Source organism: Mchenga conophoros, linkage group LG3 (genome assembly GCF_057382185.1).
Source record: "Mchenga conophoros isolate Kocher_MC1m ecotype Shallow Benthic linkage group LG3, M_conophoros_male_GT1.1, whole genome shotgun sequence".
NCBI lineage: Eukaryota > Metazoa > Chordata > Actinopteri > Cichliformes > Cichlidae > Mchenga > Mchenga conophoros.
In genome coordinates this window covers 26,283,364-26,355,452 of record NC_140528.1, presented here as the reverse complement: position 1 = coordinate 26,355,452, position 72,089 = coordinate 26,283,364, and the positions used below count along the sequence as shown (strand labels likewise).

General features: G+C 44.4%; 2 protein-coding genes across 2 annotated transcripts; both read right to left on the bottom strand.

Moving 5' to 3' along the window:
• Positions 1–40,643: 40,643 nt before the first annotated feature.
• On the bottom strand, positions 40,644–46,538 carry LOC146577912 (uncharacterized). Its single transcript, XM_085268491.1, has 3 exons — positions 42,513–46,538; positions 42,228–42,396; positions 40,644–41,716 (listed from the first exon to the last, which is right to left on the bottom strand). The coding sequence occupies exons 1-3, from the start codon at positions 43,198–43,200 to the stop codon at positions 41,617–41,619; spliced, it is 957 nt and encodes a 318-aa protein (XP_085124617.1). The 5' UTR covers positions 43,201–46,538; the 3' UTR covers positions 40,644–41,616.
• Positions 46,539–50,858: 4,320 nt separating this feature from the next.
• Positions 50,859–52,790, bottom strand: LOC146577911 (H-2 class II histocompatibility antigen, A-U alpha chain-like). Its single transcript, XM_085268510.1, has 5 exons — positions 52,670–52,790; positions 52,346–52,591; positions 51,578–51,859; positions 51,247–51,387; positions 50,859–51,128 (listed from the first exon to the last, which is right to left on the bottom strand). Exons 1-4 carry the CDS (start codon positions 52,725–52,727, stop codon positions 51,257–51,259), a joined length of 717 nt encoding a protein of 238 aa, XP_085124636.1. The 5' UTR covers positions 52,728–52,790; the 3' UTR covers positions 50,859–51,128; positions 51,247–51,256.
• Positions 52,791–72,089: the final 19,299 nt, after the last annotated feature.

Below are 72,089 nucleotides of genomic sequence, written 5' to 3'. Positions count from 1 at the left end.
CCCTGTTATCATGGTTCCGAATAGGTAGATATCTTCAGCGTCCTCGATAGACAGTCCCGCCAGGCACAAGATCCTCCAGGTTTGCCACCCATCCATCGTGTATCCGGCAGGGAAAGTCCCTCCAGGGCACTCGGGCTCTCCCGAGCCCAGACTTCTCATTGAGAAGAGGGTGTCAATAGCATTCAGAGACCAGTTGATCAAATCCATAATTCTCTGTTAGGTTTTAGAGAACGACAGTGAGAGACTGTTCAAGGGAAAAGTAGTGCACGCGAGACAAGACAGGACACAAGAGGCTAAGCAGGGAAGATAAGGGGAAGGAGGAGAGGAGAAAAGTGCGACCGCCTTCGCCGAGAGCCGAGAGCCAAAAAAATAGTATAGCATACATACTATTTTTCTCTTAATATCCCTGATAACAACATGCCCATAAGTTCTGTGATGTTTCAAGTTCATCTTTCGGTTTTAGATTCATAGGTACATGAAGCTCTAAAATGTTTTTCTTTTGTCTAACGTGCTGGTCCGGACAATTTGCTGCTGTTATTTATAAGATGTGATCCAGTGACCTAAACAGTTCCAGCCTGTTAGGGAAAATATTCTAAAACACTTCTTCAGTAAAGACTCAGAGAAAAGAAACACACAGAAGTTCTTGCTAGCAAGGGCAGCCTCAGAGACTCGCGCTGAGCTTTGCCCCTGGTCTTTATTTTTGTTACAGGAAAAATGATTCTATGTTTCTTTACCTTCTTTTAAATGTACAAAGATGCCCTTTTGTCTATGGTTAGATTAGTTTAGAATTATCTTTTTAGACTTTCTCAGCAAAGACATACTGTTTTGGGACATATTGTTTTAGATTGTTTTATCTCTCACAGCTTTCTCCCAGCTCTCTGCTGACGAGACTAGTGCCACATATGGAGTTGTTTATTTTATCTGTTTTGTATTTTCTTATCCTGTTCTCACTGTCTTTCCTATAAAAAGTGCCCAGCCTCTGTACACGTTGTGAGTTGTTCTTGGCAGCTCACCCGTGTACACGTTTGATAAAGAAAGTAACTTTGTCTCATTGTGTCTTTATTTCTCCTGGGTCTTTTACAGAGTTTCCCCCAACATTTCTATACTCCATTGTGTGTGTGTGTGTGTGTGTGTGTGTGTGTGTGTTGATCAAAGGGTCATATAACATGAAAGCACAAAAGGTACATCCTTGGTCATAAAGAGGGTAGTCTCCCCCACCCTAGATGGCACGGTGAGGAAGTCCAGCAGTTAAAGCACTTAGACTAAAACAGACATAGCTAGTTTTCCCCCAACATTTCTTGGTCCTTCGACAGCCGGAGCGCCTCCATCGTGTCCCATCTCCGTGACCAGTCCACGTTGTTCGTCTGTCGACAGCTCACACACCAGGTGTGTGATAAAAGTCCAAGAGCGTTAAATTCGAGTCTTGGCCAACGTCTTAGAAAGCGACCCACGGTGGTGGGACCCGATCGAGGTGGACCAGACCCGGCGACACTGACCAGGTAGATACAGACACACTGACACAATCTTGCGTAAAAGCGCATTTTGAATTCAGGGAATTTAAAATAGCGGAAGTAGCTCGTCGACTGGTAGCTCTGGGAGCTCGTCGACTGGTAGCTTTGGAGCTCTGGGTAGCTCCCCCAGCTGGGTCTAGACTGGGTCTAGGGAGTAAGTAGCTCTGGGAGCTCCCCTTATCATAAGGGTTCCGGTCGCGCGCGTGTCGAAGCTGTGAATGTGAATGTGTGTGTGTATTGTTTTAATTAACGGAGCAAGCTGAATTTTCACGGTCCAATAAGAGACTGAGCTGCTCCTACTGTGTTTTTCTTTTACTGCTATTCACTGACGTGCTGGTGAGTTGAGAGAACGGTCGAGTTCCGTCTCGTAAAGTTCGCACCGCTTTTGGAAATAGTCCGAAAGTAGAAGGGCGTGTGAGCAACCACTCTCGTCTCTAATACCAGCGAAGGTGATAGCAGCTGTATTGTGTATATATTACTTAAACAAAAATAAGTAAATACATAAATAAGATGGGTAATCAAGCAAGTGAAATTAAAACTCACTCCTGCTGACGAGCAGTGGTGAGAAAAGAAAAGTCCAGACGCCGGACAAAAACAGTGTCTGTAAACTGAGAGATTTAAGAAAACAAAATATAAACAGTCAGTAGAACAGAACTCAACTGCCAGTTTAGTAAAACCAGAAGACGAGACACTGTGCAGTCGCCACAATCTTTTTAGTAAACCATCACTCACTCCTGCAGCCGCATCTGCAGCAACACCCATATCAGGAAGAACATAATAATCCTTTATTAAGTGAAAACTAGAGATCAAAGTAGTTTGAGGTAGTTTAAAAGGGTTGAAAACAGACCCCACTGAGTAGATATAAATATAAAAAGTACGAAATAAAGATGAACAAAGGGAAAATTACAGTAGAAATGATCTTTAGAGTACTTGAAATTAATAATAGCAAGGATAACAACCTGTAAAGTGATATTAACAATGAAACACAGTTGGCATGATGACCATGCCCAGCATGTATAAAATGAATATAAAGCAAATAATTCACACGAAAATATTTTAATAACATAAATAAAGTATATTAAGGCTGTGTCACTGTTCAGCCAAGGACAGTGTGTGAAAAGGTAACTGTCTCCACCTTGGGAAAAGGATGATTCTGCAGGTCATCTGAAGCCCTTGATGGATACAAAATAAAATATAAATAATACATTATAATAGAACTGCCTGGTCCGCCATGCAACAGAGAGAACAAATGTGACCGCAGATTGGATGAATTCAAAATTATCTGTTTGCTGAATAAGATGATCCTAACTAACAAATTGGCTCAGTAGTAGTATAGTGGTACACACTGATAAAATATTATAATATGCTATTGCTGTTATATAAGACAAAGAGGATAATATTAACAATGACATAATATTAATATGAAGAGGCACCTAAATCGGTTATGATGTGAGGTGGATAATTGTTAAGCAGTAGTCTGCATCAAGCTTAAGGTTTGCTGAAACTCAGTGTAATGACATGTGAGATGAAGACAATACAGAGAATAACTAAACTAATGAAGTGCATAGAGGCACTTGACCAGCTTGAAACCTATCATCGTAGAATGACACATTGCTGAGATATAGAGCACACCTATAATAACAACCAATAAGCAAAACCCTGTAGACAACAGCTACAACTACAGGATTGAGAAGCTGAATTAAATATGTAGACACTGCTAAGCTGATGAGCATGTTCCACATTTTCTTTTCTTTTTATTCATTTGTTTCTTTTAGAGCAGAAGCTGCTGTAACACACCCAAAGAAAGACTCTAGGTCTGACCAACCGTCTCAGTCGTGGGCAAAAAGATGTCAGTCAATAAAATTCTAAAAGATAATTTGTTGACGAAAAATATATCAAGAGATAAAAGATAAAACAGTCCAGTGTCCCACTTATGAATTGTATAAAAACACACAGTCCCAAGGCCAGAGCCAGCTATGCCACACGGCCAAGTTGCACCCCACATGTTGCCTTTAACAGGGTTAGAAGTTGTCCTTGGAGACCCACCACCCTGCAAGCATGTAGTCAGTGGTCACTCAAGCCTCTGCAACTCTGCTGCCTTTAGGCTGTGGCATATAATAGGCCCTGGCCTGCACAGAGAGACAAAAACGACACACTTAATATAAAATTCATAGCGCAAAACCCATCCATCCCAAACATATCTGATTTCATCACATTACATACCTGCACAGAGAGACAAAACAACACAGCAGTGGTTGTAGTGTGGGCTATATGTAGACCAGTGTATCAGTGCAATCAAGTACACCTGCCTCTAATTAGTCCAACCCCATTCCAGCCATTGGCTCACCAAAAATGTGACACACACAAAACCACTCCCAACCCAGTGCAACTTCACACAATAAAATGGAGCTGAATTAACACAGGCACATTAGTCTACCATGTTACAAGCTGCATGCTATTAAAAGCCAACATATGGAGACTTCTGCCTTGTTCGGGTGGCAGCATTTTTTCTTTTTTCTTTTGTGTCCTGACACGTTTATGTTTTTTGTTTTTGTTTGATTATTTTGTTGGTTTTGGAAACGAATTTAAACGAACTTGTGACAATACTTGAGAATCACAGTGACACATAGTGATTAGGCATATGATTGAAAAATGCCTAGGTTTAGAGCTGTGAGCTATGAGCTGTGAGCAATGCAAAGTTAAATATACATATATATATATATATATATATATATATATATATATATATATATATATATATATATATGTATATATATATATATATATATATGTATAAATGGGAAACAACCCTAACTTGAAAGTTTGAAATGTGTGAGATCCATGAATTGTTTGAAGAACTAGAAATTATCTAAAACTGCCTTAAGTGAAAATGTAGAGTTGCATCTATTCTCCCAAACAAAAAAAAAAAAAAAAAAAAAAAAGGAGAAGCATTCTGTAACTTAGAAATAAGGCTGACGTGTTGACAACAGACTAAAACACTAATTCGCAGGTGGCTATCAGGAACAGAGAGGCGAGCAAAGTCACAAACACCAAGGCTGCAGACAGCCACGCAGAAACAGCAGATAACATAGAGACAACGCCTGCTAGAACCGTGGAGAGGAAGGTCACTTCACACGAGATTGTAGGAGTAGGCCACAGAGAAATAATGCAAAACAGTTTTGAGGCAGCCACTTAAACTGACAGTTTTCAAAGGACAAATTAGTTGTAAAGTCAGCTTCAGGCCACACAACTGTACAACAATTAACTGCCCCTTTAGAACTAGTACATACAGCAAGTGGCCGCAGGTGCTTTATTAAATGCATATATGACCCGTCGTGTCCAGTAAATTTGCTAGGTAGAGACGCTCTGACAAAACTTAAGATAGCAGTCATGCCATTCTTTTCTGGTATTACACCTGAGTGCATGCTAAATGACACCCGCAACATCCACTTTCCAGAAACCGACCGAGTATCACAACATTCTGAGATTTAAACAAACTCCAGGCCCAGATCCACCTTATGATCAGCAAGTGTGGAAGCTAGGAGAACAGCATTTGACCTTACAGCACAGGCCGAAATTGTGTAGGTTACGCAGTAACCACAGATAGTAAAATAATAGAAGCAAAACCACTTTCTTCTTCATATTCTGCACAGAGCGCTGAGCTGTCAGCTGTGATTTGCGCATGTGAAATACACAAAGATAAACAAATAACCATTTATATAGACAGCCAGTATGTTTTCTCTGCTGTGCATCATTTTGCAAAAAATCTGGAAAACCAGAGGAATGATTACACCAACCGGAAAACCAGTTCAGCATGCCAACCTCTTACAACGCCTCTTTCATTGCTACAGGCAATAACTTTGCTGACAGAGCAGCAAAATAGGCGGCACAAAAGACAAACATCACATTGATGGCAGTAAACACACATCAGATTCCACTGGATGTGTTGAAAAATGAACAAAAAGCAGCAAGAACAGCAGAGCAGGCAAAATGGCTAAAACACGGTGCAGTTCTGACAAACGACTTAATGATGTGTTATGGCAAGCCAGTGTTGCCAAAATCGCTCCACAAGATGGCGGCATTAGTGACTCATGGCTGTACGCATTTGTCATCGGGGGGAATGACCTGTATTGTCAACTCTCATTTCTACACTGTAAATTTTGAAACTTCAGCAAAACAATTTGTCAGAACGTGCATGACGTGTCAAAAATATAATGCTCAGGGTAACCTGCGACCAAAAAGAGGCCGTTTTCCAACTCCGCCTTATCCTTTTCACACAATTCATATGGATTTTATTGAACTAAGCGAATGTCAAGGGTCAAAATACGCCCTAGTGGTTATAGACGTGTTCTCAAAATGGCCGGAAATCTATCCAGTGAAAAAGGCAGATGCAATTTCAGTAGCAAAGTGCCTGTGCAATCACTTCATACCCACATATGGCATCCTAGCTTTGATACGATCAGACAACGGCACTCATTTTGTAAATGATGTCATCACTAAGGTCTCTGAAGCACTCGGTTTCAGCATAAAACACCACTGTGCTTATCACCCTCAGAGCGCAGGCCTTGTAGAGAGAACTAACGGCACTATAAAACAAAGGCTCAGGAAATGCATGGCAGAAACAGGAAGGCCGTGGCCTGAATGTTTGGGTTTAGTGAAAATGTGGATGCGCTTAACGCAAGGCTCCCATAAACTAACTCCATTTGAAATCATTCATGGCAGGCCGTTCCCACTGCCCATCACCAGTCAACCAATAGACAAAGCAATCAGAGAAAACACATTAGCAGAATGGATGTCTAAGCTGTTAGAAAACAAAGAGATCATTGTACATAATCAACAACCTGATGATGTTTCTCCAGTGTCTTGCAGACTAAAGCCCGGTGACTGGGTTCTGATCAAGGTGCTCCAAAGGAAAAACTGGAGCACACCCAGGTGGGAGGGGCCATACCAAGTCCTCCTCACTACACCGACCGCTTGCAAAATTGCGGAACGACCATCCTGGATCCATCAGAGTCACTGCAGGCGAGTCAGTGAAGCCATCTAAACACAGCTGACGGCAGGCTTGCCCACTTGTTGTGATCTCGCCCGGTGGAGGGGTCAGCTTTCCTGGTCGGGGGGTCTACTCGCGACAGGAGGGTGTGTCCCGTCGTCATGAGGTGGTGGCTCTTAATAACTGCAGCGGCCATGACCATGGCCGGGCTCCTCATCTTTGCTTCCGTGAGGGACAACAAGTCACGCAATATGAAGAAAAGGCAGACACTGTATGACAAAGGACAGTACACCAAGTTTCCCCAGGGCTACGCCACTAACTTTTGGTGGCAGTTTATGAACACTACAGCTCACTGGAATAATAAAACTGACTGCTATGCATGTACCCATATGCCCCTATCCTCGCAGACGTCTGGCCTGTGGCCGTACAGCATACCTGAAGATCGCAGTTGGTGTCTGTTGGGCCTGGCAACACATCCAGGCTACGGTACTCTTTGGTCCAAGGCCAACTACAGCATCCCAGCAAAAGCAACCTGGAGGTCATCATCACCCACAAATGTGAACTGTTCCGGACAGACCTACCTACTGACCTGGCCCCAAGTCTCAGACCCACTGCCTGATGTAATTCTACTAAACAAACTGAACGCAGCGCAACTGCCAGTATGTGTGATGAACAATGGATCGCGGGCAGTGGGGGAGCTGCCTACTCACCTATCTACCGGATGCCACTACAAACAAAGACTCAGTACCAGACAGGATGTGCACGGACGGCACCAAGCAGTAAAGGAACCAGAGTTTCGCATCTGAGGAGGAGTGAAATTCTTACAGAGCTTGATCCCCGGCATTGGAGCTGCCGAGGTGCGGGATCATGTGGAGATCAACCGATATGCTCTGCTACGACGCATCAACTTTGACAAAGACCCTGGGACCGGCTTTAGCAGGAGAACAGAAGGCCATCAGAACGATGGTGCTGCAGAACAGACTGACTCCAGACCTGCTAACAGCATCACAAGGAGGAGTTTGTAAGCGGAGACATTTATGAAGCTTTGCAGAATTTGACCATTCTGCAGAAATATGTCACTGACCACACATCTGGAGCAGCTACACCGCCATGTCTAAGAGTAATGATTTCAAAGATGATAACAACTACAATGACTGCTTATGTTGCCGTGCCTCAAGAAGAACAGCATCCCGTTGCAATTCTGTTGGAGGAGAACTTGTAATAACTGCTAATGAATGACATGGTGATTAAAAATGACTTGTCAAGTGATCATGCACTGATTAACACAGTAGTTTATGCAGGTACAATATAAGGTTTTCATCCTTTTATTTTTTGAAGTTTTCATTTTAAATATAAGGTTTTCATCATTTTAAACATAAGGTTTTCATCCTTTTATTTTTTGAAGTTTTCATTTTAAATATAAGGTTTTCATCCTTTTATTTTTTGTAGTTTTCGTTTTAAATATAAGGTTTTTATCCTTTATTTTTTGTAGTTTAGTTTTATTATTTTTTCTTGTTTATTCCACTTGTTATTTCATTTACTATGATTTTCTTTGTTCTTTTTATTATTTTATTTTGTTTTATTCTTTAGACCAAATGATTTCCATTTCTGCTATGCTGACATTTTGAAAATTAAAAAATTGCTTAAGATACTTAATAAATAACCTTCACAGACAATTGTTGTATACATTTAAAATAAGTTAAAACAGGAGGGAATGTTACGGGAAAAATGATTCTATGTTTCTTTACCTTCTTTTAAATGTACAAAGATGCCCTTTTGTCTATGGTTAGATTAGTTTAGAATTATCTTTTTAGACTTTCTCAGCAAAGACATACTGTTTTGGGACATATTGTTTTAGATTGTTTTATCTCTCACAGCTTTCTCCCAGCTCTCTGCTGACGAGACTAGTGCCACATATGGAGTTGTTTATTTTATCTGTTTTGTATTTTCTTATCCTGTTCTCACTGTCTTTCCTATAAAAAGTGCCCAGCCTCTGTACACGTTGTGAGTTGTTCTTGGCAGCTCACCCGTGTACACGTTTGATAAAGAAAGTAACTTTGTCTCATTGTGTCTTTATTTCTCCTGGGTCTTTTACAGAGTTTTCCCCCAACATTTCTATACTCCATTGTGTGTGTGTGTGTGTGTGTGTGTGTGTGTGTGTGTGTGTGTGTGTGTGTGTGTGTGTGTGTGTGTGTGTGTGTTGATCAAAGGGTCATATAACATGAAAGCACAAAAGGTACATCCTTGGTCATAAAGAGGGTAGTCTCCCCCACCCTAGATGGCACGGTGAGGAAGTCCAGCAGTTAAAGCACTTAGACTAAAACAGACATAGCTACGTTAAAACAATAAAACAAGGTACGACCTCTCCCACGCTCCCAGGATGTGGGGGTGAACCAAGCCTGCTAAAAATCACACATCCTGTCACTACCAAATAACTACAAACAGCATCCTACCATAAGCAAACTTATATCACTAAAAGATTATACTGACTACTAAATACAATTTTCCATTGACATTCCCTCCTGTTGTCAGAAAAAACTTTTAAAGTGAGATATCAGTTTGTAACATCTTGTCGTACATTATCTGTCACATCGTCATTAATCACACAAAGTCTTCATGTTCCAACAGGCCAAAGTTATCATCATCATTTGTCACAGCTGTATATGCAGCAACAGTAGAAAATGTTATGCGGTTAATCATGAGTTTTAGACATGGCAGGATACAAAGACACAAAATAAAAGTTAAAATATCCCAACTCCGATGAGTAGTCTTTTTAGCACCTGTAACCAGGAGCCAGTTTATAGCCAAGAGAACCAGTCACTTGTATCACTCACATAGTCCTGATTTTGGGCCTGCTGGATCTGTCTCAAAACATTCAGGGCGTCAGTCATGTTTGATGAATGCACGTCGTCTGGTATGTAAGTGCAGCATGTGGTATTAAAAAGGACGCAAAGTCCCCCTTTCTCTGCTAATAACATGTCCAGAGCTACTTGATGTTGCATCACTGTAATCCGTAATGCATCAATTTCCTGGTTCTGCTGTTCGTTGATCTTACATGAAGCGTTCAGGAAAAGTCCAAACCGGTAATCCAGAGTTTCAATTCTCAGCATGTTTTTTCCAGCTCCCACCAAGGGGAACAATGAATGGAGTACTTCCTGTCCAGTAGTCCATAATTTAAACTCCTTAGGCACGTCGCCTCCCCATATCGGGTCATGTGGCTGAAGTTTAGGAATCGCTAATCTTCTTTTCCGGCGTAGTGTAGAAGTGGTGTTCACTGCAGTCATCCTGAAGGTGTGGTCTGACAGGGATATAGGAGCACATGTTCCTGTCCAGTCTGGGGGCAATATGAAATATGCCCGTTGTCCACATAACCAGGCCATTCCTTGCACCCAGTACGTGCCGTTAGAGGGTCCACTCATGTTCACAGGTGCGCCCTCTCCGTGGCCTGCAGCTTGGACACAATTTGTGGTGTCTCCAAGGGGTCTGTTACCTTTCTCTTGCTGGTAACACATGGAGTGGTTCTTTCCGGGCACTTGGTCCAGGAACACTGGGAAATGGATAGAGATATTCCGATTTGTCACATTGAAGTCGATCCAAAAGAGTTGATCACATGTTCCATTACTAAGTCCAACAGCGTGTGAGAGTTGTCGTGTGTCCATCTCTTCTGCCTGCCTCCTGGTTCAGCTGCTGTTGGGGTCAGCTGAAGTCCTGTAAGGGTGAGCGTCGTAGTCAAGGTAACCAGGAGGGTCCACCTCCCCATGGTTGCACACAGATCCATCACACCTCACACTTGGTTGCCCTAGAGTTGATCAGAGGCTGGAGGTTGAAGTGCGAGCTTACCCTACGGGGGCTCAATCAGCACTCCCCCCTCACCACTGAAACAACCAAGTGTGAGATTTCTCTAATGTGCTGTCTTGGGGGTGTCGGGGTTTCCTGGGACCTCAACCTTTTTGCAGTGGCTCTGATAAATCCAGGAGGGTCTCTCCGCTATTTTGCAGGTCAAGGTGATGTTCATAGGAAACTGCTGTCATCACCACCATAGCTTCTGGTTCCTGTGCTTTTCACAGAATCATAATGCCATCCTTAGACTCCCCCTGCGCTGTCGATGGAGCTTGGCACGCTCCCCTCATCCTTCAGGTGCCCGTCTGTTGTCCACAATCTCCTCTGTTGGCCTCTGGAAACCCCCCTTGGCACAGCTCTCATTCCAACGCAGTTTCATGGTCCTTGCTGTGGCTCCAAAGTCTGATCTCATGATGGGCCCTGTTACGGTCGCTGACCTCTAGTGGCTCTCCCTCTGTAGAAGAGTTGTTTTTCTCCTTTTCTTGTGTTGCAGGTCTGCCTCATGAGCCGCAGCTGAGGTGTGTTCCAGCTCGTCAGCCACGGCATATAGGCTGCCATCCTAAACTGCCACACCCCCTGCCATTTTCCCCATGTTGCCAGAGCTGTGAGCTGTAGAGTTTTGGGCAGCGGGCCTTTGTGTGTATGTGTGTGAGAACTTACCCTCTGTGAACTTTGGTTTTTCTTTCTTTTATTGTGAGCGAAGGTGTGCCCTTATTGTGATAATTAGTTTGTCATTGTGGAAGCAGGTAGGGGTTCTCTGCCATTTTTGTTTCACCTGTTTTCTCCTGGTTTGGTTAGACAGGGAGCTCAGCCATTGTATTTTGTTTTTGGTTAGTGAGTACTTGGTTTTGATTTCTAGCTAAAAGGGGGTGTTTTGTTTATTGTTTTGGCCTTGGAGACCCTGAAGAAAAGAGCTTCCCTGTGTTTTTGTACTGTAGTAGTTTTAGGCAATAAATCTTGTATACTGACATCTCTTTCTCCAGTAGTTCATGTGTTCCCTTTCACTTTGTGTTACCCCTCACTCCAGTCGACACTCCGTTCATTAAGTGGGGCGTAACATAAGTGGGGGCTCGTCCGGGATTATTTGGGTTATGGCACAGTTTAGCCTGGGTGATTTTATAGCTAGGCCTGCATTGGACCAGCTTGATGCATGTCGGAAGGAGGATTTGTGTGCTGTTGCCGCGCATTATGACATCCTTGTGGCCAAGTCCATGGAGAAGAGCGAGTTAAAGGCTCTTGTTGTCAGTGGGTTGGTTGGGCAAGGCGTGTTCCCCTTAGAGGTGGACTCGGGGGATGCCGCGTCACTCCTCGAAACCTCTGGTCATCCTCGGGTTTGTGCTGAGGAGGGGGCGGGGACACCTACGGTGGTCAGACCAGGTGAGGGAAAGCCACCAACCTCTCTTCCACGGTTTGAGCCCTTCTCTGTCGAATCTAGTAATCCCAGTGTTAGTGCACGCGTAAAGGTACGTTTAGTTCGTCTTGAACTTGAGGCCAAGGAAAGGGAACGTAAGGATGAGCTTGAGTTCAAGTTAAAGTGTCGGGAGCTAGAAGCTGAGACATCTATTAGGTTGCGTCAACTGGAGTTGCAAGCTAACAAATTGTCTCCTGAGCCTTCTGCTCCACCTACAGTGAAGGATGAAGACAACAATAGCAATCCTTCAGATAATTCTCTCCCTGCTCCTGCACCTCCGGCATTTGATGTGGGCAAAAACATTGCCCTAGTTCCACCATTCAGGGAGACTGAGGTGGAGGCCTATTTTAATGCGTTTGAGCGCATTGCTATGGCTTTACATTGGCCCAAGGAGGTTTGGTCCCTTTTGCTTCAGTGCAAATTAATTGGTAAAGCACAGGAAGTATGCGCAGCTCTCACTATCGAGGACAGTCTTGTGTATGACAATGTCAAAAGCGCTATACTCAGAGCCTATGAGTTGGTGCCTGAAGCCTACAGGCAGCGTTTCAGAACCCTGAGGAAATCCGCTGCTCAAACATTCCTTGAGTTCGCAAGGGAAAAAGGGACACTATTTGATAGGTGGTGTCAAGCAAGCAAAGTGTCAGAGTTTAACGCATTGCGTGAACTGGTATTGTTGGAGGAATTCAAAAACTGTGTTCCTGATCGTACAGTGCTGTACCTGAATGAACAAAAAGTGGCCACTTTGCAGGAGGCAGCTGTCCTGGCAGAAGAATTTGCTTTAACGCACAAAAGCGTGTTTGTGGGTAAATCCGAATCACACTATCGTGAACGACTGGAAAAGGACACAAAGCCTCAACAACATAGGGGTTCCTTGGGTTCCAAGTCTGATAGACAATGTTTCTACTGTCACAAAGTGGGGCATATAGTTTCTGAGTGTTTGGCTCTTAAACGTAAACAAGTGCCCCAGCAATTAAAACAAGCCAAAGGGGTTGGCCTAGTCAAGTCGCTGAGCTCCCCCCCCCCATGTGACCATGAGTGAACCTGATAAGTGTTTTAAACCCTTCATTTTCGATGGTTTTGTCTCCTTAACAGGGTTTCCCGGGGATCAAAAGCCCGTGAGAATGCTGAGGGACACGGGGGGCTCGCAGTCATTTCTATTGGCCGACGTTTTGCCAGTCAGTGATGAGTCATCTTGTAACGCTAGTACAATAGTGCAAGGTATTGGGATGGCCTACATACCTGCACCACTACATTGTGTTCATGTGCAGTCGAGGTTAGCCTCTGGTTTGTTCAAGGTTGCAGTAAGAAACTCATTTCCTATTCAGGGTGTTGAGTTTATAATGGGAAATGATATTGCTGGGGACAAAGTACTCCCTGTTCCTGAGGTGGTGGATAAACCCAGCTGTATCCCGGAAGAGGACGAGCTGTTGAAATCCCACCCTGATGTGTTTTCTGTCAGTGTTCTTACCAGGTCGCAAGCTCGGAAGCTGGAGGAAGTGAACCTAAGTGAGACTGTTCTTGGATCTGTTCTAACTGGGGACAGAGAGCCAGCTGCTAGCCCTTCTAAACCAGCGCTCGATGAACAGGGTCTGGCTACTCTGTCTGAGGTTCTTCCTTTGCCGGTCTCACGTGAGTGTTTGAGCCAGGCTCAGGAAAAGGATGAGTCACTCGCTAACTGTTTTAAAGAGGTAAGCGAGTTAGCAAACAATAAAAAGGCACACAGGTTTTATCTTGAGGATGGGTTACTGCTAAGAAAATGGGTCTCAAGACCTGCATTACAGCAGGAAGGAGGTGATGAGGGTTGGGGGGTGGTACGCCAAATAGTCATTCCTAGGGATTACCGGGGTGGCATATTGCAGCTTGCGCATGAACACCCATGGTCAGGTCATTTAGGTATTACTAAAACCTATGACCGCGTTCTTCAGCACTTTTTCTGGCCAGGTCTGAAGAAAGACGTTGCCAAGTTCTGCAAAACATGCCAGGTTTGCCAAATTGTGGGTAAACCTAATCAGACAGTGCCACCTGCTCCTCTGAAACCCATCCCGGTAGTTGGGGAGCCTTTTGAGCGTGTTTTAGTGGACTGTGTGGGTCCTCTACCCAGAACAAAAACGGGTAATCAGTTCCTCTTGACAATCATGTGTGCCACAACCCGTTTTCCTGAAGCCATACCACTTCGAAAAATCACCGCTCCCACTGTGATTAAGGCTCTACTTAAATTCTTTTCAACATTTGGTCTGCCTAGAATTGTTCAGACCGACCAAGGCAGCAATTTCCAGTCAAAACTGTTCAAGCAGACATTACAATCACTTGGTATCAGACACATCCCTTCCAGCCCTTACCATCCCCAGTCACAAGGTGCACTAGAAAGATGGCACCAGACCATAAAGTTGATGATGCGAAAATATTGTCTGGTGACTGACAAGAACTGGGATGAGGGACTGCCATTCCTACTGTTTGCAGCTCGTGAAGCAAAACAGGAGTCCCTTGGTTTCAGCCCTGCTGAATTAGTTTTTGGGCACAGTGTGAGAGGGCCTCTAAAAGCCCTGAAAGAACAGTTTTTGTCTGATGTGCAGCCGCAATCAAATGTGCTTGAGTTTGTCACGCAGTGTCGGGAACGTTTGTACCATGCTTGTGCAATAGCTAAGAAGTCTCTGTCAGCAGCCCAAGGGAAAATGAAGCGGCAGTATGACCGGAAGGCAGTGCAGCGTTCTTTTAAACCTGGTGATCAGGTACTCGTGTTGGTGCCCACATCTGGTCCGTCTCTGTCAGCCCAATTTGCGGGACCATATGTGGTAGAGAGCAAAGTCAATGACACAGACTACATCGTTCGCACTCCGGATAGGAGGCGTAAAACACGGCTCTGCCATATAAACATGCTGAAACTGTTTCACTCTAGGGAAGACGACCGCGAGGGCTCCATCTCACTCATTTCTGTGCCCATAAACCATGATGATGGTTTGGTGAAGGGTAGTGAAGGTCAGCAGAGCGGCAGGCTTGCAAACTCAGAGGTTCTTGGTGCCTTAGACACGTACCTCTCCTATCTTCCTCATGACGAGAGAGACGATGTGAAAGATCTGATCCAAGCGCACCCTAGTCTGTTTGGGGATGTACCGTCTAAAACCCCAGTGTTAAAGCACGACATTGACGTGGGTGATGCGTGCCCTATTAAGCAACACGCATACCGGTGCCCCCCACTCAAGAGGGAATTAATGAAAAACGAGGTACAGTACCTGCTTGGAAATGGTTTGGCGATACCTAGCCATAGCTCTTGGAGCTCTCCATGTCTGCTGACACCAAAGTCAGATGGTTCTCCTCGTTTTTGTACTGATTTTAGGAGAGCAAATGCAGTCACAGTCCCTGACTCATACCCATTGCCTCGCATGGAAGACTGCATAGACAGTATTGGAGCCGCCACCTACATAACAAAGCTAGATCTGTTAAAAGGGTACTGGCAGGTTCCTCTAACCAGCAGAGCCTCTGATATTTCAGCATTTGTTACTCCAGACTATTTCTTGCAGTACACAGTGATGGCGTTTGGCATGCGGAATGCACCAGCCACTTTCCAACGACTTATGAACCTTGTGTTAGCAGACATTCACAGTTGTAATGTGTATTTGGATGACATTGTGGTATATTCTTCTTGCTGGGCTGATCACGTGAGTACTCTGAGGGATGTTTTTGCTCGTTTAACCCAGGCTTCCCTAACTCTGAACCTGGCAAAGTGTGAATTTGCCAAGGCGGTAGTGACATACCTCGGAAAACAAGTGGGACATGGCCAGGTGCGCCCCGTGAATGCAAAGGTGGAGGCCGTACTGAGCTATCCGGTGCCCACCACCAGACGGGAGCTCAGACGCTTCTTGGGTCTGGTGGGCTACTACAGATGTTTCTGCCGGAACTTTTCAACAGTGGTGGCTCCCCTGACTCGTCTGTGCAGTCCGAAGGAACCCTTCGTATGGACTGCTGAGTGCCAACATGCATTTGACTGTGCCAAGTCTCTCCTTTGCAGTGCCCCTGTACTGGCTGCTCCCGACTTCAGCAAGGCCTTCAAGCTGGAAGTGGATGCAAGCGCTACGGGCGCTGGAGCAGTACTGTTGCAGGATGGAGTTGATGGCATCAGTCACCCGGTTTCCTACTTCTCAGCTAAGTTCAAGCCTCATCAACTCAACTATTCCACCATTGAGAAGGAAACCCTGGCCATGTTGCTTGCTCTGCAGCATTTCGACGTGTACGTGGGGTCAACCACCACCCCTGTCATGGTTTATACTGACCATAACCCTCTGGTATTCCTAAAGCACATGTACAATCATAACCAAAGATTGATGAGATGGGCGTTGCTTGCTCAGGAGTATAACATAGACATCCGACATCAGAGAGGTGTGGACAACGTGGTGGCTGACGCACTGTCCAGGACCCAGTATTAACCCCTTAACCCCAGTAACGGACCTGGTGGCAGTTGTTAAAGGTGTCTGTTTACTGTATGTGATATTTTATGTGGGGGGGTGTTACGGTCGCTGACCTCTAGTGGCTCTCCCTCTGTAGAAGAGTTGTTTTTCTCCTTTTCTTGTGTTGCAGGTCTGCCTCATGAGCCGCAGCTGAGGTGTGTTCCAGCTCGTCAGCCACGGCATATAGGCTGCCATCCTAAACTGCCACACCCCCTGCCATTTTCCCCATGTTGCCAGAGCTGTGAGCTGTAGAGTTTTGGGCAGCGGGCCTTTGTGTGTATGTGTGTGAGAACTTACCCTCTGTGAACTTTGGTTTTTCTTTCTTTTATTGTGAGCGAAGGTGTGCCCTTATTGTGATAATTAGTTTGTCATTGTGGAAGCAGGTAGGGGTTCTCTGCCATTTTTGTTTCGCCTGTTTTCTCCTGGTTTGGTTAGACAGGGAGCTCAGCCATTGTATTTTGTTTTTGGTTAGTGAGTACTTGGTTTTGATTTCTAGCTAAAAGGGGGTGTTTTGTTTATTGTTTTGGCCTTGGAGACCCTGAAGAAAAGAGCTTCCCTGTGTTTTTGTACTGTAGTAGTTTTAGGCAATAAATCTTGTATACTGACATCTTTCTCCAGTAGTTCATGTGTTCCCTTTCACTTTGTGTTACCCCTCACTCCAGTCGACACTCCGTTCATTAAGTGGGGCGTAACAGGCCCTAACTAGCTTGACCTTTGACCTCAACCACTGCCTGGTGCTGTCAGCTATGCCTGGAATGTTTCTGCTTCTCACTGCTGCACCTGTATTTTAGAAAAACTTCTATTTGGAGAGCATGTCAACAATCATCAAACCACATTCTTTAGTTCAGTGAACTTATAGGCCATCAAAGCCTCATCTGAACATGGGTGCACCACTTGCATAGGTTTAATACCCGTAAATAAACGGTTAAATCACTGCAACAATAATAATAGAAAACATTGTTTAATGTTAATCCTTGGACTCCACCTCTTGACGCATGGACACTTCTCATGCGTCAACTCACCAAACCTGGATCCCTGTCTTAAAAACTGGCTCCACCAGGAGCCTGCATACACACCTTCATGGCCTGGAAAACAAAATCTAGAAGTAAAATCAAACTTCACACTTATAAACAATTATATCATAAGAGTAATAAGCATTCAGCACGGGCAAGACAAGTGCCATGTGCAAGTTTTCTCAAATCATTAAATCACTATTATCACCCCAATTTGCCCCAGACATGGATCATCCCATGTACTCAGTTAACATTAATGTAATCAGTGACTGCCCTTAAGCAAAGTCACTCCACTTATATATTATTATGGGTCCAAAAGTGGCCAGCAAATGAGCCCATAATAAACTATTCCATAAATACCGTAATCTCTCATTTGTTTTACTCATGTCACTTGTCCGCTTCTGCTGAATCTTCCACATGCAGTCCCAGAAAAAACAAACATAAGCAATACACATTGACTGTGGTCAGACGGAGGTCAGACACAGGTCAACAGGTTCCAGAGGTGCCATAAAAAAGACCATAAAGTCAACCATCCCTTCTCGTGGAAGGAATGTCATTCACATATAAACCCAGAAATCCTATAGTAAAAAAAACCATTAACTAATCCTCTTATAAACCACATGATCAAACACATGATTAATCATCTGCTGTAAAAAGAAATGTAAATGTTATAGCGCTGCGCAGGTGTGTACACTTTCTCACAGTTTCTTTTACCAGTCAGTCAGCTTTCTTTCCTTTCACTCACGCATTCATACATTCATTCTTTGCTGATAGTGGAACCTGTAGTCGCATTTAGTTTCCACTTCCAGCAAAATGACGTCATTGCAAAAGGAAAAAGAACTTTAGATCGGATTACATCGCTGGATCCTTTTTAGGCCGGGACTTTCATTTAATATTGTCCCAATCAGTGGCTTTCTCCAGAACCCATTTTAATGTGGAGAAAACTCACTTGTAACAGCTTTCTCGACCGGTCGTATAGCACTTTTAATTCCCGACGTGCAGATCTGCTTAAAGAAAAGAAATAGACAAACAAAATCAGTGCCTGTTCAAAAGATAAAAATGAAAAATAACAGAGATTATCAAACAAAACTTTCAGTGCACTGTGAAAGTATCAAAATAAAAAGGCCTTGTTAAGTCATGACACAAACTCCTCATCTCAGGAGGGTAAATCATACCATTATACTAATCGGCAAGCTCGACTTCACAACAGGAGAAGAATCATCAGCTAGATTCACTCCAAATCAATCATCAGCTGCACAACACACACATAAGCCTAATGTGTCTTATTAGCTATGAGTTTAATCACCAGGTCTGTGCTCTTCACTCATTTAGGCCACAGATCTATTTTATTCAGTTTTCCTTTTTCCCTTCATCATAAAACATGTGACATGCTGTCATGCACTTCACAAAGGAAGTTTGTTCTGACGTATTCAGAGTTGTGTATCTAAATACAGGATTCACTCGCACATCAAAGCAGGAAACTCAGTGTTTTAGAGTCTCCACTCAACACACAACAAACTCCAACACATCTCATTCACTCGTGCTAGAATTCAGTCAGTCACCTTTCATTAATCTAAGAACGATCAACTAATTTGCATATCAGCTATTAACCCACTAAGTTGACAGGACAACAGAAAAGCATGTTCAAAATAGTATCACAAAAGACAATTTCCCTCATACAGTAAATTACTTGCTGCATCAATCAAGCAGGAAGCTTCTCCCAATTTACCATTTTAACACTAAATTTATTGCCTGATCACTGGTTGGTCAAACCAGGATTTTTTTTCCCACAAAAGTTAAACTGTTGTCCTGCAACCTAGAGAGTCAATTTTTTGCATTGGATAAATTCAGTATTTGATAACAAGTGTCTGCTAAATTGACACTATTTTAACACTGATGAAAGATAACAAGCTAAGTTTCATTGCATGGGTGTTTGTTATTAGGCAGGTCTAATGCATGTCTGTGGAGCTGCATATCCAGCAGAGCATGTAATGTGCTATGAGTTTCACTGGTCTTTGCATCACACGAGGTGACTTGGACAAGATGATAAACAGACTCACACACTTAAAATGTTGTCTAATCTTCATGAGTTATTTTGTGTTTGTATTAGTCGGGTTAATACATCTTCTGTTTCTGTGTGTCCTTTTATGTACCTTCCCCCTTTTTCTGAAACAAAACCCCAAATTTTGTTTCAGAAACATCTAAATGAAAAACTCTGTCATAGTCAGGCACAGCTAAACCCCAAATGCTTGCAGGTTACCATCGGCAACCACACTGTGTGTTGTTAACCCCTTCTACAAATGCCCTCTCTTAATGTGTAACACTTTGTGTATGATTTTTTTTTATCTCTGGTGCATATCATGTGCATGTGTCGTGTCACTTTCCATTTTTTCTAACAGTACACTTGCATACCTCAGTGCTTGTCTTCCTCCCCCTTTTGTGGTGGTCTGGACACTGTGTCAATCCTCCACTCCCAGGCAGTCGCTTGTCTCCCCGGATTCCTTAACCTAATTTGATTGCCCACACTAAAACAGCAGCCTCAGTCCTCCTCTGCTCCTTTCCTTCTCTCCCACTTTTCAGTCCAATGGCAGTCAGCTTTTTTTCCAGCTTTGTCCCGTGTCTCTCTTTGTCCCACTGTCTCTTTCATTGCCATCTCACTCCAAACATGGCAAATGTCAAACTCAGACAGTCTTCTCAAAAGTCCTTCACACACAGTGAGGTTGCAGCTTGCTGGAAACGCATCTCCATCCATCCAATCTAGATGGTGGTTCTTCTCTTCCTGATGCCGTTTGCCCACAGCGCTGCTGGACCTCTCTGCTCAGATTGTGTCTTGGACTCCTGTCCACTGTTAAATGTTCATGCTCGTGCTTCTGAAACTGCACTCGGTGTCTTCAGGGAGAGATTCGTTTCCTTGGTGCTTGCTTGTTCGGGATGAGGACGGGAAGCTGCAAAACAATTCAGCCAAAAAATTCTGGCTGAGTGTTTTCTATTTTTTCTAATGATTTCAACCTATAATTTTCTTCTGACTGCTGCCCGTGGAGAATTGATCCAGGTCCGTTCCCCACCTGTAAACGACAGACTGAGAGACTTTCATTATTATCCTCACTGCTTAATCAACACACATCTCTCTCTCTCTCTGTGTTTGTGTGAACAATCCTTTAAAAGCAAAAAATAAGATTGTAGTTGTTCTTGGTTGATCAACACAAAACCTTTTTCCTATAATTATTTTTCATCTACAATGTAAATTTTGTCTCTTTTTCACTCTTTTTGTTTGTATTTTTTTTTTTAATAGCTGGTGACCTGCAGAATCACCGCTCTCACAATCAAAAACAATTATTTTTACAAAGCGCACAAAAACACTGTGACATCAAACACATTCACACTCACTTTTTCATCTGCGTAAATAAATCACATAGCTGATATGTACCATGGTAATCCATAAATATGATCACCAGTTTATTTAACTATTTTTCAACCCAACAAAACAAATAAACAAAAACATAATGCTGATGTTATGAACACTCTACACACAAGTCAAGATGCAGGAAAACTGCTCAAGGAAACGCTGCACACTCCAGTTATCACAATTCTGTTTGTGTGAATTATCTGCTTTCATTATTAATACCAGTTTATAGGTTGTTATCCTTTTTATTATTAGTTTGAATGCATTAAAATTAAGTTGTAATTTAGCCTTTTGTTTATTTTACTTTATTCCTCTTGCATTTATATCTATTCAGTCGGGTCTGTTTCCAACCCTTTTTTAAACAACTAAAAACTACTATGATCTCTAATTTTCACTGGGATTATTATGTTCTTCCTAGTCTGAACTGCTCTCTTCACCTGAGCTGCTATCCTATTCTGAGTTACTGTCTTCTTTGTTTCTTACAGTCACGTACAAAATGTCCCTCTTTTATATTATATTCAGTGCGCATGCGCCAACCAGCGTGCAGCCTGTTACAGTCGCTCCTGCTTTTCTCTTAGTTTAGCTCTTTTTTCTTACGTATTCTTTTTTTTTCTGACTTGTATTTTCCTCCGTTTTCTATCTCTTACTCAATCATGTGGATTGAGAGAGTTTTTGTTCTTCTGGTGGCCGTGGAACTGTTACTTTTATCAAGGAACGGGACCGCGGCACATCTCCGACACTCACGGACTGTTTACTCCAGAGATCAGCTGATCGCCCTGATGCCGGCAGGCTCGCTGGCCAGGCCCGCAGAAGTGCCCGCAGAAGTACCAGCTGAAATTTGGAGGAAAACACATCGGGGATGCAGAGGTCAAGGACAGAAGAGAAGAAAAAAGGTGACGGTGAGACAGCGGAGGCTCGAAGCGAGGAGGAGGTATAAACCGTGTCTGCCGTCTATCGTGATGGGAAATGTGCGATCGTTGGCAATTAAAATCGACGAGCTCTCAGCACTGGTACGGAGTCAGAGGGAATACCGAGAGTGTAGCCTGATGTGTTTCACCGAATCATGGCTGCACCAGGACATTCCCGATGAGAATGCTTCCGTGGAAGGCTTCCACACTGTTCGGGCAGACAGGGACAGCATCGCTAGCGGTAAGCGTAAAGGAGGTGGGCTTGCTGTTGTAGTTAACAACCGGTGGTGTAACCCTGCCAACATAACAATCAAAGAAAGGATTTGTTGCCCGGACACTGAACTGTGTGCTGTTGGACTCAGGCCGTATTATTTACCCAGGGAATTCTCTCACGTCATCTTGGTGGCTGTTTATGTTCCCCCCTCTGCTAACCCCACAGCTGCATGTGACACTATCCACTCTGCCATAGCTCGGCTACAGACTCAGCACCCGAGTGCCTTTATTGTGATCTCGGGTGACTTCAACCATGTATCACTGGACAATACACTACCAACATTCAAACAATATGTGGACTGTCCCACCAGGGGAGAGAAAACTTTAGACTTACTGTATGCTAACGTCAAGGATGCATACAGCTCCTCCTCCCTCCCCCCACTTGGTAGGTCAGATCATAACCTGATTCACCTCACCCCCCGCTATGTGCCAATTGTGAGGAGGGAACCTGTGACCACCAGGACTGTTAGGAGGTGGTCAGAGGAGGCAATAGCGGAACTACAGGGCTGTTTCGAGGTGACCGACTGGGAAACACTCTGTGAGCCTCACGCCGAGGACATCAATGGGCTTACTGAGTGTATCACAGGCTACATAACTTTCTGCACCGACTCCATTGTTCCAGCTCAGACTGTTCATTGTTACCCAAATAACAAGCCGTGGGTGACTAAGGACATCAAAGCCCTCCTCAACAACAAGAAGAGGGCTTTCAGAGGGGGCAACAAAGAGGAGGTGAGGAAGGTCCAGGTGTTACTAAAGGACAAGATCAGAGAGGCTAAGGACAATTACAGGAGGAAGCTGGAGTGGAAACTCCAGCAGAACAGCATGAGAGAGGTGTGGAGGGGCATGAAGACCATCACTGGATTCAGGCCAACCAACAGCAGGGGAGCTGAGGGAGGTGAGAATAGAGCCGACGAGTTGAATCTGTTTTTCAATAGATTCGACACCACAGTGTCTGCTCCCACCCCCACAACCTCACCTGCAGTCAGCCTGGAATCCAGAGCCACACCACTGTGCCAGCCTCTCTCTTCACATGTTGCCTCCTGTGAGATTCCTGACACCCCTCCCCCACCCATCACCTTCACTCAATACCAGGTTGAGATGCAAATGAGGAGACTTCACTCAGGCAAGTCTGCTGGACCAGACGGAGTGAGTCCCCTTGTCCTCAAGACCTGTGCCCCCCAGCTGTGTGGAGTCTTTCATAAACTGTTTATGCTGAGTCTGAGTCTGCAGAGGGTCCCGGTGATGTGGAAGACATCATGCCTCGTCCCTGTACCAAAGACGCCTCGTCCCAGTGCCCCCCAGGATTACAGGCCCGTGGCACTGACCTCCCACATCATGAAGACCCTGGAAAGGCTCATCCTGGACCAGCTGCGACCCATAGTAAGACCACATCTGGATCCCCTTCAGTTCGCTTATCAGCCTCGTCTCGGAACAGAGGACGCCATCATCTACCTGCTCAATCGTGTCGACACCCATCTGGACCAGCCGGCGAGCACTGTGAGGGTCATGTTTTTTGACTTTTCCAGTGCTTTCAACACCATCAGGCCGACCCTCCTGGGTGATAAGTTAGCAGCGATGCAGGTGGATGCTTCTCTGGTGTCCTGGATTGTTGATTACCTGACAGGAAGACCACAATATGTACGTCTCCCACAGTGTGTGTCTGACAAGGTGATCAGCAACACAGGGGCACCACAGGGGACTGTCCTCTCCCCCTTCCTCTTCACCCTCTACACCACAGACTTCAGCCACTGCACAGAGACCTGCCATCTTCAGAAGTTTTCTGATGACTCTGCGGTGGTTGGATGCATCAGCAGGGATGATGAGACAGAGTACCGGGCTGTGGTCGACTCCTTTGTCACGTGGTGTGAGCAGAATCATCTGCAGCTCAACGTGGCAAAGACCAAGGAACTGATCGTGGACTTCAGGAAGACCAGGAAACACTTGACCCCTGTTTCAATCCAGGGGGTCAGTGTTGACATTGTGGAGGACTAAAAATACCTTGGAGTACACATTGACAATAAACTGGACTGGGCTAAAAACACCACAGCACTTTACAGGAAGGGCCAGAGTCGTCTCTATTTTTTGAGGCGACTGAGGTCCTTCAACATCTGCCAGAAAATGCTGAGGATTTTCTATGAGTCTGTTGTGGCCAGTGCGATCCTCTATGCTGTTGCATGCTGGGGGAGCAGGCTGAGGGTCGCAGATGCCAACAGACTTAATAAACTGATCCGTAAGGCCAGCAATGTTGTGGGGATGGAGCTGGACTCCCTCAAGGTGGTGTCGGAGAGGCGGATGCTGTCCAAGATAAAGACAATGTTGGATAACACCTCCCACCCACTCCATGACATGTTGGTCAGTCACAGGAGCTCGTTCAGTGAGAGACTGAGATTACCGAAAAGCACCACTGAACGACACAGGAAATCATTCCTGCCTGTGGCCATCTCCCTGTACAACGCATCCACTTAACACACTGTTTGCTGCTACAACTACACGTTTCTTTTCCAAATATTTATTTATAAGTGACTTATGTATGTATGTATGTATATATATGTATATATTGTACTATTCTTAGTTAGCGTATTGTCTGTCTTGTCTTAATGTTGGTTTAAAATGGAGCACTGTAACAAAAAATAATTTCCCCCAGGGATCAATAAAGTATTCTGATTCTGATTCTGATTTCAAAGACTCACTTGCAAAATCAGAATCAGAATCATAATCAGAATCGTGTTTATTGGCCAAGTATATGTGCAGACACATACAGGGAATTTGGTTCCGGTAGATGGTGGCTCTCAAGCACAGCAATGTATATCTCACACACACACACGTGTCTATATATACACATTACACATACATACACAAAGCTGTGTAAACCAACTATAAATAACGAATCTAAACTTATATACATAAATACAGAAATGAATGAGGTGGAATGAATACTACAAAATGTACATAAGGTGCAGTTGCAGTCTGGCAGTGGGAGCAGTGTGACAGGTCAACTGTTAAGAAGGGAGATGGCGAGGGGAAAGAAACTGTTCCTGTGTCGGGTGGTCCTGGTCTGCAGGCTTCTGTACCGTCTGCCAGAGGGCAGCAGATCAAAAAGTCTGTGTGCAGGGTGTGAGGGGTCTGTGATGATTTTCCCTGCCCGTTCCCTGGTTCTTGAGAGGTACAGATCCTGGATGGAGGGCAGGGGGGCGCCGATGATCCTTTCTGCTGCCCGTACAGTCCACTGCAGTCTGCTCCTGTCCTGTTTAGTGGCTGCTCCATACCAGACTGTGATGGAGGAGCACAGGACAGACTCGATGACCGCAGTGTAGAACTGGATCAGCAGCTCCTGTGGAAGACTGTACTTCCCCAGTTGTCTCAGGAAGTACATCCTCTGCTGGGTCTTTTTGAGGATGGAGTTGATGTTGGTCTCCCACTTCAGGTCCTGGGAGATGGTTGTACCCAGGAACTTGAAGGTCTTCACAGTTGACACAGGGCTGTCTGATATGGTGAGGGGGAGCAGAGTTGAGGGATGTCTCCTGAAGTCCATTGTCATCTCTACAGTCTTAAATAGGGATGGGTACCGGTGTCGGTTCTGACATAAACGGTAGTAACCAGACCGAAAAGCAGCGCACATTTCGGTGCTTTATTTTCCTGAGCTGTGATACACTTCTAGCCAATCATTTTACGTTTCCGAGGATAGTAGGCGGGGCCAGGTACGTACGTTCTTTTAGAGCAGAGCTACAGATTAAAAATGTCCAAAGTGAAGCGGTCAAAAGTCTGGCTGTACTTCACAGCAAAAGATGCAAACTCAGCAGCCTGCAACAAGTGCTTTAAGCTGATACTGTCAAAGGAGGTAACTCCTCAAATCCGATGAAACACCTGGCGACGCATAGCGTTTTTTTTAAAAGCCCAGAAATGCGCCGTATTTGATAGCTTGCTGCGAGACCTCACACCGAGCACATCTACTGCGGGTGGGTTGCCTGTTATGCAACATCCCCCAAAAACACGAAGAGGAGAGTCCTGGCCCCTAGCCCTGCCAGTGTAGCAGAAATGATGAGGATGATGATGCAGCAGCAGCCGTTCTTCTCTGCGTGAGTAGCTTAATGTTGTTCGTGTGTAATTTACGTTGAGTAGGCTAACCACGTTATTACATTAATGCATGTAAGGTGAACTAGCAAACATCATCATAGCTACATGCAGCTGTCTTCTTGTTTGATGGCAGATACTCCCTTCACCCTGGCCAAAAAGGCTAAAATGACCAAAGAAAAAGTGGAAAACAGCTGAACATGAGAGGTTTTTGGACAAAGTTTGTGTTTTTTCCATTGTTTAAGCACTGCTTCCAGCCAAGAGTGATACCATATATGCCCCATAGCTGCAGAAAAGGCTAACATTGTTATCTTTTTACAAAAACCAGCTGAACATGAGAGGTTTTTGGACCAATTTTGTGTTCTCCATTCTTTAAGCACCAGTTTGAGCACCGTTTAAGCACCGGCACCGTTTCAAAAGTACCGATTTGGCACCGGTATTGGATAAAACCTAAACGATACCCATCCCTAGTCTTAAGAGTGTTCAGCTCCAGATTGTGCTGACTGCACCACAGTACCAGCCACTCAACTTCCTGCCGGTATGCAGACTCATCACCATGTTGAATGAGGCCAATGACAGTGGTGTCATCTGCAAACTTTAGGAGTTTGACAGCAGAGTTATTGGAGGTGCAGTCGTTAGTGTAGAGGGAGAACAGTAGGGGTGAGAGGACACATCCTTGAGGGGCACCAATACTGAGGGACCGGGTTTCAGAGGTGATCTCCCCCAGCCTCACTTGTTGCTTTCTGTCTGTCAGGAAGCTGGTGATCCACTGACAGGTAGCTGGTGACACGCTGAGCTAGGCCACAGACGAGAGAGGACTGGGCCTTACAGTCTTTAAACATTATTACTGGGCCTGTAATGTCAGCGCCTGGGTTTTCTGGAATCAGCCTATGGTTGGTGATGCTGTGGAATACGGGCTAAATGGCTCGAAATGGAGCTTTCGTCATTTTTTTCGGTACAAATTAGGAATTATGTCAAGCAAGCGTTCTCAAATTTAGCTACTATCCCCATACAGCATGTCTTTTACAATATAATGAACGAACCTCCCACCTCAAAGCACTTGATCTCTCGGCTTGTTAACCTTTTTTCTTTGGGGGCCCTCTCTCGCCATATTAAAGAGGCATGGACCAGGGACGCTGGTTTGGTGATCTCTGACCATTTATGAGCAAAAGGGTTAAGCCGGATAAAATTATGCTCTGTTAACACCCGGCTTCAGTTAATTCAATTGAAAGTAGTCCATAGGCTGCACTATTCCAAAACCAAATTGGACAAAGTTTTCCTACCGTTTCCCCCACTTGTGATAAATGCTAATTTGTGGGCAAAACTCTTGGCCCTCTTTTTTGGTCCTGCTCTAAGCTTAGAGCCTTTTGGACTAATATTTTTTAGTTTCTATAGCATTGTTTACAATAGGCAACTGTATCCTGACTGTCATATGGTGATCCTGGGCTGCTCCAGCAACTCTTTGGCTCTTCGCCTTGCTGTGCAACAAGCCCTCATGTTCGGTGTGGTTATTGCTAAACGACTAATCCTAAAGGAGTGGAAATCGGCCTCCCCTCCCTGCTTCAAGAGGTGGCTTGAAGAGATGGTCTCCTGTTTATACCTGGAAGAAATTCGGTTTTCTACATCTGACTCCATGGAGAAGTTCAGGAAGATATGGGGACCCTTTATAGATCACATTATTTTTTTCAGCTCTCAGGCCCCTATGTTGTCATTACTATTCAATTCAATTTTTCAATTCAATTTTATTTCTATAGCGCCAAATCACAACAAAAGTCGCCTCAAGGCGCTTCATAGATACAGAGAAAAAGCCAACAATCATATGACCCCCTATGAGCAGCACTTTGGCGACAGTGGGAAGGAAAAACTCCCTTTTAACAGGAAGAAACCTCCAGCAGAACCAGGCTCAGGGAGGGGCGGGGCCATCTGCTGCGACCACTACTATTATTCTCCTGGTCTGTTGCCCATACCTGCTGTGAACCGGCTCCTCCTAGCGTTGGAGCTCTGGATCCGATCTTCAATGTGGATTGGACTCACTGGATCATGAGTTGCCTAACATGTGTAGCATTTGCTTTTTTACCAACAGATTTTCACTTACATTTGAATGTGTTTTCCTCTCCCACTCTCACTACTGAGTCGTCCGCCATTGTTATGCGAAAAATTATTCTTCTTGTTCTATATTTACGCAAAACTACTGTCCTGTGTAACCCGCAATCAATCGTGGGATATGTTGGGCCACGAAGAATACACCAGACCCATCCTTCAAATCTGGGAAAGGACACATCTGTCACCACATTGGGAGGACTCTTTGAATTAGGACGGTCTTCGTTGTGTCGCTGTGACATAATTGCCCACAAACGTGGCCTTCGAAGCATGCAACCCCTGAATTTGGACATAGCATGTGTATTCAGCCAGCGTCTCCCTCAGTCCTTTGTTGGGTCCTCCCTCATGGTTTTGTACCTCTCCCTGGGTTTCCCCTTGTGCTTTGATTTCACGGGTTTTGTCATTCAGCAAATAAAAGTGGTTTTGAGTGTAACTCCTGTCTCCACATACGAGTCTGCATTTAGGTCCTTTTCCTGCACACAGCCAATTTATTACAGCAGATGCCATTTTTGTCACGTGTACCAAGACAGAGTAGAAGGCACTGACAACTGCTCTCTTTCATGGAAGTGGAAGCTGTGACCCAAAGTGACTGCCAACACCCAGCACTGCACACCGAAGGACACATGCAGGTTCACCAGCTCTCCCACATCACATGACACAAAATGTGATGAGGAGAGGTCCAGGTTACCTACAACTCAAGAACAGCCACTTGACACACACACACACACACACACACACACACACACACACACACACACACACACACACTTTTTTAAGGAACAAAAAGCATGACTAAACTGACAGGACGTAACAGATGGATGAGCTTACAGGTGACTATCTTGCTTTGGTATTTTGTTTGTTACCAAACTAATATGCAAATGAATGAAAGCTGCCAACTCTTCACACCTGCTGCCAAACACACCTCTGACAGATATCTGGAGGGTCTGGTTCTGCACATACAGTCAGCTGTGCTGGGATCCTTTTAAAAAATGAAACTGCTCCAGGAGTCGGCGCTTTGGCCTGAACAGCCTGTCCAGGAGTCAGAGATAGTTTTTAAAAAGTGTCTGTGTGTGATGTGTGGTAATGTCAGAGAGTCCACACTAAAGAGTCATTAGAAGGAAGCACACAGAACATGAACAAACTGAAAACACTGGGTCACCCAGGAACCCTGGAGTTGATCCCCAGAAACATAGTAAAATTCCAGTTTGTGGTCCCCACAGAGATACGTAAACATGTACACACAGACACACCAAGAAGCAGGAGGGAGGCAGGCGAGTAAGAGAACAGCTGCTACAACGACAACAAGCTGGAAAGGTGAGAACATGAGAGAGACAGTAAATGTAGATGCTCTTCAGTCACACTGTAAGATAAAGACCGTCTGTGTTTCCCCTTTCACAAGACCTTACATATGCCAAGCTAACTTCTGTTTGTCCACATTTATTGAAGATGTCATAAAACTCTGGATCTGCTGTTCAGAATGTCTTTCTAAGTTTCTTTGGCTTCTTCACAGCATGAGGTGCTAACAGGCTTCATCTTGTTGTCATAAATGAATGTGTGATCGATTTAAATTCAGTGCCACACAGACATCCACACAGGGAAAAGCAGGTGCTGGGTCACATCTGCACAGGATCATGTTGTAATCACTTCAAATCCCTATACAGAGATTTGTAAAGAGTGCTGTCAGTGTTACTGTGGATCAGTCGTGTAAGGGGTTACTCAGTGCTAACATTGTAATGTGTGTTACGCGGTCATAGCGACTAACGCGATTGAACGAGTCTGCATTAACACGTTAACGCTGACAGACCTAATTTAAAGCATGAATTCCAGGAACAGTAAAACCGTCATTTTGTGTTGGAGCACACAGACGGCTACATTTCACACAAAGTTATCAGTTATGCTAAGGACAGGAGACGGGTGGGAAGATCATACACGTACTGCCACGTTTCAGTTCATCTGCTACCACGGTGAGAATATGTGGACAGTAATAAGATAATACAATCTTTAATGATGTTATAATTAATTTTATAACCTGTGTTATATCATAGACTCCTGAAAGAGACAGTTTGAAGAATGAGACGAGTTAGCTGATAAAGATGTTTTGGTGTTTCTCTGTTAACTCGACGATGAAAGACAATAAAACCTTTGACGTCTGTGACCTGGACTCAGAGCTACTGCAGACAGCATCACACCGACCTGGCCAGTGGACTCCATCAGATATACAGTGAAGAGAAGCTGCAGAAGTCTACAGCCTCGTGGATCGGCCTGTGGGCAGATGGGAGTAACTTCTCTTTCAGATACTGGGACATGGACTCATTCAATGATGGACTAAACAACAGGACATGTGCTACGACTCTGTTAGAGAGATCAGGAAGATGGAGCTCTGCTGGATGTGACCACAGAAAGCCTTTCTTCTGCTATGATGGTGAGTTTACACAGATTTATCTCAGCTGTTTGTCCAACAGATGAACCGCTGGAGTCTCTGAGAGGATTTAGGTCAGTATGTCTCTTCAGCCACTTATTTCTGCATGTGTGTTGAACTTCTGTCAGAGGTGGAGGTGTTTAGCTGATGGTTGGAGCAGAGATTTCTCTGTAGAGCAGCAGATTCGTCTGAAGAATCACTGAAATGTTTTCTCTTGTTCTTCCTGTGAAACTGGACCAAACATCCAGAGACTGTAAGTCCAGATTTAACCGATTCAATCTTTTCTCAGATTAGATGCATGTAAAACCATTTTTATGTCATGACTCCATATGAGTTTTATAATCTGATCATGTTTGTTCATGAAGCCAAATAAACCAGTGTGTCAGTGCAGGAATCTACATGACTTATACACCTGCAGTTAACCCACTGGTTCCAAACTATTTTTGGTAGGCCCGCCTTTGTTTTACAAGAAAAATGTTGCTGCTCCCGACGGAGGGAAAACCAATCCTGCAGGGAGACCGACCTCGGCACTTGTGCAGGTGAAGCCAAAGGCAAGACAAGCTTCACCATATTTTCTAGTCTTTGGCTTAGAATGAAGTTGGTTTGGAAACATATTCAGCGACGCTTCATCTCCTGCTTTGCCTTTGTGCGGTCACCCATCAAAAACCTGTCCATGATGCTAGCAGTGCTAGCATTCTTTTTTTTCCTTTTCATCCCGCGCCCGCCCTGCGATGGCTCTGCGACCCCCCTAGGGGGCGGGCCCCACACTTTGGGAAGCTCTGAGTTAACCAGTAAGTCTATGGCTGTTACAGCTTTCACAAACAAACAAGTGTAACCCGTCTGTAAGTGTCACACCTGTCAGTGCGTTGTGTTCTGGCGTGAAAGTAAGAGGCAGGAGACAGCACTGGGTCTTTGGCTCTTTACTGCACATCTGCAACACAGAAATAAGTGTCTGACCTGTGTGTGTCACGCGACTGCCAGTACACCTCTCCTGATGAAGGAAAAAAGAGTGCACGCTGTTAAAAAACTGCAGCGAGTATGCTCACAAGCCTCTAGCAATCAGGCTAACTTAGCATGCTAGCATTTTAGCTGCGTTCTCGGCTAAAACTCATAAGCGTATATTAGTGAACTCTGCCCTCCACAAAACTTATCCCGAATGAGTCTCTTAATGACAAACAAAAACGCGGCGGTTTGGCTGTATTCACATTGCAGCTTGGGATCTGAACAAACTTTAATTAGCTGAGAGCAACGTGGCAGTGACTTACCTCCGGCCATGCTGAAAGGAGCTGTGACCGGGGCACACATGCACGCACATGCACGCGCCTACGTCACCACGCAGCGCACACACACACAAACGCACACAGACTCAGATCACACAGGTAGGAGACCGAGATGCAAAATGAAGTATATAATTTAAACAAGGGATGTTTTGGGTGAAATTCATGAGTATTTAACACATATGTTACACTAAACAACCAAATCCAACGTGGTGCCATTTTTGTTATTGGTTGACATTTCTCCACCAATAGGTGGAATAGGTTTTCTGTCTTTACTGTTTTCACGCTGTCCTTAGAAAATGCTTTTTTAAAGCATTTCTTAACGTGACGATAGTATTTAGCATCACTTATACATATCTTTTTTATCATAACTCTGGATTTAGCGCCCTGTCATTAAAATTGAAAAACTGGTGTATACTTTGAAGTCCAAACTTTCAACACGGGCTGAAATAGAGACTCAGCGTGGCTGCAGCTTGTTGCTATGTCAGTTTAAATCAGTCATGTGATTTGGAGGTGCGGCACACAGAGGGTTAATAACACTTCATTCCATTTCCAGAGTGGAATAACCAACCACCTGTGTGAAATCTGAAATGCTCATGGTGTTGATTCACAGTCATTGGCATTGTTGCTACTGACAACAAGAAACAAAGTCGGTCCGCCCTATGGGCTGAACCATTTGTTAGTGGTGGTGGTGGTGGTGGGGGGGGTAACACTATGCAATATATTCAGTTTTACCATTTATATTCACTGTAGCTAGGCTCAAAGTGTTAATTCTGGGTGGCATGAGATCATTTTAGGGTGGCACATGCCACCCCGTGCCACCCTTCTAGATCTTCCCCTGCTCTTTCAAGGGCTGCAGAGTTCAGGTGGACCCTCTAAACTGCAGGTAAGCAATCATTTTCTGTCATCTTTCTTTGCTATTCCACTGGACTGGACATAAGTTTAGTTTTTGTTAGCTACATCTGTTGAAGTTGTGGTAAAATGCTAATGTAACATATGTGTTAAACACTTGTGAATTTCACCCAAAATACTTTCTTTTTTGGAATAAATATGTCATTTTTTTGCATCTCACTCTCCTATCTGTGTGTTCGGTCTGTGTGCGTTCATGTGCGTGTGTGCGCTGCGTGGTGACGTAGGCGCGTGCATGTGTGCCCCGGTCACAGCTCCTTTCAGCATGGCCGGAGGTAAGTCACTGCCACGTTGCTCTCAGTTAATCAAAGTTTGTTCGGATCCCAAGCTTCAGTGTGAATACGACCGTACCGCCGCGGTTTTGTTTATCGTTAAGAGACTCATTTGGGATAAGTTTTGTGGAGGACGAGTTCATTAATACACAATTATAATGAGTTATAGCCGAGAACTCGGCTAATATGCTAGCATGCTAAGCTAGTCCGTATCGCTAGCGGCTTGAGAGTTTACTCGCGTCAGTCTCTCCTTTTGTGTAACAGCATGCACCTTTTCTTTCTTCGTCAGGAGAGGGTTACGGGCAGTCGCGTGACACGCACGGATCGAACATGTGTCTCTGTGTTGCAGGTATGGAGATGTTTTTATGTTTTGGAGATGCAGTCTTTCATTTATTGTTCTTATAAGTTGTTTTGATGTTTTTTAGTGACATATTGTTTATTTTGTGCTTTTTGTTTTTTGAGAGTTTAAGTCAATGGTTTGAAATAATTTGTTGTATTTGGTTCGTTACATTAATGTACATTAAGGGCACAGCTCCTTTCAGCATGGCCGGAGGAGAGGGTTACGGGCAGTCGCGTGACACGCACGGATCGAACATGTGTCTCTGTGTTGCAGATGTGCAGTAAAGAGCCAAAGATTCGACACTGTCTCCTGCCTCTTGCTTCAACACCAAAACACAACGCAGAACAGCAGGCGTAACAATTACACGGGTTACATTGGTGCCGTGACCCTTTGGATTCATCAAGCATCGACGTCATCTCGATCACCGTGGGGAGCTCTTCACAATTGCCCTCGTTCCAAGTTGGTTGCTTTTCCTAACTTGTGTGGGACTTTTTGAATGAGCTTGGACATTTAATCTGCTCAATTCTCATCCTGAATAACATTAAGTGTTAGTTAAGAATACTGTGTTTGCTTTTGTTCAGTTGCACTATTTGGAATTTTGTTTCTTGTGATTGTGCTTTATTCATCATTATGGAGCCAGCATCTGGTTCGGAGGCAACTGGTGTTCCTGATGAGGAGGTTTCCTCTAATGTTGGTTTGGGGCGAGGGTGGTTTCTTGGGGATGGGGCTCAGACACCTAAAGTTGGTGTGTCATTTGCTCCCAAGTTTTGTTCCACTCGTCTCCAGGTTCCCCCCTGTGACATTCAGACCCCGCAGACAGCTGGCAGCACTGAGTTGAGTACACTCATCTCAGACTTGGCCAATCAGATTGGTCAGTCCATCGTAGCCCAGCTGCAAGGTGATAAGGGGAGCAGTATGCCTATTGAAAGCTCTAAGGCTGAGCAGGGACCCCCTGAGCTAAATTTGTCTGGGGTGAAACTGGTCTTGCAATCAGACGTCAAGGAGCCACCAGTTTTCAGGGGTGATGGCAGTGATAAATTTTCCATTCATGAATGGGTCGAGATGATGGAAATGTACTTTGTAAAACGCAACACACCAACAGACCAGCGATCACGTGACATATTGGCTAGGTTGATGGGGAAGGCTAAGGATGTAGTGAGGGTCACCCTACGTCACAACCCCTCACTTGACCATGTCCAGGTTCCTGAATTGATATTTGACATTCTGAAACAGCACTTTAGCGTATTGACTTACTCCTCTATGCCTATGGCTGACTTCTATAACACCAAACCATTACAACATGAGGGAGTGATGGAATATTGGATAAGGCTAAACAATGCTATTGACGCTGCTGACGAGTGCTTGCGTAGGCAGGGGCGTAATGTTGAGGACCCAGGGCGTGAGGTCTCGATGATGTTCATCAAGTATTGCCCCGACCCCATCCTCTCGAACAGGCTCAGCATCAAAGCAGCTGAGGAGTGGACAACCGGATGCCACAAGGGCTTTGCAATAGCCCAGCTTCATTCATGCGCATGATGCTGAACATCTTTGGTGACCTCAACTTCACCAGTCTGCTCTGCTACTTGGATGACCTCCTGGTCTTTGCTCCCACTGAAGAGGAAGCCCTGTGCCGGCTCCGAGCTGTTTTTCAAAGGTTGAGAGACAACAATCTCAAGTTGGGTCCAAAGAAGTGTCATCTGCTGCGGAAGTCAGTCAGGTTTCTGGGCCATGTCATCGACCAGACCGGAGTGGCTGTGGACCCAGCTAAGGTGGAAGTGGTTTCCAAGATGCCAAGGGAGGCTCTAATGGAGAAGGATGGTTGCACTCCTTCTGTGAAGAGGATTAAGTCCTTTCTAGGAATGGTCTTTTTCTATCAGTGCTTCATCCCTGGTTGCTCAGCCATTGCCAAGCCTCTGTTTGCTCTGACGGCTGGTCAGAAGAGGAAGGGACGGACTAGTCACGCTGGGAGGGGTGCTGGCATGTTCAGAAAGTTGACTGCTGCAGATTGGAGCCCTGCATGTGACAAGGCCTTTCATAAACTGAAGGACGACCTCCTTAACTGTGCCGTGTTGGCTCATCCTGACTTTTCACGACCGTTCATTTTGTCTGTGGATGCTTCTCTGGATGGACTGGGAGCGGTTCTGTCACAATTGCCTATCGACGGGGATAAGGCACGCCCTATTGCTTTCGCGAGCAAGGCGCTAAGCAGGTCACAGCAGAGATACCCAGCCCATCGCCTTGAGTTCATGGCCCTAAAGTGGAGCATCTCTGAAAAGTTCAGCCACTGGTTGATGGGGCACAAGTTCACAGTGTGGACTGACAACAACCCGCTCGTTCATGTATTGACCAAACCCAAGCTGGACGCTTATGAACAAAGGTGGGTGGCCAAGCTGTCATCCTACAACTTTGATTTGAGGTACATCCCAGGTCGAAAGAATGTTGTAGCAGATGCACTTAGTCGTGACCCCTTCACCTATCAACCTATCGGTGGGCGCTTGCTTCAAGAGCCCTACGAGCACTTGGTGCGGAATGCAGAAGGTGCGGCGGCTCATGAGGTGCAGGACGCTTTCAGGTTTGGTGTCCAAAATATTCGGGTTGTCCAACAACCTGTTCCAGCTCTGGCCTCAGAGGATTTCTACAGTTCGTCGGAAGTCACGGCTACCTTGGCTCACCATGATTACTGGGAAACCGCTGCGGAGAATAGAGCTGCCTCCATTCTCCACCTTGTTCAGCAGTTGCAGCCAGTTGGCAATGATGTACTGCCATCACTTACCTTATATGAGCTGGAGGACCACCAACTTCAGGATCCCATCATCTCCGCTGTCCTGCCGCTTGTAGCCCGCAGGAGGCGCCCTTCCAGGCGTGAGAGACATGATATGGATTCCAGGGCACTGGCCCTATTGAAGCACTGGGAGAGGCTCAAGGTTCGAGATGGCATTCTCTACAGGGAGACGAGAGACCCTGTGAGCAAAACAAAGAGACTCCAGTTGGTGTTGCCAGTGAATTTACGGGTGCAGGCCTTGAAAGGTGTCCATGATTTGGCAGGGCACCAGGGTCAAGTTCGCACCCTCCACCTAGCAAGGCAACGTTTTTTCTGGCCCAATATGGAGAGGGATGTGAAGGAGCATGTTCGGTGCTGTGGAAGGTGCATACTTGCCAAGACTCCAGAGCCTGCAGCACGAGCCCCATTAGAGAGCATTAAGACCTCTGTTCCCATGGAGCTCATCTGCATTGACTTTTGGTCAGCAGAGGACAAAAAGAAGCGCTCTGTTGATGTGCTTGTGGCAACTGACCACTTCACGAAAATGGCCTTTGCTTTCCCGTGCAGGAATCAGACTGCCAAGCAGGTTGCCAGAAAGTTGTGGGACTGTGTTTTTTGTGTATATGGTTTCCCTGAGCGTATTCACTCAGACCAAGGTCCCAGCTTTGAGAGTGAACTATTTTCTGAGCTTCTGCAGATTTCGGGCGTTGCCAAGTCTCACACTACAGCTTATCACCCTATGGGGAATGGGGGCACGGAGCGGTTCAACCGCACACTTGGCAACATGCTGCGAGCTCTCCCTCTCAGAGCCAAACAGGAATGGCCGCAGCAGATTCAGACATTGACCTTTGCTTATAATGCAACTGTTCACGAGACTACTGGATATGCCCCATTCTATTTGATGTTCGGCCGTGTCCCACGACTACCGGTCGACGTTATGTTCAAGTCTGTTTTGCATGATCCCATTGTGGTGGACTTTAACGGCTACTCCAAGCTTCTTCTGTCGTACTTGTCTGAGGCTGCCAGGATCGCCCAGGAGCACACCAGCAATGAGCAGGAGCACCAGGCTCGTCAATACAACAAGAAAATCAAAGGTGTGTCTCTGAACGTTGGGGATCGCGTCCTGCTTGCCAATAAAGGCGAGCGGGGCAGGAAGAAACTTGCAGACAAGTGGGAGCCTCAGGTTTACACTGTTGTGGAGAGGCACCCCAGGACCCACATTTACAGGATCAGTGACTCTTCAGGCCAGAGTAAGGTTGTACACAGAAACCTTCTGTTGGACGTGAGTTTCCTTCCTGTCCAGGATTCGTTGGGAAGTCAGTCCTTAGACGTTTTCTCCAGTGAGGGGGATCTCAGTGCTGATGGGGATCTGGAGGACCCTGGCAGTCTAGGGACAGAGTCTACCGCAGCAAGGACTTCTTTGTGGGTCCTTTCGGATTTGAGCCATGGAGTGGATGTGGATTCCGCGGCAGGAGAGCATGCCTCACAGTCCACGGATCGTCAGCATGGTTCATGTGATGGTGCGGATGTGGACAATGCCCCACCTGATTCTCAGACTTGCACAACGGACATTCCAGCAAGCCCTGCTGGTCAGGCCCAGCACTTTGCTCTTCCTACTCCGGTTGACTGTTCCGCTACCTCTGATTCGACACAGTCTGGCACAGATTCTGTTCCAGGTGCCTGTCATGGGGACGCTGTTGTTCCGCAGACTGTTCCTGTTTCTGGTTCAGACATCAATCAGACCTCTGGTCAGCCGTATACTGAGCAGCCATCCAACTTGCCAAGACATGACTCTGACCATGCCAATGTTCGAAGCAGAGTGGTTACCAGAGCAGGTCGGGTGGTAAAGTCAGTCAACAGGCTGATAGAAAACATGGTCCAGAAGCCTATTACATGGGGCCTGTTACCGCCACGGGAGGCTCGGCCTCTGACATAGACTGTTTTTTTTTGGGTCATCCCATTGCGTATTATGAATGTGTTGTACTTGCTTGAGGCATCATGACACCCACCCTGGGCGTTTTTATGGGACCACGTTTGATGAGGTGTAGGCTGCACCTTTGTGTTCTGAAAGGGTTGGAGGCCTGATCAACCTATCCAACTTCTTTTAATCCATTTATGGATAGTTTTTAACTGAACTATGGGATAAGATCCTTGGGTTACCTGTTCCGGAGGTGATGGTAGTTCAGCGTCGTTGTGCCTCTTGGTACTGCAGTACCATTCAGATGTGTAGTGATTTTGGTGAAATTCAGGGGGGGTGAATGTAACATATGTGTTAAACACTTGTGAATTTCACCCAAAATACTTTCTTTTTTGGAATAAATATGTCATTTTTTTGCATCTCACTCTCCTATCTGTGTGTTCGGTCTGTGTGCGTTCATGTGCGTGTGTGCGCTGCGTGGTGACGTAGGCGCGTGCATGTGTGCCCCGGTCACAGCTCCTTTCAGCATGGCCGGAGGTAAGTCACTGCCACGTTGCTCTCAGTTAATCAAAGTTTGTTCGGATCCCAAGCTTCAGTGTGAATACGACCGTACCGCCGCGGTTTTGTTTATCGTTAAGAGACTCATTTGGGATAAGTTTTGTGGAGGACGAGTTCATTAATACACAATTATAATGAGTTATAGCCGAGAACTCGGCTAATATGCTAGCATGCTAAGCTAGTCCGTATCGCTAGCGGCTTGAGAGTTTACTCGCGTCAGTCTCTCCTTTTGTGTAACAGCATGCACCTTTTCTTTCTTCGTCAGGAGAGGGTTACGGGCAGTCGCGTGACACGCACGGATCGAACATGTGTCTCTGTGTTGCAGGTATGGAGATGTTTTTATGTTTTGGAGATGCAGTCTTTCATTTATTGTTCTTATAAGTTGTTTTGATGTTTTTTAGTGACATATTGTTTATTTTGTGCTTTTTGTTTTTTGAGAGTTTAAGTCAATGGTTTGAAATAATTTGTTGTATTTGGTTCGTTACATTAATGTACATTAAGGGCACAGCTCCTTTCAGCATGGCCGGAGGAGAGGGTTACGGGCAGTCGCGTGACACGCACGGATCGAACATGTGTCTCTGTGTTGCAGATGTGCAGTAAAGAGCCAAAGATTCGACACTGTCTCCTGCCTCTTGCTTCAACACCAAAACACAACGCAGAACAGCAGGCGTAACAATTACACGGGTTACACTAACATTAGCCTATTCGTTGTATTAAGCTAACCTGCAGCTAATATTTGCTAAGTTTAGTGATGCCTGTGTCTCTTTAGAGGCCAGTGTTGTGAATAAGCAAACATATTTAGACTTTTAACTGGATTCTGCAGTAAAAGTTTTAGTTTCCGTATCCTCATATCTGTGGGGATGCCAGAGCATTACTCCTGTTGCTGGTGGGACTGATAACATACAGAGCAATGGCACATTCCAGGCACATAACGGTGAGACAAATGTAGGGTTGGTAGTAACGTCGTTATGGCAGTGTTGTTTTTTTGTAAATCTGTGCTTATTTTACTCTTTGAAACACTATGGTAACCTATGTGTCAATGTTAACAGGGTGTTGTGCCAAGCCATCTGTAACTAACTGAATTTAAAATCAGCGTATTCTGCTCCAATATGGACAAAAACTTTTCACATATTTTGAAAAGTATTTTTACTTTAACAAAATTTCACTAAATTCTTATTAAATCGATGCACTTTTTATGGAAATGAATAAACGTGTTTACCTTCTTGTTGTGTTTATGTACGTATGCATAGATTAGTGTGTCACTAGCACACAGCAAGTGTGTTTCTGTTCCAGGGACCATTAATAAGGAGGCAGTTCTTTGAAAGAATGCAAACAAAAAAAGGATAAATTCAGACTTGTGGACAAAAGTTATACTTGGACGTTTTGTGTGTCTGTTTTATATTTTGCTGTAAATTATATTTTTTTTTTTCAAATATGCAGTTGTTGTATTTGCTGGAATAGATGGCTCTTCCTGAAAGGTAAACAGCCTTTTTTCACCACATAAAACATTTTTGTTGAAGTAAAACAGTACTCCATTACAATTGTTTTCTCTAAATTAATGAACTACCAGAGAGAAAGGGCTGTGTTCTTCTTCCACTCCTTCAACAAGAAATTTATGTTCACTAGTGTTCAGCTGTGTCTTCATTTCACTTTAAGAGATGACATCACTGTTAGATGTCATTTTTCTGTTATGTGTTGTGTCTGTTTGTCCTAAACTAAATGATTTCTTCATAAATTATGTTCCAGATGATGCACCTCGGTGCTGGAAATAATAACAAGGCATCAACTGCATCAGGCTTCTTTATGAGCTCTGTTGAACAGTTTGCTTTAAGTGGTTATAAAAACTTGACACATGCTATATTTGTAGTTAATTTTCTGTAATTGTTTGTGTTCTATGTCATCATGCAGAGTAAGAGGAGTGACATTGCTCATTGCATGTTTACTGTTCGTGGTTGTGGCAGAGCAAGCTGCTTATTCCAGGAATAAGCCTTCACAATCAAAGGTAAATTTCATTTCATTTATTTCACACTTGGTTTAACAGTTTCAACAGTTTTGCTCTTTCATACACACAAACCATGCTTTCTCTCGGTATAACACTGCAACCATGCGTGAAAAGGAAGAAGAAAATATTCTTATTAACCCTTTAAGAGCTACACTGTAAAAAAAAACGTGCTGTTTTTACAGGAAAACCCTGGCAGCTGGGGTTACCAGGGACTTCCTGTAAAAACGCTTTACAGATGCAACTTGTAAATTGATTTACAGTGAATGAATCTCAGATTAAAACTGTTAAATCTACAGGAAAAAGAAGTTAATTTCACACATAGATGTGATATATAAATACACTATTTCCTGTATCTTTTACAAGTAATAAATGCTTTTTGTGGATCCATAAACTGCAAAATTAACAGGGAAATATCGTACAAAGAACTAATTTAAAATGGTAGAACTACGGTGAAACTGTGCATATTAAATGGAGCTGCTCTGTAAATTATACATAAAATCTATGCTGAATATTATATGTTTTAATGTAAAATTTTAACCATAACCCAGCAAATTTCTTACTGCTACGCCTACACCCAAACATGCAAAAATACACATGAGAAAACACAAGAGAGGAAAATATCACTTTTGGGAAATTTATTTTGCAGCCACATTAGCAAAATGACAGCAAATGGATCCATTTTTCCAACTAACACAATATGCAAGGCACACAGCAACTACACAATTCAATCAAAATATAGGCTATAAAAGCTGTGGAACATTCCTGCAAAGCAAGAACCATGTTCATGAAACAAGCATTTGTTAGACCCTCCACCAGAAAAAGTTAAATAACCTGTTAAGACTTTAAAACAAAAAACACATATTGTGCCAAAAATGATCATAATCACCGTGCAACGCAACACGCACCCTGCTGTCACCACAACCATGGCCCTGGTCAGAAAACATCAGCAAAACCACGTGGTGAAACAAACCTACACATGTGGTCTAGAAACACTGCAGTAGCAGCATGTTGTTTTTTTTCTTTTCTTATGTAAATAAAGAACATTCCTACAAAGAAAGAACATCTTCATGAATTGGCTTCATGAATTCGACCAGTAAAAGGTTCCAGTACACATTGTGGAACAAAATTAACAAAGTAAAACTAACAGTCCACAGAGAGTCAAGATTTAGGCTTAGCGCCACTCGTGGTCGGCGAGATCCTAAATCAGGGTGAGGACTCGAGGGTTCACACTGAGACGACGCTTTGAGTTTTTGTTCTCTACTTTGGTTCCTTTTTCTGGGTTTATGGAGAAGAAACACCTGTAGAATAACAATCATATAAAAGTTTATTAAGCATTTTTATAATTGATCAGTTAAAATACACATACAAAGTAAGTAAAAATTAAGTATATACATATATATACAGTCATGGCCATGACCACGTTCAAGACAAAGTATAACCAAAATGCTGTGGGGAAGTGAACAATGCATGGTCAAAAGTATTGGCACCCTTCACGAGTGTCTTCTGCAGTGATATGTCACACTTTAGCATTGTTAAAATCCAAAGCAAAGGTTATAGGTAGTCAGACGTCAGTTGACGCTTGGTCTAGCCCTGAGTCTCGGCCAGGCTTGGACCCAGATTCAGACTGTTAATGTATTTAAAAAAAACAAACAAACAAAAAAAACAACAACAAAAAACAGAAAAAACAACTGAAACCGGCTCCAAAGCCGACCGAGACTCAGAGCCAGACCTGGACTTGAACCACATCAAAGCCAGACTCCAGATCCCAGAGTCTCAGTTATAAGAAATAACAAAGCCATATTTGTTCACCTCTGAAGAAACTCTAAAGTGGAAGCCAGCTCAGATGGATAATGGATGTTGAAATTGTAGTAGCTCCCGAACATGAGGCACAGTGCAGAAATGAAGGAGGATATGTTTGTGCTGACGAGGTGCCGATCAACACTCAGCATGTATCTTCTTGAGGAATAGCAGGACTGTCCTGTGAAGAAATTATTTAACAGGTTATATCAATAAACACGGCAGTCACATGACATTCTATAAAAAATGCACTTAAAAAAAAAAAGAGAGAGAGAGAGAGCTATGAAACAGACTTACCACACATGATAATAGTGGGTGTCAGAGGCACTTGCTCCAGTTGTACCTCATCTGCCAGACATGTATCTTCAACACAGAGAAGCATGGACTCCTTCTCTTCAAAGTAGCTGAGTAGCTGTTTAAGGTAAAAGAGACACATGTTTCTGAGATAAGAATGACTATCCTTCTCTGGCATATCACTGGCTGAACTAGCAGATGCCATGGTTTCATGTGTGTTTTCTGAATATTCTGTACTGTCATTTGGGGGCTGAGGACGAGATTCCTTGTACATGTCATCAATACCATCTGGGGAACAAGCTTTATGCTTCCTACACATGTGAGAAGTAAATGATGACTTTTTTGTAAACATATGCTTACAACCACTTACTGGACATGACACAGACCTGCCCCCTGCAATATGATCATTTAAGTGAGACACTAGCTCTTTCACTGTTTGAAAATGGCGGGCACATAATGAAACTGCACATTTTAAATCTGCAACAAGAGCTTTAGGAGTAGCTTGAAGTGCAGGTGCATTGTGCACACGATAAAAATGCCCCTTGAAAGCAGAGTACGTGGTGAATGTTTGGCTGCAATTGGCGCCAACACATTTAAAAATACAACAAGGCTCATTCTTATGCACTCTGCAATGTAGTACATAGCCTCTTAATGTGACCAATACCTTTTTACAAAAGACGCAGATGATCATTTTTAGTATTTCTAAAGTTTGCCTGTGCTTTTCAGCTGAACTAGCATGCTAGCGCTAGGTTATGAGCCTTGGTCTAAATATCAACTGGTGCTTTTATCTCGGAAAAACGTCGCCAAGATATTGAACTTACCGTGCAGACTTTCTGACGAACAAACACAGATCCTCAAAAAACACTTGAAATCGTATGTTTGTAATTTGTCCTAACAACGTAGTTGCTGAAAGTTCGATGTTTTCTTCTCCCGTCTTCTCTCTCGTGCTGGCTCGTTAGCTATAGTCGTGAACTAGGCGCTCTTCTCCTCCCGCCCTCACGTCATTATCCAATCAGAGACGAGCTTCAGATGCACATTCAAAATTAGGCGCGCTCAGTGCAACTGTGAGTGGCCTGAAGTAGCTTACAGCTCTGTGGAGATGAGGCACCATAGAGATCCTATGGGAGGCACTGTAAGTTTGTTTAGCCTTTAATAATGAGACATTGCTGACCTAACCCAAAAAAGTATTCTAGTCTAAGTATCACATTGCAATTAAAAGAAACATAAAGAATACAAGCATTATGACAGAAGCATTACTTAGTCGTTAAATAATAATTTCTTATTGGTTACCCTACAATAGGCTGCAAATGATTTAAGAAAAAAACATGATGTAAACAATTTTAATTGTATATTTTTATATAGCCTATAAATGGAGAGGCAACCTCTCAGGTTCACAATGACATCTTCTGTGAAAACATTTTTATTAGTCCAATCCATGACTTTGCATCATTTCATGAATCATGTTAAAAGTAGGCCCAGTACATCCATGCAGTTGTAAAGTGACTTACATATACGTCATGTGTTTTTAAGAAAAACTGACTAAAACTGTGATTTTTACAGTATTTGCATGTCAAATTAACATGATTGTTTGGTTATGAGTATTACGGTGTTTCACTGTTTTTATTCACAGTATTTGTAGTTTTAACCAATAAATTTGATTATAATCACACATTCATGTTGTAAATATAACAGGAACATTCTGTTTAAAGGTTTACAATAATTCACTGTGATCGAAACAGGAAAGTTGTGTTTTGGGGTTTACTATACATTTCTGTAGGGGTTTTACATGGTTTTTATGTCAATTTCACTGCCCTTTTTTACAGTGTACCATAGAACCAAGTCCGCCAGAGCTTATATTATATTTTTACCTGCTGTGGAGCCATTTTTGGGAGCATTTCAAGTTGCTATACATCAATACAACCATTATAGCCCAGATTAATAATATGTATTCATTAAGTGCATAGTAATTACATAAATTGCAAAAAAGTGCAATAAACTAAAAAAAAATTGAAAATCGTTTTTGTTTTTTTAACATATATTTGTAGTTAGAGAAATTAAACAGGCTTATCCCTCAAAACTGTAAATACAAAAAAGTTGCACAAAATAGTTTCCCACCACAGGAAATTTATTTTGAGTGTCTTCATAGTTTTATTTTTGAAATACACCAATTTTTATACACTGCAGGAAAAACGAAAATAAATATTATACTGCAAATTTGCAAAATAACAGCATATGCATCAAAATAAACTATTTACAGCAGTGCAATATGAGTCCAAAGCATCCCAGAAACGACACAGAAAGTCATAAAATCAAATATAACTTTTAAAAACACCAGTATAGGCCCTGAGGCCCTGATGGTAAAAAAAAAACTACATTTCCGCGAAAATGACGTCACTTCCGGTTTTGGGCAGGTCATGGCGGACATGCAAAAGTTCGTGCTGACGTATATTCCAACGTAGGAAGTGTTATGAACAGCTGATCGGATCGGCAAAGCGTGTTTGTGGAATATTATGTTTTTGTTCCTGCAAGTGCTTTTTATGCAGTTTTTGCAAAGCTATATGTGGAAGGAAACCGTGACCTAGGACAAGCTGATGGCATAAGATGTAAGTACAACTCCTCCGGTTTCATATGCAAAAAAAATTATTGCGCTAGCTCACGTGGTTGCAGTGCTACCGGGATTTAAAAATAGTTACGCAAAACAGAGCATGCCCGCTCCGACCGGCTTTAAAGGGTTACACCCTGCCCCCTGTCTGCGATCCAACTTATATTACAAGTGGGCACCACAAACCAAGGAACAAACTAACACTTATCTCCAGGTCCTAACGCAGACCAAACAATAAATTTACAATCAGAATATACCACTTCACATCATAACAAGGAGAATTGGTGTACAATGTATTCACAATTCGAAGTTTTTAACTCCGGATCCGAGCTGGCTGAGTGAGATCTTGAGGGAGAACAAAGGGAAGCGGCGGCCTAGAGGGAAGCGAGCCGGCGTCAGGAACAGGCTGAGAGCTCGTGCACACCGCACACCTCTGCCTAGCATCCTGCTCGCCAACGTCCAGTCACTGGAGAACAAGCTTGACGACCTCAGGGCCAGGATAAAGTTCCAGAGAGACATTCGGGACTGCAATCTCCTCTGCTTCACCGAGACATGGCTGAACCCAGCGGTGCCGGACCACGCCATCCAGCCGGCCGAGTTCTTCTCGGTTCACCGCATGGACAGGACACGGGACTCGGGGAAGTCAAGGGGAGGCGGCGTGTGTTTAATGGTGAACAACAACTGGTGCAACAGTGCGAACGTTGTTCCTCTCACACGCTCCTGCACACCAAATCTGGAACTACTGTCCATCATGTGTCGTCCTTTTTATCTACCTCGGGAATTTACATCGGTCATTGTAAGTGCCGTTTATATTCCACCACAAGCGGACACGGTCACCGCCTTATGCGAGCTGCATGAGGCACTCACGCAGCACCAGACACAACACCGGGACGCTGCGCTTATTGTGACGGGGGACTTTAATAGCGCCAACCTCAAACGCGCAGCGCCGAACTTTTATCAACACATCACCTGCCCCACCAGAGGTGAAAGGACACTGGACCACTGCTACACTACGGTCAAGGACGGCTACAAGGCACAATCCCGCCCCCCGTTTGGCAAATCCGATCACGCCGCCATCTTCCTCATGCCAAAATACAAACAAAGGCTAAAACAGGAAGTTCCGGTTCAGAGGAAGATCGCGCGCTGGACTGATCAATCGGTGGCCGCGTTACAGGACGCACTCGATGACGCAGACTGGGGCATGTTCAGAAACAGCTCCGATGATGATGTCAACGTGTTTACGGAAGCGGTTGTGGGATTCATCGGGAAACTAGCGGATGATACCGTGGAGACAAAGACTATCACAACGTTTCCCAACCAGAAGCCGTGGGTGGATAAAACCATCCGCGACGCTCTGAGATCCCGCACCGCTGCCTACAACACGGGACTCATGACGGGGGACATGGACCCGTACAAAGCCGCGTCATATAACGTGCGGAGGGCGGTGAAAGAGGCGAAGCAGCGCTACGGGAGGAAACTAGAGTCACAACTCCAACAGAGTGACTCTAGGAGCCTGTGGCGGGGACTAAGGACAATAACGGACTATAAAGCACCAACAACCGGTATGACGAACGCGGCCGTGACTCTGGCAGACGAGCTGAACACTTTCTATGCTCGCTTCGAGGCTGCAGCTAAGGTCTCCAACAATGCTAGTGTTAGCGGCGCTAACGGCTGCAGACAGGAAGATACTGCCAGCACCGGAAACGTGCTCGTCATCTCCGAGCATGAAGTAAGGAGAGCCTTCAAAAGAGTGAACACCAGGAAAGCAGCAGGACCAGACGGCATCCCAGGTCGTATCCTCAGAGACTGCGCATACCAGCTAGCTCCTGTGTTCACTGAGATATTCAACATCTCTTTATCTCAGTCGGTGATCCCCACATGCTTCAAAGAGTCCATCATTGTTCCTGTCCCGAAGAAACCCCACCCTGCTTCTCTCAATGACTATCACCCTGTAGCCCTCACCTCAGTAGTGATGAAGTGCTTTGAACGCCTGGTCAGAGACTTCATCATTTCTTCACTACCAGACACACTGGACCCACTACAGTTCGCTTACCGTCCAAATCGTTCCACAGACGATGCCATCTCTCATCTCCTCCACACATCACTCACTCACTTGGACACTAGAAGGGGGAATTATGTTAAAATGCTCTTCATAGACTACAGCTCTGCATTTAACACCATAATTCCCTCCACACTCACCACCAAGCTGGAGCATCTGGGACTCAGCTCATCTATGTGTCAGTGGATCTCCAACTTCCTAACTGGCAGACCACAGGCAGTAAGGATGGGCGGACATGTCTCAGCCTCCACCACTCTCAGCACTGGAGCCCCCCAGGGGTGTGTTCTGAGCCCCCTGCTGTACTCTCTGTACACATATGACTGTGTGGCCACTACCAGCTCCACCACCATCATCAAGTTTGCTGACGACACCGTCGTGGTGGGCCTGATCTCTGATAACAACGAGACGGCCTACGTGAAGGAGATTAGGAATCTGGAGAACTGGTGCCAGAGGAACAACCTCCTTCTAAACGTCAGTAAGACAAAGGAGCTGATAGTGGACTTCAGCACTAAGCAGGAGAGGAACTACCAGACCCCCGTCATCAACGAGTGCCCAGTGGAGAGAGTGGACAGCTTCAAATACCTCGGAGTTCACATCACGCAGGACCTGTCATGGTCCTGTCACATCAACACCGTGGTGAAAAAGGCCCGACAGCGTCTCTACCACCTCAGACGCTTGAGAGACTTCCAACTGCCCTCCAAGGTGCTCAGGAACTTTTACTCGTGCACCATAGAGAGCATCCTGGCGGGAAACATCTTAACCTGGTTCGGGAACAGCACCATGCAGGACAGACGAGCTCTACAGAGGGTTGTGCGATCAGCTGAGCGCACCATCCGCTCCGAGCTCCCTGACCTGCACTCAATCTACAGCAGGCGGTGCTGGACCAAGGCCAGGAAGATGGTGAAGGACCTCAGCCATCCCAACAACAGACTGTTCTCTCTGCTGAGGTCAGGAAAGCGATTCCGCTCCCTGAAGACCAACACAGAGAGACTGAGGAGGAGCTTCTTCCCGCAGGCGATACGGTCTCTCAATCACACCACCACACAGTACTGACCCACACATACAGTTCTTACACACACACTGGACTTTCTGGACTTTGGTTTTGCACAACACTGGTCACTATATTCTTCATTTCCGGTTAATACTTGTACAGCTGCTGTTATTGTGTATATATTTATTTATATTTAGATTTCTTCATACATTCTTATATAGTTCTATATTGTGTATTTTGTTGTACAGTTATTTTATTTTCAACTTTAATTTATATATTTTATCTTATTCTTCCCAGTTAAATTTACCCTTCATTCTAATTTGTGTTGTACAGTTATTTCATTTTTAACCTTAATTTATATTTTATTCCTTCCTAGTTAAATTTACCCTTTTAAATTTTTCATATTTATTTCCTATCTTATTCATAGCCTTTTCCTTTTTTGTTTTCTTTAGGTCACGAGCAGTTGTCCAAGCATTTCACTACATATCGTACTGTGTATGACTGTGTACGTGACAAATAAAATTTGAATTTGAATTTGAATTTGGTTTGCAGTGTTTTGTGTTGTTTCACTTTAAATTTGTTTAAAAGGAAAAAGCTGTAAATTTAAATACCGTATTTTCACAACCATAAGGCGCACTTAAAAGTCTTAGATTTTCTTCAAAAAGTGCGGCGCGCCCTATAGCGCAGTGCGCCCTGTGTGTTGTAAGGAGGACGTAGTAGAGAACACCATGAGAACGCTAAAGGGTGAAGTGTGTGTGTTGACTTTATTGCACATACCTGTATAAAAGAACAGGTATGTGCATTATGCAGGACATCGTTGTTTTAACAACCCTGGAAATGGCAAAGAGACACGCTTACGAAGCACAGTTTAAACTGAAGGCCATCAGCTACGCGGAGGAACATGGAAATCGAGCAGCCGCGAGAGAATTTAAGATTAATGAATCGATGGTTCGCAAGTGGAGGAAGCTGGAAAACAAGCTCCGGCAGGTCAAGAAGACGCAGCTGAGTTTCCGCGGACATAAGGCGATCATCGAGCAAAGAACGAGCGGGAGAAGCGTTTCGACGGTCACCATTCGGCTAAAAGCAGTTTCACTTTCACTTTTTATGAAACGGTGCCATTTTTCCATCCGGACCAGGACTACGGTAGCGCAGCAACTTCCAGCGGATTATAAGGAAAAGCTGGCCATCTTCCGCTCCTACTGCAGCAAAAACATCGGCGACAAACACATCCAGCGATGGATGACCGATGGAGACCACAGTTTAACCAAGAGTGGAAGGCAGCGCCGGGCGAGTTACGCCACAATTTGCCAATGGATTGTAGATGCTTGGGCTAACATGTCTGCTGGCACTGTTGTTCGAGCTTTCGCAAAAGCCGGCATCGTTTCCGAGGAGCCGCACGGCACGGAAAGTGACTCTGACGGTGAAGACAGTGAACCTGGCATGTTTGATGGAGATTTAGCGCAGCTGTTCAATTCAGACACAGAGGATGAGGACTTCGATGGGTTTGATTGATGATAAAAATGTGAGTACCAAACTTTGTTTTGCTCCTGCTTTATTTTTAAATACGCACACTTGTATGCTTGTGTGTTGTTGATGATGACGATTACTGGTAATAAAAATGTGAGTAAGGTACCGAACTCAGGTTTGCTCCCGCTTTATTTTTAAATACGCATACGGTACTTGTATGCGCCCTATGGTCCAGTGCACCTTATGTGTGTGTTAAATACAGTAATGGCACACATAACTGAGACTGCGCCTTTTACCACAGTGCGTCTTATGGTCGTGAAAATACGGTAGTTAAAAGTTGAAATGTGAATAGTTGATTTTTGTATTATATGATTTATTTATTACATTTTATGTGGAGTGAATAAATAAAAGTATATTTACGGTGGTCCCTAGAGACAAAGCACATACAAACTTCAAATCACGTAAAAACTCTGAAGCATGAACAAACTCCAAAACACGTAAAAACTCCAAAACACGTAAAAACTCCGAAGCACGTAAAAACTAAGAAGCACATAAAAACTCAAAACACGTACAAAAGACAACAGAAGTGCTCCAGGATGCTGGGCGCAGTGTTGAGCGTCCCCGCTGACCCCAGTAGGCACTCCCATACTCCGCGACCCGCCAGGGAAAGGGGGCTCAGGCCCATCCGGACCGGGGCCCAGTGCAGCAGCACTGCCCGGCCCCACAGAGCCTGGGACAGCCCCCCAGACCCCATTGCAGCATAACTAAGGGAGGATTCAGGGTCACCTGGTCCAGCTCTAACTATATGCTTTAGCAAAAAGGAAAGTTTGAAGTCTAATCTTAAAAGTAGAGATAGTGTCTGTCTCCTGAATCCAAACTGGAAGCTGGTTCCGCAGAAGAGGGGCCTGAAAACTGAAGGCTCTCCCTCCCATTCTACTTTTAAATACTCTAGGAACAACAAGTAGGCCTGCAGAGCGAGAGCGAAGTGCTCTAATAGGGTGATATGGTACTACAAGGTCATTAAGATAAGATGGGGCCTGATTATTTAAGACCTTGTATGTGAGGAGCAGGATTTTGAATTCTGGATTTAACAGGAAGCCAATGAAGGGAAGCATGATAATAATCACATGATTATAAACAGGAAACATGAACCTGCTCAGACACTCCTGACTCAGAAACAAACCACAGAGAGTGAAATGGATCCATGAATATTTGTAAAGACACAGGAAGAACACTCAGACAAATTTGTGGATTTATTACTTTGAAGTTTATGAACACACTGAGGTCACCTGACACTGAGTTCAGATAAAACTGGTCTCAGTCTCATTAATTTGACTTTTGTCTCCTTTGTTTTTGTGGCAGGAAAAGGTTCCAGGTGGAATCTGCTGGATGGATGGTGGAGATACTCACTGTGACGAGGGAGCTTTAGTTTGCTTTGAATCCCAGAGTTGAACCTTATTCACACAGATGGTGACAGGACAGCTCATACAGGAGATTAACCTAAAGCAGGTGAGACAGGTAGACAGGAAGCAGAAGTTCATTACAGGTGAACTCTGCACACACAACAACAACACACACTCATTATGAGCTCATTGTAGAACTATGATGACATCATCACCGTGAGCCAATCAGCTGCACTCGTTTCCTTTGACGAGGAAGAAGGTTCCAGCAGCCACACCGAGCAGACCGAGAGTCAGACCCACTACACAGAACACAGAGGGTCCAACACCTGGATCAGAGCGAGCGGACGCCTCCACCTCTGGAGACACAAACACAGAGAATATGAACCACACATCTGGAGGCAAAGAGGAAAAACAAACATCTGTCTCAAACTGTCAGCTCAGATCAGATCCAGCTGTTCTGATGAACACTGGGCTCAGTCTTCACATCTGGAGACAGACACCTCTGTATTTTTGTCAGTGTTCTGTGTTTAAATAAAGTTTTCTCACCATAGATTTTGGTCAGTGGTTCTGTCAGGGCCAGATGTTGCACTGCACAGCTGTAGATGTCTCCCTGCTGTGGGGTGAACTGCAGTCTGGAGATCTGGGTGAAGGTCCAATCTTTGTTTAGATAGGGAACGTTGATGCTGGATCCTGTGACCTTCTGTCCGTTCTTGGTCCAGGAGACGTTGACAGGAGCAGGATAGAAACCAGTCACATGACAGATCAGAGTGTTCTCCTCTCCAAACTCCACCTCATCTCTGCTGTAGATCATCACAGCTGAAGGAGCATCTGTGCACAAACACATCAGGCAGAGGATCAGAGCTTCAGCTGGTTCCCATCAGCAGGTGATCATGATGATAATAAACATCAATAAAATGTTCAGGTGTTCAGTCAGATGATGTCATCACTGTCTGTGTGAGAGAAGCTAGAGTGAGGTCAGAATCATGAAGTTAAACTACAGACAGACTCAGTTCAGCTTCAGAGGAACTAAGAGGAGGAAAAATAAAAATAAACTGTGATCTGCAGTAAATGCAGAATACTGCATTCAGAAATACTGAAACATGAACACAAATATAAACACGTCAGTGTTTCTGTACACATGATCAGTATGAATGTGTTTAAGGTGGAATGATTTCATATATTTAATCAGTTTGAAGCTGGCTGTGTTTGATTGGACAAAGTAAATCAGTGCTGATGATGTCATCAGTGTGTTACTCTACAGAGCGTGCAGGTAAACACAGGTGAGGTGAGACAGGTGTTACATGTTGTATTTACCCTGTTCAGGAGGGTAGTCCTTCATGCCTTTACCAAAAAGCTTCATGTTCTCTCTGCAGGTATGTTGAAAAGCCACAGATGATTCATAACCTCCTGGTACAGTCATAGGATCAATAAAAGGAGGCAGAGGGTAGATAAACTCCTGTTTGTTGAAGTCTGCGTAGGCAACCTCTTCACCATCCAGTCCATACATGTTCTCTCCATCAGAGTCTGAACAGCCACCGACAGCAATGTCACTGTGCAGAGCTGAAACACATCAAACACTGATCAGTGACCTGATCAATAACCTGATCAATAACCTGCTGTTTACAGAGACAAACTCACCGTCAGCAGAGACACAGAGGACACAGGAGAGGAAGAGGAGCAGCTCCTTCATCTTCATCAGCAGCTCTCTGACAGTTAAACTGTGAGTGTGGACCTCACAGAGTGTGTGTGAGAGTCTGTGAGTGACTGAAAGTGCAGCTGCGCTCTAACACACAGCAGCCAATCACAGATCTCACAGCTCATGATGTCATCAGTGTCCAGGCAGACAGCAGCTGGAGGTGAACATGATCTGACAGACAGCACCAATCAATAATCAATATTTATAGACTCTTCAAAATAAAGTTCAGCCAGATCAGTTTCCACTCTTAGGATTTTCAGAATAAAACCAACTTTATTTTAATAAAATGATTCAGTTTGTTTAAAAACACTGTGAAATATGACTTCATTTCTTATTTAAATAGTTTCCAGTTTAAAACATCTTGATGCATTCTCGATCATCCAGGAAAGTAAATCTCCAAAAGTTGATTCTGTTCATCTGGACGTAGCGTTTTGTGGGAGAAACGTTTCGCCACTCATCCAAGGGACTTCTTCAGTCTCAGCTGACTGCTGTCAGGCGTGTCGTGTGTGGAGGCGAGGAAGAGACGACCCAAACGCAGGACTCACGGTGAAAAATGATGCATATTTATTGGATCGAGAGAATGAACAAAGCAGGAACGGCAGGACTGACTAACTGACTGAGAGACTGACTGAACATAGGCAGGAACAACAACAATGACGATATCAATGACGCGACAAAGACCAGGAGAGAACTGAGGACTTAAATATACAGGCTGAATAATGACTGATAGGTGACAGGTGAGTGAGCAGCTGAACATAATTGAACTAACAATACATGGAATAAGAACTAGAACATAATGGACACAAAGTAACGCTAACACAAAAGAGGAAGTGGAACATACAGAAGATAAACAGTGAGCATGAACTGAAAATACTGGGTCAATGACACAGGAATCCTGACAACTGCAGGTTGCATGTCCCCAAATCTTATAAACAGTATTTGTTAGTATCCATTTGCATAATGACTGAAACCAGCCCACTGAAGGAACAGCTGGGAGGTCAGTTCCTTAGTCATAATTATTCAAATTCTCATGACCATTGATCAACAACCACTGATCAATGTCCCTGAGTCCCATTCACAGGCAGTTAGGGAATGGCTGCAATCACAGCATTGTAAGACCGATTATCTGCATGATCAACTCGGTCACCTATAACATCTCCAAGCTTCTGGCTTCGATCCTCAACCCGCTGGTGAGCAGCTCTGAACACCACATCCAGAACACCCTGGGTTTTGTTGAGAAGGTGAGAGATGTCATTATGGAGGCAGATGAAACCATGGTCTCGTACGGCGTTACATCTCTCTTCACTTGCATCCCAGTCACGGAAGCGTTGCAGGTAGTCCGTAAGAGATTACAGGATGACCCCAACCTCAGCAACAGGACCGCTCTCAGCATCGACCAAGTGTGTTTGAACTGTGTCTTCATTCCACCTTCTTCACATACAAGGGTCAGTACTACAGGCAGAAACATGGGTGTGCCATGGGCTCCCCAGTTTCACCCATCGTGTCCGCTGGGGGCTCTGGAGAGCTGCTCCAGCACTCCGCTGCTCCCACATGGTCGTCTGTTTCCAGGTGGCTCTGGGGAGTCTGTCCTGTCTGCTGGTGGCCGACACAAGCTGCTGTTAAGTGCCAGGAGGATTGCCAGGATTTATACATCGGGGAAACCAAACAACATCTGGCTACGTGGATGGCACAACACAGAAGAGTCACCTGGTCAGGCCAGGACTCTGCAGTCTATTCACACCTACAGGCCAGTGGACACTCTTTCAATGATGAGGATGTAACATCCTGGACAGGGAGGAACGTTGGTTTGAGGGCGGAGTCAAGGAGGCCATTTACGTGAAAAGGGAAAGATCATCTCTGAATCGAGGAGGGGCCTAAGGGTACATCTGTCACTATCTTACAATGCTGTGATTGCAGCCATTCACCAACTCTCTGTGAATGGTACTCATGGTTATTGATCAGTGAGCTTTGATCAGTGGGTTTTGGTCAGTGGTTGTTGAACAATGGTGATGATAATTTGCATAATTAAGATTAAGGAACTGACCTCCCAGCCCATTGTTCCTTCAGTGGGCTGGTTTCAGTCATTATGAAAATGTCCTGTTTATAAGATTGAAACCTGCTGTCAGCTGAGACTGAAGACGTCACCTGATGATGATGAAACGTTTCTCCCACAAAACGCTACGTCCAGATGAACAGAATCAACTTTTCAAGAAGATTTTCAAGTGTTTCCTCTGCTGTTTATCAGCCAATCAGCTCTTTGCTGTCACACAGCTTACATGTGCAGGTGAGTCATCATTGTGGGTCTTCTATATGTTCATCTCTGATATCATAAAAATGTGATGGTCGTATAAGACGCATGTTTAAAGATAAGATATACATCTTATATGTTTAAATAAGTATGTTTATTGTTCACACACTGACTCCATGTTTGAACATGAATTTCACTGAGATCATTGAAGATAAAAGCCTCAAACTTTCATCATTCTTACCATCTAAAAGAATCAGGATCTGTAACATCAAACTGTAAGGGCTAGTTTCAATAAAAGAATCAAGCTGTGCTGTAAAGTCTCATGTTTGAAAGCTCAAAGGAAGAAAATGTCTGTGAAGGTTCTCAGTCATCCAGGTCATCGTAGTCAAAGGAGCTTGCAAAGAAAAGCGTCTGGACTTCTTTAAGTTGCTTGAAGACGTTTCACCTCTCATCCGAGAAGCTTCTTCAGTTCTAAGGTCAAATGGTGGAGAGTCCCAGATATAAACCTAGTGGGAGTTTCCCCCCACAGAGGGACAAAAGGACCCCCTGATGATCCTCTAATCACCTGAGCCAAGGTGTGAAACTGGGTGTGGGTCCCAATCAGCCAGAGTTTCGGGTGAGTTCATTGTGAAACCTGGCCCCACCTTGTCTTGCGAATTCCTGAGGTCAGATGGCCCAGGATGTGAGTGGGCGTTAAGGCGTCTGGGAAGGATCTCAAAACTGGATTATAGATGGCAGAGAGTTGGTGTCGTAAACCCCCGCCTCTGTTCAAAGATGGTCGCTCACAGTGGACATAGATGCTTCTTTCACTCCTCTTTCAAACCATCTGTCCTCTCTGTCCAAAATGTGAACATTGGCATCCTCGAAAGAGTGACCTTTATCCTTAAGATGCAGATGGACTGCTGAGTCTTGTCCTGTGGAGGTGGCTCTTCTGTGTTGTGCCATGCGCTTGTGAAGTGGCTGTTTGGTCTCTCCAATGTAGAGGTCTGGGCATTCCTCGCTGCACTGTACAGCATACACCACGTTGTTAAGTTTGTGTTTTGGCGTTTTGTCTTTCGGGTGAACCAGTTTGTGTCTGAGCGTGTTGCTGGGTCTGAAATACACTGGGATGTCATGCTTGGAGAAAACTCTCCTGAGTTTTTCTGATACACCGGCTACATAGGGGATGACAATGTTGTTGCGTCTGTCCTTCTTATCCTCCTTCGCTGGTGTCTGGTCTTCTTTTCTGTGTCTCTTTGCTGACTTTAAAAACGCCCATTTAGGATAGCCGCACGTTTTGAGTGCTTCCTTTACATGTGTGTGTTCCTTCTTTTTCCTTCAGGCTTAGAGGGAACATGTTCTGCCCGGTGGTGTAGGGTCCTGATTACTCCAAGGTTGTGTTCCAGAGGGTGATGGGAGTCAAAGAGGAGGTACTGGTCCGTGTGTGTGGGCTTCCGGTAAATTTCGATGTTGAGGTTGCCGTTCTCTTCAATGTGCACGGCGCAGTCCAGGAAAGGCAAACAGTTATCCTTTGTGTCTTCCCTGGTGAACTTGATGTTTTTATCCACAGCGTTAATGTGCGCAGTGAAGGATTCCACTTCTTGTGTCTTGATTTTGACCCAGGTGTCGTCCACATATCTGTACCAGTGGCTGGGTACTCTTCCTTTGAAAGAGCCAAGAGCCTTCCTTTCCACTTCCTCCATGTAAAGGTTGGCTACAATAGGTGACACGGGGGAGCCCATGGCACAGCCATGTTTTTGTCTGTAAAAGCCTTCGTTGTACTTGAAATATGTAGTGGTGAGGCAGAGGTCTAACAGTGTGCAGATCTGATCGGGTGTGAAGTTGGTCCTGTCCTCCAAGGAGCTGTCTTCTTGTAGTCGTTTTCTGACCGTCTCCACGGCCTCCGTGGTGGATATGCAAGTGAAGAGAGAGACTACATCAAAGGACACCATGGTTTCATCTGGATCCAGGGGAAGTTTCTGGACCTTTTCGGTGAAGTCGGTGGAGTTCTTGATGTGATGTGGGGTGTTCCCCACGAGAGGCGCAAGGATGGTAGCAAGGTGTTTTGCAATGTTATACGTGGCTGAGTTTATGCTACTGACTATGGGTCTGAGTGGGACAGCTTCCTTGTGGATCTTCGGAAGTCCATTTCACCATAGATGCCCTCCAGATCAAGATCAGCCAGACCCTGCAAGAACTGGAAATCCTTCTACCCTCTCCAATCTTAGAAGAGGTTTACAAGTTTGTGGACAAGGCTCAGCGGGCCCAACACTCTAAAGGAAAAGAAAGACAACGCAGGAAATTCCACACCTTGCTTTCAAAAACACACACTCCTCATCCTGAATCTACACAACCCAGAGAAGAAAACACACCTGAAGTCAGTCAGGAGAAATGGGTTAAGAACTTTTCAGACAGGATTCTCACTGAACCTGAAAAGAGAGTATTAGCCAAAGGACTCAATTTTGCCATCTCTCCACAACAGTTGCCCATAGTGGACCTCATCACAGCCACGGAATCTGCCATACGGATTAATAAATTATCACAGACAGAAGCAGAGCAAATCAGGATGAAAGTCTCAGCCACGCTCTCCAGTGCCAAAGTCCCTCCATCCAACCTTACAATACAGGAAAAGAAGGCCGTCGCTTCCCTGAGCAAAGACCACAACATTACTATATTACCAGCTGATAAGGGAAGATGCACCGTGGTCCTAAACACTACAGATTACCACACAAAGATCACTACTCTCCTCAGTGACAACAATACCTACGAAGCCCTAAAGCGAGACCCCACAAGCAGCTACAAAAAGAAAGTTATAGCTTGCCTTCAAGACTTTGAAAAGGACAAAATTATTGACCGCCTTACATATCACCGCCTTTACCCAGGGGATGCCATACCCTGCATCTATGGACTTCCGAAGATCCACAAGGAAGCTGTCCCACTCAGACCCATAGTCAGTAGCATAAACTCAGCCACTTACAACATCTTGAAACACCTTGCTACCATCCTTGCGCCTCTCGTGGGGAACACCCCACACCACATCAAGAACTCCACCGACTTCACCGAAAAGGTTCAGAAACTTACCCTGGATCCAGATGAAACCATGGTGTCCTTTGATGTAGTCTCTCTCTTCACTTGCATACCCACCACGGAGGCCGTGGAGACGGTCAGAAAACGATTACAGGTGCCTGTATGTCTGTGTCTATATGTCAGGTTGGGTATCAGACGCCACCTCTCTGGGGACATCTCAGGCCCTCCAAGGTTTGGAGGCCTATCTCCCCCCACCACCACTTCCCCTGCCAGTGGCGGACTCCCTCAGACATCGGTGCGTTGGTGGTTCTTTGTGTCTGGGGATGGGCATCCAGGTACACGCCGGCTCACTCCTTGGCGGCCGCTTGTCGGGACCTGGAGCCTGGGGCTCGCTCGGGCCACTTCGGAGGTGGGGTGCCCCCGGCCTCTCGGCCTGGGGCTCGGTCACTCAGGCGCAGCTGGCTGCCGGCGGAGCTCACGGGCGCGTCACTGCAACTCCCCCTGGCTTCTGCTCCGCGGCTGCTGAGTGAGCCCTCATCTGGGACTCTCCTCAGCTCTTTCTGGGACAGTGGCGCGGCTGCCCCTCTGTTGGTCTTCCTTGGTCTCTTGTGTTCTGGGGGCCTCTGGATGTCTGGAGTTTTGATCTCCTCCATACCTGCTTCATGCCCTGGAGGACGGGGCTGTGGCCCCCCCACACCCTCTAGCAGATCACTACATGAAGGAACCTTTTAAAAACAAGCGCGTCCATGCTCACAGGTGTACACACGGGTGATCGCACCCACAAACTACACCCCTTTTGGCTCCTACCTCAAAGCACACTGTGTTCTGTTGATCTTATGTGCTGCACAATAATGTTTAACATTTAGTATTTACTGTCATATTCCCATATATCATTGTGATGTTGTTTATTCTATTACTCTTGTTCTCTTCTGCTTGTTTTCTTTTTTCTTTCTCAACAGGTGATCCAGGTGATTGATATATGCATTTTTTTTCTGCCCATTCTGTTGGTTTTTGTTATTTGCCCTTCTCCCCCGTCCCTCTTCTCAGCTGTTTCTCTTTCCCTCTTTCTTTCTCTCCTTCTTTCTCCAGTCAAGTCTGTCCCGTATTCAGCAAGTGAAAATAAAATAAACAATAAAGGTTGAATCAAATGGACCATTATGGCAAGGCTGGGATGGTCAATTTGGTAAAGTAAATCCGTTGGGCATCTTTCTTTGCCTTTAGACAATAATTCTGATGCAAAAGAGCCAAACGGGACAGGCAAAAAAAAACAAAAAAACAAAAAAAACAACAACGTGGTGTATGCTGTACAGTGCAGCGAGGAATGCTCAGACCTCTACATTGGAGAGACCAAACAGCCACTTCACAAGCGCATGGCACAACACAGAAGAGCCACCTCCACAGGACAAGACTCAGCAGTCCATCTGCATCTTAAGGATAAAGGTCACTCTTTCGAGGATGCCAATGTTCACATTTTGGACAGAGAGGACAGATGGTTTGAAAGAGGAGTGAAAGCAGCATCTATGTCCACTGTGAGCGACCATCTTTGAACAGAGGCGGGGGTTTACGACACCAACTCTCTGCCATCTATAATCCAGTTTTGAGATCCTTCCCAGACGCCTTAACGCCCACTCACATCCTGGGCCATCTGACCTCAGGAATTCGCATGATAAGGTGGGGCCAGGTTTCACAATGAGCTCACCCGAAACTCTGGCTGATTGGGACCCACGCCCAATTTCACACCTTGGCTCAGGCGATTAGAAGATCATCAGGGGGTCCTTTTGTCCCTCTGTGGAGGGAAACTCCCACTGGGTTTATATTTGGGACTCTCCACCATTTGACCTTAGAACTGAAGAAGCTTCTCGGATGAGAGGTGAAACGTCTTCAAGCAACTTAAAGAAGTCCAGACGCTTTTCTTTGCAAGCTCCTTTGACGTCAAAGGAAGAAAGGTCAGTTTAATTCAGTTTTCTTGCTGATTAAATATGACAGGCTGTTTCACAAGAATAGATACTCTGATCCACAGAGAACAAAGATCTTCTGCTCGAAAGGTAAAGCTGAGAAAAATATTTAGCTAAATGTGAATATTTTCCATCTTTGACACCATCTCTGCTGATCATTCCTGGACCTGCTGACCTGGAGGAGTCTGATCATCAACACTGAGTCTCAGCTGTTCTGTCATCTGTCACAGATCCTGCTGGACGCTCACTGAGGGACGTGGTGCTCGGTTGGTGAATGTGGAGGTTTGATGGCACATGTGAGGCCTGTAAACTATACAGAATATGTTCACAGACATCATGTGAGGACCAGCTCTGTTAGTCTGCAGACCGTCCCTCTGATAGAGCCCTCTGTGCTCCCACAGCAGGTTGATGTTATCTATGAGACTAACACAACAGACTGGTGACAGACAGGTGTGTGAGACCAGCAGACTGAAACTGCACTAAGATGAAAGTGTGGCAATTCAGAGACTCCAGGACCCCAAACAGATGCAGAACATCTGGTTTTCTGTCTTCATCCTGATGTTGTGGATGATGATGTCATCAGTAATCACAGCTGTGAGGCAGGATGGAGTGAAGACCAGGCTTCGATCAGCTGTGGTGTCATGGACCAGCCTGCTGTGGGTGGAGGTCGAGGTGCTGCAGGATGCTGTGGAGGAGGTGCTGACATTCTTGAGATGCCACCTGGAGGTGTATAAGTTTCCTTCAGGAGCTTGATCCATGTGATCTTCCTGGAGATGGGGACCAAAGACTGTCCTCCAGTGAGCAGACTTAGTTCATCCAGGAAGCTGAAATACTGGATGAAGTCCTGAGAGTGAGGGGTGGAGTCAGGACTGTCTCCCAGTGCTTCATACGCTGGTCCTGGGTTTAGATCCTGGTGGACTGAAGCTCACTGGAGCCTTTGGTTTGGTGCCCAGTGTGCTCCATGGATCTGAAGCCTGGGCTGGTCCTGACCATGGAGTCCAGATGTTTCTAGCTTTATTAAGGAGTCCAGGAACGGGAATGATGGCTGACAGCGGAAGAGAGTAGACGTGTATTCGTGAGCTCTCGGCGGTAGGCCCAGGAATCTCTCTTTATCCTGATTTGCCCTCATATAATTCTGGACCATAGTAAGAGGCAAAGTTACTAACTTCTGTATGGCAAGTTATAATTTGTGACACTCAAAACGAAAGAAAACGGCTAAAACTTCAGGGCACCTGCACATATCAGCAACAAGAAATATGGTGAATGGGGAGGAGGAACTGCCAATTAACAAACTACTCAATGCTATCAAGGAAACTAAAGAGGACCTCACGAACCACATTAACAAAAAAACGGCCGACATACAAACAACCCTGACAAAAATTGAATCCTCTCTTAATGCGCTTTCTGAGCAGGTTGAAGAGATGGAGGCGTGAGTGAGCGCAAACGAAGACGACATTAAAGATGCACGCAGCCGTGACGATAAAATGGAGAAATTGACAACGCAACTCAAAGACAAAATCGACGACTTGGAGAACCGCAGTAGAAGGTCCAACCTTAGGATACTGAACATCCCGGAGCAAGCAGAAGGCTGAGACGCTGTTGGATTTTTGGAGAAATTTATACCAGAAATCCTGGGGAATGATAACGTCACCTCACACATTACCCTTGAAAGAGCACACCGCGTCGGGAAGAGGTCTGACAGACCACGGCCTCTCATCGCTAAGTTCCTGAACTTCAGAGACGAAGAAAAAGTCGTCAGACTGGCTAGAAGTAGGGGAGAGATGACATGCGAGAATAAGAAAATATCTTTTTTCTCGGATTACAGCGCAGACCTGCAACGCAGAAGAGACGAGTTCCATGAAACAGAGGCTGCGAGAGAAGGAGATTGACATTGTTTTCACTTAAATCACTTTAAGCATATTTGCACTGCACAAGACATAATGTGGATTGCACAACACTGGTCACTATATTCTTCATTTCCAGTTAATACTTGTACAGCTGCTGTTATTGTGTGTGTGTGTGTGTGTGTGTGTGTGTGTGTGTATATATATATTTATTTATTTATATTTCTTCATACATTCTTATATAGTTCTATATTGTGTATTGTGTATTTTGTTGTACAATTATTTTATTTTCAACTTTAATTTATATATTTTATCTTATTCTTTCCCAGTTAAATTTACCCTTCATTCTAATTTGTGTTGCACAGTTATTTCATTTTTAACCTTAATTTATATTTTATTCCTTCCTAATTAAATTTACACTTTAATTTTTCATATTTATTTCCTTTTTTTTTTTCTTCTTTAGGTCACGAGCAGTTGTCTAAGCATTTCACTGCATATCGTACTGTGTATGACTGTGTACGTGACAAATAAAAATTTGAATTTGAATTTGAATTTGAAAAGATAAGTAAATAGAATAAGGCTGAAGAAAGCAAGAGAGAGGGAAAAATCCTTCAATTAACTCCAATTTCGTTCATAATCTTCATATTGAGTTTGGTTTTAGACATGTGACACTTTTTAAAACAATGTAAATTTGTACAATTCTTTAGATTATAATGACGAGATTTCCACAGTCATATACCTCTAACCGTTGGATTGATCTGTGTGCAGTCCTAGCTAGCTGATGCTTAAAATAAAATTTCCTTCTGCTGTCTTCTCCCCCCGAACACACTGAAAATAAACTTTGTAACTTGAAAGGCAAAATATTATTTTTAGCCTGAAACATAATTAATAGTGTCCATAGTTTCACTAAATCTCCTGATTTCAATAGTTTGGGTTTTATAAACAATTTATTTGTATGTTCTCTATATTTGACGTTATGAATCGTTCGTATCACTTTCTTCTGTAATAAGTTTAGAGGGTTTATGGTTTTCACATATGTATTCCCCCAAACTTCCACACATTAACTAAAGTATGAGAAAAACAATGAAAGTATAAGATGCACATTGACTTGTAGTCTAATAAATCTCTTACATTTCTTTCTAATATACTCAATATGTGATTTCAACGTCAAATTTCGTCTACTATTACACCCAAGAAGCAAAATTCAGTAACTAAATCAATTCTCCATTAATAGACATAATAACTTCCTCCTCCTTCCCCATGATAGATGTATGCAGGGCTTTGCACATGTATATATTGTACTGGCACACATATTTTAACCATATCACGTTAGTAATATCACTTCCTTACTTAGTTGTATGGATGAATGTTATCACAAGGGGACCTCGTGTTTTATTGCACCTTCACAGAGGGCCTTCTGTAGAGTTGAAGACATCCAGGCACCCTACTCAAGGGAGGTGACCATAGCTGGACTGGCCATCGGGCATACCGGGCATTTAAGTTGTTTTGTTATGGCTATGGCGGAGCTTCCACAGAGGCCAGCGGGTGGATGAGGGAAAGGGGAGGCAGGAGGAGCAGAGCCCCGAGGTGGCCGCCAGTCCGAGTGTCAGGTGAACTGAACTTCAGGTAAGAAGTTATGACCTGCAGTCTATCTGGGTCAGATATAAACCAAGTTTAGCTGGAGTTTATTTTCGTTGTGCTGACTTTTTCCGTACTGCGTGCTAGCTAGCATGACGGAGTTTCTATACAGCTGGGTGGGTGCTATGATGTTACTGATAGTGAGCTTTATTTTATTCATAAGGTTAGTAAGTAGAGTTGCCAACCGTCCCCTAAAAAGATGGAATCGTCGTATTCAGAGAAAATATTACGCATTTCGTGTTGAGCTGAAAAGCTGTTGCGGAGATATCTCACCCTCTCGAAACAGGGTCGGGACGAGGATCGTCAGGTGACTTTCCACCTACCGGCCGAGCCCTCCTCCCAGCCTGACGACAGAGCCGAGCCGCAGCGAATGGATACCCCTGAGCCCCGGGAAGAGGATGAAATGGTGGAAGAAGTATTAAAATCCCTACCCCATCGAGACCGCAAAAACGCACGCTACATTATGCAGAAATTAGAGGACGGCGGAGGAGGCTGGACAAAGCGGGGGGAATTGGGTTATAAGGGGGATGCGGTGCGGGGGTCTAACATGATTGACTTATTTAAAAACCTCTCCCTCTCTTTTAAAAGTAAAAACCAAATGCGCACGAAAGGATGGACGGCATTTTTAACTACTTTGGTCAAATCAAATATCCCCTCATCCTCCATACATAACCGTCAAGCTCGCGAGCAGTACGTGTGTCTTAAATCAGAGGGGGAGGAGGAGGGTTCATATGGAGGCCAAACACCTGCGCTAAGGGGGAGAAAACCCGCTCAGCTCAAAAAAATGAAAAAGACGCTTTCCCCGACCTGGACCGCTATACAAACTTGACTTTTACACATTACAAATAAATGAATAACAAATGCTGCAAAAAATTTGATTGTTGTTCACGTTTCTTTATTTGCTACACGCATCTTTGAACATCTGTAATGAGCATGCCCCGTGATGACCTCTGCGAGATCGAGCAGGGCAGCATCCGTTCAAAAAGCCAGATACCATGCGACCATTTTTAAACACATCGTTATAGTACAGAGAAAGTATTTTGTTGACGGATAACCCTTGAGCCTTGTGACATAGGTAAAAAATGCAATGTTGCCCGCAAACGACTGACAGGGTGCTGAAGCTGACGATCATGGCAGAGTATTTTGTCCGAGCGGTCTTCCAGAAACTCTGAGATGGCTGAGGGATAGTGGATTTTTAGCCAGAGAGACCCCCTCTTCCTGCGGGATAAGACCATCATACCTCCCGCGACCTCCTGACGGGGGGTCTGCTCCGTCAACTTCCCCATCACTCGTTTGACCACGTCAGTCGCGATGTTGGTGGCGGCCGTTTTCAGGTGAGGTTTGGCTACGGCAAACCCCGTCTTGAAGAGAGGAGATACAAAGCGAAACAGCCTGGAGAAGATGGATCCTATCCCTCTGCTGTACATCACCGGGGCTCCATAAAAACCTGGTAATGATCCGCCCACTTGCCCTTCATAATATTTTACAAAACACAGTTCTCCTGTGTCGTCTCCAACCTTCACATGTAACGTCCAACAGTGTGGAGTACACAACAGCCAGAAACTGTAATGCCACACATCAGAGAGGCTTCATCACCGTAGTCAGAGTGGGAGACTTCACATCTGCAGCACAGGAGAGCTTCTGTGATGAGTCTTCCTTCGAGCTTGTCCCAAAGCAGTCGGGGTGAGATTTCCTCACAGCAAGAAGGTTAATGACATTATTTTCATGGAAACATGTGTTCATTCTTTGTAAAGTGTTTCCATGTGACTTCAGGAGTGTTACAGTGTGTGTTAATGTCTGTACTCAGGTGTCCTTCCTCTGTGAGCTGAGACACTCACAACTGCACAGCCTCACAAACATCTTCATTTAAAGCACACGTGACAGAAGGCTGATATATTGGTAGCAGCAGTATTAAAGGTATTCAGTGTTTTTGTGTGAATCATGTTGTCTTTAAGTTTTCTGCACTTTATTACAACATGTGTTTGTTTCTTGCTCTAGTTGCACACCACCTTATATCCACCTGTGTGTTCTTTAGAAACCAGCTGCTCTGGATCACAGTTGGCAGGAAAACATCACTGACAGACTGACCGAGCCTCCTCTGTGCATGGTCACGATCCTCCCTAAACCAGAGTGTAAATTAACATCATGTCATTAAGTATCAGTGCAGGATGACTGAAGAAGTCACATGACTGAGGAAAAGTTTCTCCCACTGAAAACATCACGTCCAGATGAACAGAATCAACCTTTTGGGGATTATTTAACATATTTATATTTTATTTAAATTACAAAGGTCTGCAAAAACAAAATTCATCTGCTTGGGATTGTTTTTTGTAAATTTGATGGTTTTCAGGGTGCTGAATCCAAAAATGATCTCCATTTCCCTCCATCACTCACAGCTTTATTTATTTATTTTTTTTACATTTCCATTAAAAACCACAACAGCGATGAAAAAAAATCCACATTTTATTACAATTAACTGTGCATCATATCTCTGAATCCTTACCGTTCACTATGAACAAAATAAAGCTGTTTCACTCCTAATAATATTAACTGTAAGAAATCATCATTGGATGTGTTTTTTGACTTGAGTATAATTTTTAACTGTACAATGAGTGATAGTAAATGACCGTATTGATATATGTATGTGTGTAAGGTACATAAATAATTCACACATTATACATACAGGTCCTTGAATCGTTGAAAATGCTTGGAGTTTAATATTGTCTTTTCAAGGTTTGAAAAGTGCTCGAATTTCAGATGTGGTGCTTAAAACTACTTGAAACTGTATTTCATTTACAACAAATGTCTAACTAAACATTTGAGTGAAACGGTTGAGTGAACGCTGGCGCGACTGGCTGCCGCTACTCACCGGCCGCCACTCACCACTATCGCTAACGTTAACGCTACTGGACTTCTGTCTTACTCCTGTTTCTAAGGCCCACCGGTGTCCTTACCCGGCTGTTCCTGTCCATGATGTGGCCTTTCAGGATCTATGTACTCTCAGTGTGGGTCTGGATCCTTATGTCATCGATCTACCGACTCGGCACTGGACTTCATCAATATACAGCTGATGAGCTCCTCCGGCTCCGCTTCTCTTTAGCTGCTCCGCCGTTGGCTGCTCTTCATTTCCACACGGACATTGCCTTCCTCCCTCGTCGAAAGTACGTACATCGAGGCTCCCGTCGGTATTTCCATCAGGATAATTCCAAACCAATTCAGTCCTTCTGGTCCACCTCTGGTCGCTCTCAACAGAACCCCTGCAGGTCTATTGACCACAATGTTCTGACTGGTCTGCCTAGGTCAGCTAACACTCTCATCCAGTCCGACAGTATTCCTGTCAACTTCGGCCTGCTTAATATCCGTTCGCTTACGAACAAAGGACATCTCATCCAGGATCTCCTAACAAACCGTAAGTTTGACTTTTTCTGCTTGACTGAGACATGGCAACAGCCCAATGACTTTTCGCAACTCAACGACTCCACCCCCCCGGGGTTTGTTTACACCTGCCAACCTCGCGAGTCCGGCCGTGGTGGTGGCCTCGCGATAATCTATCGCGAGAACTGGAAAGTCTCGCCGCTGTCCGCCCCTACGTACAGCTCCTTTGAATCTGTTGTTTGTCAACTTTCAGGACCTACCCCAACTGTAATAGCTGTCATCTACCGCCCCCCAAAATTTAATTCTGTTTTTATCAGTGACTTTGCCGATCTGCTGACCAATCTAGCTACTGTCTCCCCTAATATAATATTGCTGGGTGACTTTAACGTTCACGTGGATAACTGCGACCATCCTCTTACCAAGGACCTTCTATCCTGCCTTGATAGCTTCAGCCTTAAACAATACATAAACTTCCCTACCCACACTAAGGGCCACACTTTGGACCTAGTCTGCTGTTCTGGACTTACCCCCTCAATCTGTACAGCTGACGAACTGCTAATTTCGGACCATCTACTTCTCTCCTTTAATGTTCACATGACCCTCTCTGTAATTAACAATCCCCGTATTATCTCTTTCCGGAATATCAAGAATATACATCTTGATATCCTTTCCTCTGCTTTTTCTAGCTGCTTGTCTTCTAACAACTTAGCTACTCAAGAGGACCTGGTACTTTTTTATAATCATAGCCTTAGTAGTATTTTAAATTCCCTGGCTCCACAAAAAACCAGAACTGTACTTTTTTCTCGCTCTGCACCCTGGTACACCCCTGAACTCCGGCTACTGAAAGCTAAAGGCCGACAGCTTGAACGTCTCTATAAGAAAACTGGCCTTACTATTCATAAGGATATGTTTAATAACCACGTTCTGTTTTACCAGGAATGTATTAGTCAAACCAAATCTGCTTATTACTCTGCTATTGTCTGCTCAAGTGAGAACTCTACCAAGACCCTTTTCTCACTATTCAACTCTTTTAACAGGCCACCTGATTCTCTCCCTGCTCATCTCTATTCATCTAACTTCTGTGATGCTAGAAGGCTTTGATTTATGGATGAGATCAGCAATATCAGCTAAGGATGGAAGTTGAAAAACAGAGAGGAAGTGAGAAGGGGGAGAAGTTAGGACAGAGAAGCTACATTGAGCATTTGGGTCCAGGTCTAAGTGTATTTTATGAATTTTATCAATAAAGAATAGCATTAGAGCTGCCAGCTTGATCCTATCCCCACTGTCCTCGTCAAAGCCTGCTTACTCCCTCTCCTTCCCCTCATATCTGCTATTATTCACTCTTCACTCACCACTGGAACTGTTCCTGCTTCCTTCAAAGTTGCTGCTATTACCCCAATTCTGAAAAAAACTGGTCTAGATCCCAACAACTTTAATAATTTTCGTCCTATCTCCAATCTACCATTTCTCTCAAAAATCCTTGAAAAAATCCTTGCTTCACAAGTCCATCTTCACCTAACTGATAATAACCTTTACGAACAGTTCCAGTCTGGCTTTCGTCCTCTACATAGCACTGAAACTGCTCTTATAAAAATAACAAACGACCTTCTTATAGCAGCTGATTCTGGTCTCCTCTCCATCCTTATTCTCCTTGATCTGAGTGCAGCTTTTGACACCATCTCTCATCCCATTCTCCTTAGCAGATTAGCTTCTATTGGTCTCTCTCACACTCCACTAGCCTGGTTTAAATCATACCTATCTGACCGCACTCAGTTCATTCAATTAAAATCCTTCACTTCTCAGCTTTCTCCTTTATCCACTGGGGTGCCCCAGGGATCTGTCCTCGGGCCCCTTCTTTTCATCATCTACCTTCTTCCACTCGGACATATTTTTCGTAAATATAATATTCAGTTCCACTGCTACGCCGATGACACCCAGCTCTATCTCTCTACCAAACCTGACTCTACTCTTCCTCCACCCTCCCTCATCCTCTGTCTAGCTGAACTTAATTCTTGGTTCTCCTCCAACTTTCTTAAACTCAACAGCAATAAATCGGAACTTCTTCTGGTTGGCACTAAACGACTGCTATCCAGAATTAACAATTTCTCTCTCACCATCAATAACTCGCTGGTCCCTATCTCTCCCTCTGTGAAAAGCTTGGGTGTCATTCTCGATAGCACATTATCCTTTAACTCACATATCAATAATATTACACGTGCAGCATATTTCCAACTCCGTAACATTAATCGCCCCCGCCCCTTCCTCACACCTCACGCCACTGCCATTCTCATCCATAATCTTGTTATCTCTAGAATTGACTACTGCAACTCATTATTATTTGGCCTTACACAAAAATCTATCAACAAGCTCCAACGTGTCCAGAACTCTGCTGCCCGTATTATTACTAGGACTTCTTCTACCCACCACATCTCCCCAATCTTGAAGCAACTTCACTGGCTCCCGGTTAAATTTCGCATCCATTTTAAAATAATTCTGTATACATTCAAGGCTATTCATTCTCTCTCTCCACCGTACCTCTCTGACTTATTACAGATGAAGCTCCCATCCCGCTGCCTCAGATCTTCATCTTCTCTTTCTCTCTCTGTTCCCTCTGCTCGTCTGATCACAATGGGAGGGAGGGCCTTTAGCTGCTCTGCCCCTCGACTTTGGAATTCCCTACCCCCGGACCTCAGAAATATTAGTTCATTCTCTCTTTTTAAGTCCACCCTCAAAACTCATCTGTTTAAAATTGCCTATCCTTAAATTTCTGTATGCTTTAACTTTTATCTTCTATTTTTATTATTGTGTATATTTCCAGTTTTTATCTGTTGTACAGTGTCCTTGGGTGCTTTGAAAGGCGCTATTTAAATAAAATGTATTATTATTATTATTATTTGTTAGATTTGTATTGTTGATTGTCATTTATGCTTAGAAATATTTACTTATATATGCTTAGAGTTTTGTAATTAGTTGTAGATTGGTAGAGGTTTTGATCCTTGATAGTCTGCAAACTTTGTGTGTATTAGACAGCACTTTGGGAGCATGAGAGGTCATACCGTGTCTTATTATTTTATGGTAGGATTAACGTAGTTGCGTCTGTTCTAGTCTAAGTGCTCTTTGTTTAGATGAACTGCAGGACTTCCTCACCGTGTTATCTAGGATGAACCATCTAGGGTGAGGGGGAGGCTACCCTCTTCCTGACCAAGGATGTTTGACCCTTTGATCAGCAGTCCACACACACACACACACACACACACACACACACACACACACACACACACACACAGGCAAGGTACTCTTTGTTTGTATGTAGACGTCGTATGTTAATGAACCTATGCATATTCATGTAACCTCAATAAAAGGATAGTGTATGGGAGGACGGACGAGAGCTACTGGGGTCAAGCGAAGGAACGGCGCTCTGTCCGGTTCTCTCCCGTGCACGAGTAACATGAAGAAGTTTGCCTACTTGTGTCTTGCTTGCAGTGTAATTATATTGTCTTCAACGTTCCAGCGGATGGGTTCAAGCTACAAACCTAACATTATTATTAAACGTTTTCTTATTGGCGAAATAAAATGAGTCGCAAAGTGTAAAAGCTAAATGTCTTTGTGTGTTGCTGCAGCTTTTTCATTAACTTGGTGTGTTTGGCAACACCTTAGGGGGAAATAATGGTAATAAGAGGGACTGATCCATGTTGGGTCTGTGTTTCCACAAGCCCCGCTAATTCTAGAGACTTATTCATCATGAAGAAAACAAGACAGTCGATCGATCGATTATCTGCGCAAGGGAGGCCTCGTCTGTGTCCACCACGAAAATGACCTCCAGATCTGACCTCCTCCTGCTACCTTTTATTGAGAGACAGTTCACACAAAACACGTCAGAACAAAGCCACGCCCATGTGGTCCTAAAACAAGGCATTTGTTTGTATATGTGTGAACTTCTGTATTTAAGTAAGAGTGTGTGTGTGTGTGTGTGTGTGTGTGTGCGTGCGTGCGTGCGTGCGTGCGTGCGTGTGTGTGTGTGTGTGTGTGTGTGTGTGTGTGTGTGTGTGTGTGCGTGTCAGACCTCCTGCTGACCAAAGGGTCATAAACCCAGGAAGCTTACATCAAAAGAAACAGATCTTTCAGATAGGATGTATCTACAATAAAACCTCCCCCAGCACAGAGTGGCTGGAGAGGTGGTCAGGATCAAAGGGATGGCTTTGATCCTACTGCTTAAACTAAGACTGTGCAAATTTAAGAAACACAATGGCAACATTCAACAATTAGACTTAACATTTCCCTCCTTTTTGTCATTGTATACTTAAATTTCAACTTATGCACCCTTTGTTTGGACAGTGTCAGTGTAGATTTCATTCATACACAGTAAACTACATTCTATACATAAGAAAATCAATGTCAACAGTTCAAAAACAGGAATTAATATTTTCAAAAGAAGATGCCACCAAGGACCAGACAGTAACCAAGCTATCCAGCCTTGTGGCGGATCTACTCCTGTCGTGCAATTCATTATGTATTTCTGCAAGTAAACAACTGAATGTCAAAGGTCAAACAAGAAGAATCATCATTCTCAAAAATCATATGTCACTACAATCCAACTGCATACAGACATAGGTATTTAAATGCATCAGTTGACCTTATTGTTTGTCCATGTGGCTCTCAGCTAACTTCAAAGCTGCAGCCTGGTCAACACCCTTCTTTATTGACTCCTATCAACCCCCCAAATCTCACTGTAGGCATCCTGAGGGGGTTAGAGTCAACCGGTGAATTATCTGCATTTACGACTCTTCTCCTGTCCTGTTGTCACCACAGAAAAAGCTTTGTAAAGGAAATTGGATCAAGCTGTTTTGATCTTCTTGGCTCAAAACCTCAAGTGTTCATGATGTAAATGTAGACAAAAGGCTTCTCTGTTTACATCCTTCTTGCAGAAGACAAAAGAATAGGTGATGTTGCCATGTTCCATGGTTAATCTCCAACTTGGGCTAATCCATTGTCCTTCATACACATAGGCAATTGGCCTGTTTCCAGTTCGTTTAACTGTATAATGTCCTGCAACTAGTCATATTCTTTGAGTCAGACGAGCAGGTCTGTCTCACCAGAGCAGTTCACCTTCCCAGCTACTGGTGAATCAACCTTCCATTCAGGTTCAGAGCAGTTGAAAAGTTGGCAGTGTTCCTGGATGTGTTGCTAAGGCAACCAAACAAACTGTCTCGCTCTCAGTGATGCTATCCGGTTGTTCAGTGATGACGCGACGAATCCTACTTCCGGATCTAAAGTAGTCTGCGTTTAATATGGCTTT

Coding starts and splice junctions, on each gene's coding strand:
- LOC146577912 (XM_085268491.1), bottom strand. CDS start 43,200: ATGATCATCTGCGTCTTTTGTAAAAAGGTATTGGTCACATTAAGAGGC. Junction 42,397..42,512: donor ACCCACTATTATCATGTGTG/GTAAGTCTGTTT, acceptor ATTTCTTCACAG/GACAGTCCTGCTATTCCTCA. Junction 41,717..42,227: donor ACTTTAGAGTTTCTTCAGAG/GTGAACAAATAT, acceptor GTTATTCTACAG/GTGTTTCTTCTCCATAAACC.
- LOC146577911 (XM_085268510.1), bottom strand. CDS start 52,727: ATGAAGATGAAGGAGCTGCTCCTCTTCCTCTCCTGTGTCCTCTGTGTC. Junction 52,592..52,669: donor CCTCTGTGTCTCTGCTGACG/GTGAGTTTGTCT, acceptor GATGTGTTTCAG/CTCTGCACAGTGACATTGCT. Junction 51,860..52,345: donor GGACTACCCTCCTGAACAGG/GTAAATACAACA, acceptor GTTTGTGCACAG/ATGCTCCTTCAGCTGTGATG.